Raw genomic sequence first — 60052 nt, 5'->3', positions numbered from 1 at the left:
GAGTACACAAAGCCACTGGCATGCACGGCTGAGTCGCATAACCTATCGGTGGTGAACTTTTGTGCTGTCTTTGGTTGTGGCAGCAGAGCTGATAGACAAGAAATCATTCTTTCGTTTGCCAGCGGTCATTACACATCAAGGAAATGACACGAAGGAGCTATCCAAGCGACGTCGCGAGAAATGGCTGTCACGCATCTCTCGAGATATAAAGGAATGGAATTTGGCGTACACTAGAGTATGTGCGGATCACTTTATAAGTGGTCAGTGATTTTATTTACAAATTCGTTTGTGAACAGTATTTAATAAAGGAAATATAAATTAAACTTGGACATGAGAAGGTTACCGAAGCTTCATCGGCCCGTGACAGCAGTCGGTGCCAGAGACGTGTCGAGCGCGTACAACAGGCGGAACACAGAGATGCAGCCTCAGCATTGCTTGATATGAGTTTAACGTCAGATCTCATATATATATATATATATATATATATATATATATAAATATATATATATATATATATATATGTATATGTGTGTGTGTGGGGGGGGGATGAAGTTAGGGGTTGGTTGAAAGTGAATTCCTACACACACGCACACAATGACGTGCATGTACAATGTACACAAACACACGTGTCTGTTTGCACTGAGTAACCATTGAATATTGCTAAATATCGGACCAGATCTGTATATATTTACTCTTACAATGACGAGATGAGAATTGTCAACGACCGTTGCTTTGACGTCTCGGACCCATCCACTGACAAACTGATTATAAGCGTCGAGCCCTTTGTAGCACTCCAACTCGTCTTTCGTGTAAGGACTGGGGGTGTTCACGAGATACGTGTAGATGTTGGCGTAGTTTACCGATGGAAGATAAGTAGGATCGGCACTGAAACCATCTGCACTCATCGTATAGGGATCCAAGTTACCAATAACCTTCAATTTGGCCAGGTAGCGAACCTTTGATGCACTATCCAGTGACTCAAAGTATGGTATTTTCGCCGCACTTCCTTGTTTACTCGCCGCCATGTAGGATCTGTATGTACTCCAACATGGCGGACAGACCTCGTAACTAAGGAGATCGTGACGTAGGTGAGACCACTCTATTGATGTTACGAGATGTGCCGACGCTTCGAAGCGTGTGTCGAGTAATGGAGGGGGCGTTTCCTCGAAGCGCGTATCGAGGCTTGCTTCATTTAGGGGAGGAGCCAATAATGATGACTTCCGAAGCCTCGCTGCCCGGCTGTACCACGTGACTGCTTCGGGAAGTGGTACAGATTTTGCCGGGAGGTTTGACAGCAATATAAACCCCTCAGGCTCCATTCAACATGTGGGTTGTTGGTGGAGAGTTGCGGTCAGTTGAGAGTTTGGAGAGTTTGGAGAGTTAGGAGAGTGAGGAGAGAAGGATAGGTGATAAGATGGAGCCAGCTAGGAAGAGGAGGATTTCCCCTGTGCTCTGAAGGCCATGGTGGAGGCCAAGTATGAGTCAGCTAAGGAGAAGGCTAAGGCTGAAGTGGAAAAGGTGGCTGCTGTTAGCCTTACTTCTGACATGTGGACATCCATCAATATGGATGCCTACCTGGCTGTAAAATGCCATTTTATGGGTGAGAAAACCACACTCAGTTCACTGCTGTTAGGAGTGCAGGCATTCCCCCAATCACACACTGCTGAAAATATAGCTCGTGTGAAAGCCTCCCTGATGGCGGAATGGGGAATCGCTAATAAGGTGACATGTCTGGTCACTGATGGTGCTCCCAATATGGTTGCCTGTGTGAGAGAGCTGAAGCTTCGGCACCATATTTGCATTGCACACACACTGAATCTGATAGTGAAGAAGGCACTTGACCAGCAGCCTGTGCTCTCTGGCATCCGGGCCAAAGCACGGAAGCTGGTTGGCTTCTTTCGAAGCAACACCACTGCTAAGGTATGCTCTTTCCTTTTATTCCAATTTCTAATCACGCTAATAGTTTGTCTGTGTTCCTACTGCAGTCATTTCATGGCCTACTCATCTGTATCTTTAAAGGAGAAGCTTACACAAGTGCAACTTCATCTGGGGATGGCAAACATGAAGCTAATGCAAGAAGTGGAGACCAGATGGAACAGCACATATTTGATGCTGCAACGTTTGGTGGAGCAAAGGAAGCCAGTAGGAGCAGCGTTAGCTGGGTTACAACATGACGTCCCCTTCCTAACAGCAGAAGAGTTCAACATTGTTGGAGGGTGCCTTTCTTTGCTGTCTCCCTTCTATGATGCCACTGTAGAGCTGTCGGCAGAGGAAAATGTGTCTGCCTCCAAAGTTGTCCCCCTCGTGAAGATGCTGGAGCACACCCTTCAGGAGGAAATAACAAAGCCGGCACCTGCAGCAGCATTGGAAATGGGAAACCAGCTCATCAGGCAACTCCGGGAGAAGCTGTACAATTTGCAGTCGATGAGCATCATGTCTCTTGCTACCCTCCTGGACCCCCGATTTAAATGAATAGGATTTTTCAGCCAAACAAAAGCCACCGAAGCAATAAAACGACTGACCTCCGAGTGTGCCACCATTATACGGTCAAAACAAAGCAGAGAGGAAATCCCCCAGGCTTCCACCTCTCATGATGTCACAGGAGGTAATCTATTATTTGTTGATACGTCAAAAACAGTGATTCGTTTAGTGTGTGATCCTTTTCATATTACACATAGTCTTCCGTCCGAGAAAGTTTGTTAGTTTTTTTTTGGGCGCTCTGTAAATCAAACACAGTGAGTAGACTGAGGCTTTGGGGTGTCAGTGACTATATAAGCAAGAAAGGCATCTCCGAGGACAGAGACAAGCCCACTACCTGCTATTAATATTCACTCTACACCTCCCATCGCCAGCTAAGGTCTCATGTTATATGTCAAGGGCTGAGCTCAAAGGGTACAGTTTGGTCTTCGTGTTCTCGTTGCAGTCACTGACGGTTTTGTGAATTCAGTCTACTCATTGGATCATCTACTGTCCCTGGCTTGTAATAGCTTCATTATTGTTTTTTGCTTGGCATTAGTTTTTGCTCCTGTTGAGGATTAATGCCATTTGCTGGCAGACGCGAGCTCTCGTCTGTCATCTGGTGGCAGTCGGGTTTGAAGCAACTTTGCTAGCAGGCAGTAAACAAGGTCAATGCAGGAAGCAATGCCCAACAACAGGACACAAGAAGTCTCTGCTGCAGAGGTTTGGTCCTTCTTCAAGCATGTAGCAACATTTGCATTGTTTAAGTTTTAGAAATGTGACATTCTTGTCTAGTAATTGCTGTTTTGTCTGATAAAACTGGTGACTGTTAACAGGACATTTTTGTTAAATGAAATGATGAGTCATACATCGACTCCTTTGTTTCTCCAGGTGTGTTTAATGTGACCAACATGGCCGCTTCTGGTGAAAAGAGCGGGACCCCGCCTCAGTTCATCGGTGGCTCCAGTAACGCGAGCGCCACTAGAACCACTACCATTCGTCTCCGGGACATTTATGACCCCAAGCCTCACCCTCCCAAAGCCCCGGTCCGGATCCGCCCTCCGGGTCCAAGGACCCCCTCAGTAAAGGAGCTCAACCTAAAGCACGGCTCGCCCAGCGACCCTCCGACCAAGACGATCATGAGGACCCGAGCTCAGTCTCTTCCCTCGTCTGCGGAGAGAAAAAAAGAGCTCAGGAGCCTGCAGGTACGCTTCGTGGACTCGCTGGGCCTCGAGTTAGAGGACGTCAAGGTCTTCAAAGTTCAGGAGCACCCCCTGATACCCCAACATGTTATGTTCAGGCTACTGATGAGCTCTGAGCTGGCTTTCGGCAAGTCATTGGAGCTGTCCCTGCCTTACTTCAAACCTTGTTTCCCTGAGAGTATCGGGGCTCAGCCGGACTTCCTGAAGCGTCTCTGCGCTCAGAGCGTGTGTCTGGAGCAGGTCCTGTGTTCAGAGCTGGGGATAACGGGCACCATCCAAGTACTCAACTCAGCTTACGAGAAAGAAGTCACGGTGCACTACTCTTTCACCAACTGGAGAACGCACACGGAAACCGCAGCGTCCTGGGTGTCCAGCGGGCCCCGCGGGGAGACGGACGTCTTCAGATTCCGTCTGCCCGTTCCTCCCTTCCTTCTGCAGCCAGGAGCCATTTTGGAATTTGCCATCTGCTACCGCGTGAAAGGATGCCAACATTGGGATAACAACAGCGGACATAATTACAAACTGTCGTGCCACAGCTACAAGGTGACTGTGCCGAGGGAGTGTGAGGACAGCATGCTGCACTTTACCTGAGTGTCCACGCGGGGGAGCTGCTGCTCCTGCACACAGACAAGCAAAGTGCTTTACAGTTGCTATGACCTGCTATGGTTCCCTGTGCTTACTCAATACATGAACTCAAGTACTGAACTTTGTACAGTTTCTCCGGTACCTTTTCACGTTATCATGTATTTTTACTCCACTGCATTTCAGAGGCAGAGTTGACACCTCATAATGTACTTTAAAGGGGTTAACACAGGTCAGCGACCTTTACTGTCCAAAGAGCCATTTTGCTCTATTTTCCACCAAATAAAATGTGTCTGGAGCCGCAAAAGCTATTCGATATCACAGCTTATATACGTTTTATATATAGTTATATTATATATACAAAAACTATAGTTTGTTATGTTTATGAAATAATAGAACAAGAATAAAGACAATTATTGACATTTTATTGCTATTTTAACTTTCATGAAGAGGAGAAAAAAATAATAGCCTATTAAATGATTAAATGAATTACCTGCAGTAAAATGAATACAAAATAACTTTAAAAAGGAAAACAAAGGGATTGCTCATTGAAGGCACAGTCTGTGAACAAAATAAATAAAATCAACTCTTTGACTGGTAGACAGGTCTTTAAATACAACTAAATTATTATAATAATAATACTAGTTATTATATCATTACTGATTTGTTTCCATCAGTAACAACAGTAACACAGTATTTTCAACTTTAATCTGCTGAGAAACAAAACAAACAAGTAGATTTAAATATTTAGAATGATTGTGACCATATTTTCCCATGATTTATTAAAAATGTAAGAGCACACTGGTGATTGAAGTGCTCCTCTGCAGCAGCACCGGCAGTCGTGGGACACTCGATGGCCCCGTTGCTTCAATGTAAAACCCTAAACGGTCCATTTAAAATGCAGTGAATGTCAACGTGTGTTCTGACCTTTTCCCAGTAGTGGAGGGAGCATTCCAGATCATATACTTCAGTAAAAGCAACCATGCAACGAAGTGAAATATATTCTTATTACAGGTGGAATACCTGCATTCAACATCCAGATCAAAAGTAAACATTTTCACATGTAAAGACATGTAAAGTATTGACCTCTGGATGTAGTTGAGAAAAGGGAAGATTGTGAAAACCAAATACATTTATTTCAAATCTAATAAAAGCGCAGTGTGAATACCAGTCCCTTTGTTGTCTTAATTCACTACTGACAGCAGTGTGGGACTTAAAGTGACAGCACCATCTCTTATAGTCAAACATCTACTGTACATTTGGTTGTGGATTTAGTGACGGCTGCTTTAGCCTCATTCTCAATCATTTGCAAAGTGCAGCGCAGCCACAACCACAAATGGTCTTAGTGCCGTGAGGCTTTTTAGTGCTTCCTCCGCACTTGGAATGAAATCCCTGTTCCTCCCAAACCTTGCACCAGAAAAGAAACCCAACCAAACATCCCCTCAGCAGCTCGGGACCGCCCCGGGGGTTTGATTGCTCGTTTGTATCGATGTTCCTAGTCGTGCCAGCGTGCCCGTTCGGGGGCCCACCACATCCACGCTGCCCCGCAGCGCTGTGCCTTTATTTGGGGGGGCCGTCGTCTTGTGCTGGTTGCCGGTAGTTATATAAGAGGCCACCATATTAGGAGGCATCATGATGCTCAATAGTGACGTTTGCTCCGGGGGACTGGCCGGGATTGAAATGTTTAAAAAAACGAACTGAAGCATCATTATTATGATTCTGTGTTACGTCTTTAAATCACCACTATGGCCTGTGTCATTTTGGAAGAGAAGAACTGCGTCACTTTGTAATATTTGTGCAGTTAGCCTCAAGCGCATGACTGATTTCATCACATGAATATTCATTTGTAGTAGCAACATATTGTAAAACATCGTCAGAGCAACATATTTAACAGTTATTATTATTTAACATCAACGACTCTCCAGCAGATCTGAGGAATAAACGACTGTAGGAAAACAACCATCCTAGCAAAATGTTAACTGAACCCCAATACAGTGGTATTTTTCTTTTTAAAAAACAGAAAAAGGTAGGAAGTCATTATGAAAATTGATTGACAAAGTCATTAAAATTGGAATGATGGAATAAAGAACACGACAACATTCCTGTGGGGTCTGCAGGGACCCCGGTTGGCAGGATTAGAGTTAATATAAAGCTAATGTATGTGGTTCCAAAGAACAGCTCTGGGTGCTCAGTGTTCGTGAGAAACAGTGACGTCGTGTGTTGTTCTTATGCAACGCAGGATCATTTACTGGCTAAATGTTTTTCCAGGAATATATGGAAGAAAGGAAATTACGTGATTTATCATCCAAAGCCTGATTTTGAACCAGAAGGTCATCACACTTACAGTTGGCTAAAGAACAGCAGAACATATGTTCAGAGTGTGTGTGTGTGTTTACCGCTGGCCCCCACCTATCTGAGGGTACACCCTGAAGTCAGGATATCCCACTCACGCCCATGAGAGCATCCCTCGTTCCTCCCACGCAGCCCCACAGGTAACCGGGGCTTTTCTGGGACCTGTCGGGCCGCCGCAGCTCTCGGCCAGGAGATCATTTAAACTGGAGCCGCCATCTGTTCCTCCCCCAGTGCCGGGATGGAGGCTGTGACTCACCTAACGTGCATGTCGATGTCAGAGAAGAAGCTAAAAAAACAAATGCCAATCTGAAGGTGCCAGGGTTGCTTCTATTTTTCCCCCACATTTAATATCAGGTAAAAGGTTTCTTCCGTCTGAAAGAGGCTTTTCAACGGCCTCAAATGCACCTACAGTTCCTATTATATTAAAGCATTAGCAGTGGGTCAGACCTAATGACTTGTTTCTTTCATTCTTGTTCCTCTGCCAGTAACATGCAGCAGCGCGAACAGCTATCAGATCAACGTCTCGCTCCAAATTGGACGAAGTCAGTCAGGTGCACTTGTTTTGCTGACGCCCGTCCTCCTTCAGAGGACGATACGCAGCCACATGACAAGAAAGAGGTCACCAGACTTCACTTGCAAACTAATTGCCGCTTGATCTGAGGTGAACTTCACTACAATGTTATTATCCGCTTACCAGAGCACTAAAACTCTGAGATAAATCTGAGCGGATTACAACCCATTTATGATGCTTCGTCAGCGGTTATCGCCCTAATTCTGACCTTTGTGAGAACGATTTCAGAATGTCACACACTGCTGCTAGGCCCTGATGCTGAAATGTGTTTGGAAAAACATCAAAAAAACCCAGACAAAGTTTGATACAAATGGAAAACCTGTATTGTGCAGACAATAAATAGTGCTTACAAAGGGAATTCTGTCTTTTACACAGACGAGGTTTCTGCTTACAGCGTCGATATGAAACGCATAAACTGAATTGGTGAGAGTTAGACACAGCTCGGGGGGGTGGGGATGTGACTACTGATACTGGTCGACTCGGTCACATGCACATACCCCTCCTCCCCCTGCCGTCCCGTGGCATCGAAAAAAGGACGTCTTTCAAAAAGAGTATGTTTACAAAATGAAAGTCTCCAAGTCGGCCTTGACTCCTCCCCCGCTCCTCTGACGAGGTGAAGTGAGGGGTTGAGGAGCCGTTCCTCCGAGCAGAAGTGGAGCTCGCTGCTTGCATCCACGCCGTCTAACGCCAACTCCCCTTTCTAGAGACATAGCCTCCAAGGTTTCGCTGGACACGAGTACCAGAGCAGCCACTAACTGTGGGCCGGGGCGCTGGAAGACTCCGTGCAAAGGGTCTTCACGGACAGAACCGGATATCGGCATCTCTTCACAGAAGAAACCTCGCTATGGCCGGTGGAACCTGCAACACGGGAGAAAGGGAGGGGAAAGTGATGAGCATGGGCTAAAATATTCTCACACACACACACACACACTGGGGTTTCATCAATCAAAAGGCCTATTAATAGCCCCGCGGTCAGTGCGTTTAAAAGCAGCCAATGGCCTCTCTTCAAAAACAGGGTCTCGCAACCCTGGCCAATTCGGGGTGTTTTTTTTTAGATACAGAGAATCTTGACACAAGCAAAACGTAAGCTAAATATATACGGCCATTCATTATAGTGGAGAGGTGGTGCAAAAGGGTACGACTCTCTCTCATCCCAAGGGGCCTGCTTTCAGCTAAATTTAAGCCCTACGCTGCAGGGTGTGCACTCATTGGTGTAAAACTGGCAGATAATGCGATTTTGGGTCTTTGCACAATGTCACGCTGACTCTGTCGGACAAAAAGAGCAACAAGCAAGGGCTGCAGGCAACCAGTAGAGTTGCAGTTTACGTGCGTTTGTCCAAAATCACATCACTTTGTCATTTTATTCTTTTCGACATTTCAAACTGACCTCGTCAGGTGCTTGCTCGAAGTGTGAACTTCCATCTCGTTGCTTTTGAACTCGTTCAGCTCCTTCCGTATCGCCGCCTGCGGGGAAACAAGAAGCGCAACGAAGCGTGAGCCCAGGCGTGTCCCCTCAACGCAATCCACGGATGTTTTGAAAATGGAGAACCATCTGCTGTCTAGGTGCAGGTTATGTAGGCTTCACTGTGTCAAAGAAAAGGTGGTGGGGAGATGATGATGTCGAGCACTGCAAATATCGAAGTAACCAGGAGGCTTGTATTAGCCGTATGAACCGTCTGCATGGTTCACCAGAGATAAATGCACATAGACCGCAGCTTACTTCCTGTTTCATGGCATGTGATGAAACACCAGAAGGGACAATATGGCCTAGAATTGTTTATTATTATTATTATTATATCATCTTTGCTTCTAGGCAGAATGTAACAATAATTCCTCAGGATATACTCAAATGAAATGAATCCCACCTGAACCCAGATAAGTGGCTCAACCTGGATTAACCAATGGAGCATGTGTCAGTCATTGAAGTGCTACAGTGACACTCGCCCACAATGAGACGATGAGCTTCATAGCTACTGTACTGTAGCTATTGACAGTGTTTGCTACAGGTTTGATGGAAACTTGAAAACGTACAGTCCACAGTTGAATACAAAACCATTTTCGTGAATTCAATTTCAGAGTTTTTAATACTTTCTAATGCCTTTTGGAGGAAACCCTTTTAAGACTTTTCAAGACCGGCAGAAACCCCGGAGAGGGGCTGAATGCGGACACCTGGTAAAAACGTTGTTCTACTTCTAATATGTAAAAAGGTCAGCGGTGCTGTCCGGCTTATCTAGTTACCTTGTCAGAAGCTGACAGTCGGGTCCAGGGCTTGTCAGCCCGCCTGTCGTAGTCCTGAGCTTTGGCCACTTCCACATAGTCACTGAAGCGAATGAGGATCTTTCTGTCCCGCAGCTCGTCCACCGTCGGCCGCTGGTTCAGCTGGAGAACGGAAAACAAAAGCCAAAGAGATTGTTGATACAAAACGAAATATTAAAAAGCGCAGCAGGCCGGGGATTACGCCGTGGGGGGGTTGTTGCCCAAATGTGGGATTTGATATGAAAATGTTTTAGCAAACTGGTCAGATCACTGCAGCCGCCTACCTTTCTGTTCAGCCGCTGTTTGATTTCCCTCCTCTCCTCCTGTTCCGTCTGGTCATTTCTTTCTGTTGACACAAAAAAAAAACAGGTCAAAATCGTCCATTTACACTGACTGTAATTCCACTAAACATGTAGGCTTGTTTGGAGATGCTCAGTCGCTGTAGCAACCGTTAAGTAAACACCAGGCCTCTGATTACTTCATGGGACTGAACAGGTGATAAAGTCTGCGATTAACGGAGCTAATGTGTGGGATCCTCCTCATGATCAATACTCCTTAGTGAGCCGGTCAGCAAATGTGCCGAGCACAGTGAGTTAGAGAGCGACACAACGGGCGGATTAGAGCCTCCTGATAGGACTTATCTTCATCAGATACATCAGAAATATCACTAGATTTCATTTATTTTGAATCCCTCTTGTTTTCAGGAAAATGTTGAGCCGTTGAACTAGTTCGGCAGCTTTAAAGTGAGGCCGACACCCTTCACGGTCTGAGCGCATTTCAACAGGAACACGTTATGTGCATTTTCACTGAAGGCATTTAGTGTGCGGTTAGGAGATTGGGTCAGTGAGCGTGTTAAGCGGGGTTGGGTTTGGCTCGAACACATGTTCTCGTGCGGACAGAGGCAGGGGGGGGGGTTTAGTGATGAGACCGACAGCTGCTCAGAGACCACAGGTGGCCCGTCTCCACTAAGGAGACACGGTCCACCACCAACGTGGGACTTCATTCCTCATAATGCTTCATAACCGTTCTGCACCACTAGTTTCACAGTTTGCTGCGAGCGCTACGATCTGACGCCTTCTCCCTGAAAAAAAGCTATTCTTGTGAATTAAACTGTCGTCACTTCGGCCAAGGAGCTCAAGTTGTTTCAAGGATTCAAATATGAGTTCAAATCACCAAGCGGAAGATGGAAGAACATGCAACTTGGACTTCAACTAACCATCTAGCTACCTAGTCTCTCAGGGAATATCACATGTAGTCTGGGGGTTTCATGGTCACAAATATATCTGATATGTTAATAGTCGACATTTGAAAATTCTTCTTGCAAATATGCAAAAAAAACATTTGTTTGGGGTTATAGTAATCCATAATGCTGTTTATTCTCTCAATTTATTCGTAAAGTCTGTAATTAAAAATCTGCATAAAACAAACAAAGCCAAAGGTCAATTTGACTTGTTTGGTCGGAACAGTCCGATCCTCAAAGGTATTGACTTTCCAACAAAATCAAACAGAACAAAGCAGGGACACATTTGAGAAGCTGCAAACTGAATATTTTGACTTAAAAAAAAAATTACCCAAACTATGAACAGATTGTTAACATAGTTGATACTTTTCTGTCATCAAACAAATGAAATAGTAAAAAATACAACATAGTAGACTCATTACTTAAGCTGTACTTTTTTTCACAAAACACAATAATCATCATTTTAAAAACAGTAAAAAAAAAGAACAAGTAATAAAACATGGTGTGGACATCTTATTTTGAAAAACCTCGAAGTCACATCACAATTAGTCGGTAGAGATATTAAAGATGTATTTTAGAAATGTTTTTAAAACATGGAAGTCAACATAAACTCAATTCAACTTCATGAACAAGTTTGTGAAATGAAAGTGTAAGGCCGTCCTGTAGAGATCCACGAACAGAAACGTGCTGGTTTCGTCATCACAGATAAACATCATCATGATTGTTGGCCTCTATCGCCGCTTGAACTTACGCTTTAAGATGTTCCGACTCTCCAGCTCCTCCACCGCCGGCCTCTGGCTCAGCCTCCTGCGGAAAAACACCAGAATTACGTTCTGGACCATCTTTTGCCCCTCGCGCCGCTGGAGGGGGGTTTGCTTGACAACAAAGTCTTTTTTTGGTGTCTTCACTACTTCCACCAACTAGCACGTTGGATGCTTGAGCCAGAGCTCCGTGTGCCAAGATCCGCACATCCAAAACACGAACACCGCGTCCCACCTCGAGTCCAAAATGCGGCTTGTTCTATTGTAACATTTAAGGCTCCACATCGGGGAAAGAAAAGGTCAGGCTGCGCGCTGAGTGTCACGCGCCAGAGCCAGTTCCGTGAGGAGGGAAAAAAAAGAAGCGAGGCTTTCCCTCAAAGACCGGCTTTGGTTTAGGTGAGATGGGAAGTTTAGCGAGAGGAGCATTGGTTGTAGTCCCGGCGGCGGTGTGGAGGATGCTGAGCGCTGTGAGTGGAGCGAGGACTGCAGCCAGCACAGCCTGCCTCCTGTGTGTTTTTTTTTTATTTTTACCACATGCACAATACTCATGTGGAGGGGAGGGACTGAGACGGAGATTCCCCACGCGCGCGCGCACACACACCAACCGCAGCAAAGGGAGTTGTGCAATATTGTGATAGGAGAGCTTTATCAAAAAAACAAACAAAGATATTGATATGATTGAAGTGAAGGAAACCCCATCTAAACTAACTTTTCCCGACGTTATCAATCTTTTTAACGCATGTACATTGTTGGATGTTATAGCAGGTTATGTTGAACTAAAGATAAAACTAATATTAAGCAAATGCAATATCTATTATTGAAAAACAGATAAAGCATCAGATGATGATGAGCGGGCTAACCTATATATTTAACGGCTGCACTGTACTCTGCAATTGATCATTTTCACTATCCGTCCGTCGCTTATTGTCTTCTTTTTAATTGTTCAGCCTAAATGTCAGAAATTGGTGGAAAAAAAACACAACAATCACAATTTCCCAGAACACGAGTTGATATCTTCAAATATCCAAATATATAAAAAATGTAATGATATAACACAGAGAAAAGCAAAAAGCATCTTCACGTTTGAAAACCCTTCAACCAGCAAAAGTCATATCAGCATAACGAGGACGATGACGTGTGGCGATGCAGTCATGTGGTCACAGATGAAATGAAAACAAACAGAGACAAGGCTGCTGACACCAGCTCCTTGCGCCACGCAGCCTCCCTGTTTAACAAGATAGGGTGGTTTGGTGGTCAGCGTTCCACGGCACTTGGATTTTTAGGATTCCTCGCATGACCTTCCAAAATAAATCTACACCCCACCCCCAACACACCCACTGACACTAGATTTGCCTCGCAGCTGCCGAGACAGCGCCGGATTCCAAAAAGGAAAACTCTTTTCCTCACAGGAAATACAAATTGAGCTTTATGCTTCAATTTTACCCCAAAAGGCTCCATGTAACTTATAAGAAACAAAAACAACCTTCCTTGACCCTGGGGTTTATATGGGTGATATGGACAAAGCTGATCGTGATGATTTAGAACGGTTTCAATCTCTAAACTGGGGAAATATGAGCAGGCAAAGCTGAGTGGTCAAAGTTGACTTGAATCAGACTTTTTGTATTATTAGCAGCAACAAAGTGCAATAACTGGACTCAAACAACAGCTATATCGCGTTAAAGCTAGCTAGAAGGTATCGCTTTACAGGGGAGCCCCCAGATGTCCCCACATACAGTGTTACTGAACGCAGTACCAGTGCACAGAACAACCGCTCCCTGAATAAACAGAGGTCAGACAAAGACGAGCGTGCAATAAAATCCACTTTTCTAATCAACCGGGAAGAAGGGTCGGACCACAATGTATTCACACTCCTTCACTGTTGGGAGTTGGTGAAACTGTGATTCACACCAGCAGCGGCAGACAATGAGCTTAAAGTGCTGACAGATAAAGGGAAGACGTTAATGTCACTAGTTAATGCTAGTTCTGTGGGACCAAAATAAACGAGTCTGTTGTCAGCTTTGTGTGTCTGTTGTCAGCTTTGTGTGTCTGTTGTGTGCCCAAAGATCATCTGTGAGGGAGGAAGCTCCGCTCCGTAACACATCTGCACGGTGTTTCCTCATTCTCCCAGTTCAACTTCCATTCATATCAAAACAAAGGCGCCAGCTGTATTCTTTTCCACCTGTTATTTCAACGTGCCACATACATATTCAATGAAAAGAGTAAAATCTTTCCAGATGAATTCAGCTGTATCTTCTTCGGGTTGTAATTTGAGTGTGCGCTGGGCAGCTGTGTCTTTTAGGTAAATATAAGTGTCCCATCATTCATCCATCAGCAGATATTCAATGACGACGCCAAAAACAATGGAAAACCTTTTACACGCCGCGTCATTTTGTCCACGGCCCTGTAAATAATGACACCTAGAGTGTGCACATCTATAATAAGCCCCCTGTACTGTGATAGCGTCAGCTGGGACCACTGAGGGCTTACAGAACAGGACCACAGACACAGCAACATTGGAGGCTGAGAGGGGACAACGTGCCAAATGGAGCAGAGCCGTAGTAGGCTGTGTGGTCTGCAGCGGAAAACATTTCAGGTCAATAGAGATTGCCTCAGTTCAAAGAGCGAATCAAATCCGCTGCTGCACACTCTTGTGTCAGACAATTTAGGTGCTGTGGATAAAACGAAAAAAAAACAACAAAATCCAAACACCTTAAAAGCTAGAGTGAGTCAGCCTGTTTCTATTTTGCCGAACAATCCTAACGGGCCTTTAGTCACTGCCTCCCGCTGTGATTTTTGCGCTTCACAAGTACTCGCCCACTCTGCTTGGTCAGAGGTAAAAAGTTCCTCGTTTGTCGGAGAACTCCTCGGCACGTCAAAGCAATGAGCTGCCTCTCAGAGCAGGCGCTGATGGGAATGTCGGCCTATGAAAAGTGGAGGAGAATGGGATGAGTCAGGTGCCACGGGCCGGGCTGCTGCCCACTGAGGTGTGGCCTAATCCCGCGCCTCTTTCCCCTCAGTGACAGAGCCCTAGGACAGGAGAGCCGTGCTCGGGTGTGGAGTCGGGAGGGGGGAAGTTGCCAGGAATAATTAAAGGAACTCTCTTTAGTCTCAGCCTACCAGAAGCTCGACGTTTATGTAACTTTGTTCAGGACTCGGTTCTTTGACCTGGATGTCTCCCACTGTTACCGGGTCACATGAATATCAAAGACTGCGGCTTTTGCTGCTAAATTTCAAGTTATAAAAAAGCAGTAAACCAACCACTCGAGAGCCTACCAACTGCCCTTTAAAACGTCCTCCGTTCAAAGGCTGGCTGTGCTATTGATGATAGATGAATGGGGACACATTCAAAGACTCAGACATGAAACCAAGAATCAATTCTTCATCTAGCCGGTCGTTTGTCTCCGAGGCGTCGCCCCGTAGCGCAGGTTTTCACAGATCAAGCGGCCGATGGTGTCTGGCTCTGCAGCGTCCCGCTGGGAGCACAGTGTGGAGGAGGCAACTTCAAATAGCATGACCCGGACGCAGGTTGCTGCACATAGGCCGTGAACTTTCACTGCGAAGGAACTTCAAGTGCTCCGTAAGCTAAAGCGCCATGACGCGCAGGGGTTTGAATTGAAGTCTGCCGACAGTGAAACAAGACTAAGAGGCTGCAGCCGCGCCGGCAGCTCTGCGAGGCTGCACTTAGGCACCGAGACGCTTTTGTGCCAACGTCGGCATCGCGACCTCTTTCACAATGACGATGCTAACGTGCCGATTTTAAAGACCCAGTGAAATGAAAAATGTGTCCCTAAATATATGTCACATATACGGTTTCAGTTGTTTGAGGACTCGTCCTGCACTCACGAGTCGCAAGTTGACGTCAATGTCAGATCGATATTTCTTGGGTTCCTGAGAAGCCAGCAGATATGCGGACCAAGACTTCCTTCTCCGTACTCTGCTCATTGTTTACAGTCCGATTCACGACTTGAGATCTGAGACTGAAGTTGTTTCAAAAGTAGCCAGTTTACAAGCTCATTTCAGACCATTAATAAGCTAAATCACGCTCAGACGAAAGTCAGTGGGCTCCAAGATTGCATTTCGGCCAAGGCGTTCTTGCTGCCTACGCGAACTGTTTACCTGCATTCAACCAAAGACTGCTCAAACGTGATTGGTTAATACTACAATACAATGCATATGAATGCAGAATCTGTTCATAGAGAGAAAACCCTAACATTTTAACGTCATGATGGCTCTATAGTGACCACCAATGTCAGCGCCAAATTCCTTCGGCGGACCAACGGGCCAACACTGCCACCCCCGTCCAAAGTGCACGAACTGTCCTGAACCGACTGAACAAACATTGATTTCCTTAAACAATGGAAATCCATTCGCCAACATGGCAGATGTAACCTACTTGAAAAGCAATCACTGATTCTGTTTGCATAATAAACCCTCTTTCAGTCAGCTGGGAGGCCAGCATCAGTGCTGGACTGGGAGAACAAATGTACACCATACTGTATCCGTTTATTTAAAGCCTGAGAAACGTAGCAAACCATTCCAGCCACACATGACACGGGTCACGTCTCCTGAGCAGTGACGATGGAACCCTGACTTGGCATGGGGTTAGAAAGGAGGGTGAAAACAACCACTTTTCATAGAGTGGGTGCTGAGGCTTTTGACATTTCAATTAGAGGGTTCTTGCAGCTAGATCCCTCGAAAAACAAAAACATTGTATAACGTTAATTACTGCATGTGGGACAGGGATGGTCTATAGCGGTGACAACATGTAATTTGAGGATTTCACTTCACTGCCATACTCAGTATGTGCAGGCTGTGTCATCCGGTGCTTACGTCTCCCCAACTGCTTTATAATATCTGCCAACTCCAGTCCTGTAATTGGATTGATGCCCGCCCGTGATGCTGCTCGCTATAAAAGGCACAAATAGAAAACCGGAGAGACACTTCCTGGGAGAAACGGTCCTCATGTGAAACCACAGAGACAAAAACGACACGCTACCGTCCCCGGTTTAACCCTCAGCTGACTACAGACGTGATGTCACACCCAGTGGGTGGAAGCGAGGGAGTCGCAGGGCTTGCAACAAGTATTCAGCGATATTGAACACTGGTCTTTGTTTCAAAAAAGAGAAAGAAAAAGAACAGTACACAAAGAAGATTTGTAACCAAGAACAGCACCCCACTGTGTAAAATACTCTTTGCACACAAACACAGGCACACAAATGATAAAACATCGACCTGCTAAAATATAGAGCTTGTGACTCACTCATAAACAGACTGGGAGCTGTTTGGACCTGTTCCATAACTCTCAACCACAATCACTACTATGTCAGACTAAAGTACACGTAGAAAGCTCAGCAATAGCAGCAGCAGTTTAGACTAGCAGGCGCTGTCGTCATTATATACACATCTTTTTTATATTTTCCTTTGCCATATTTAAATTGCAATTGATAAGCAACAAAAGGGCTTTGCTAACTAAGCGAGTAGCTTAAACGATATACTATATTTAATTTAGTTATAATAAGATGTTCATTCGGGCTGCACAATGTATTATTTTGTAATCGTAAACATGGTGTTTACTAGAAAGGTTTCATGTTTTATGACGTTCTAATGATGACACAATTCAATATTATTTATTTTTTGTTCGTAATATATTGTTATTAAATATCATATATTGTAAAAATATCTTTTCAATAACACTACATAGTCATATCTTATGCATATTAATTTTATGTTCGCTATAATGTGAGATTTTATATTATATAGGTGGAGGCTTCAAATGAGCCCAGTGGTCTTTCTGCCTCTTCCTGTCAGGATCAGGATCCCTGTCTGACCTGTTGTGTGTTACCCCTGATCTCCTCTCCTCATGTGTTCTGTCATTCCCCTGTTTGTTATTGTGTGCCATGTGCTCTGTGTTTGTCCTCTGCCTCCAGACGCCGCCCATGGCTGAGGACACTCCAGCCGATCATCTTCCTGCACTGTGATATTATTTATTAGTTATGTTTTCTGTATTTTTAAACTGTGTAAAATAAAGTAAACTTAAATGGGAAAAGTTTCTTGTTTTAACAAGATGCTTTGATTTCATGTGATAAAGATAAAGTGTTGTGATTGGACAAGATAAAGTCATTTGTTGTCACACAAAACAGAATCATTTTGTACATAAGTAAAACAACTAAACTGAAAAAATAACTTGTTATAAAAGGAACATCTTCTTGTTTTAACAATAAATGATAAAAAAAGAAGTCAGCAGTTTGCTTCCGTAATCTAAAAGCTTCCATCTTTCTCCAAGTAACTCGATGACTCTGCACTCTTTGCTCTTTTAGAGGGACAAACATATTAAACACACGTATTATATCAAGCATTATCTAAAATGGCAGCAGCTATAGATTTCCTTTAGAAGTTACTTTTCTTGCCCATCAGTGGCAGTTTGGACTGATTTTATGAAATTGCGCTTTAATTGGTTGTTTCTAATTTACGCTTTCATTTCTTCAACGTTATGGTCCAAGCGGGCCGAGTCTTTGTTGTGTCAGACATGACTGCTCTTCACCTCCGCAAAAGCTGAGCTCCAGACATTTCTGGATGTTGTCAAAGCGATCATTGACCTGGCGGAAAAGTGGAGGAAAACACATGCAGAGCATGCATTCATATTTCATCGCAGGTGAAAGGGATTATGAAACAGAAAATATTCTCTGCAGTTAAACAAGGAACAGCAGCCGGCCGCCATCTGACAGCCTTGGTTGCCTGGAAACGACCACTGTGTCGAGTCCCGCTCATAGAAACATCATTTCAAAAGGAAAGTGATTTCAGAAGGGATTAAAGAACGACAGTCGGGAGACGAGTCCTTCATGAAATGATCGATACGGCTCCCGGGGCTTTGACACTTATGTTTCTTTCTGGCCTTTGCGGAGCACCAATTGGCCGAAAACATGTCAAAAATATAATTTCCCAAAGCATCTGATTATTCAGAGTTAAGAGTGACTCCAATACGCCAGACTATTGGAAACAACCTACTACATACTAGGAAGGCAGTATACAGTACATACTACATACTGCGTTCATCAGTATGCAGCAGATGACTTTACCACTATTGCAATATTATCAAAAACATACAAGTTATTGAGCTTGTCACATTTGCTTTTGTTTGTTTACTGAATCAGATACTGCATGGTTAAAGTCCCCAAGCCCTCAAACAATTCATTGTAACAGGTCAGGGGGAAATCAATGAGGGGACACTGTCAATATAGATGTGCTGAAACTGCCGTTTCATGTACAGCAACACAACAGTGGGATGCCATTCCCACAAATATTCGAGAGTTAGTCTTAGTATATTGAAAACTCATATCGAAAAGGGTCACGTCGTCTCAACAAGTGCCCCTCCTGCTACGCCAGCGGGCGCTTGTGGAGCTTTTCAACTCCAAAAAGGCAGATAACGTTTGTGTTATATTTAAAAGCCCCTCAGCAGGGCAATAAAAGCCTCTCGTCTACCAGACCGGTCTCTTGAGGGAACTCCAGCTCACAGCGGGTCTGTTAGCGTGACATGCCGGCTGGCCGGCTAGCGGCCCCCGCAGGCAGGTCTGTGGAGCTTTTCAACTCAAATCTTGAATTCGGCCATCAAAGTAGATTTGTTCGCCTCAAGAATTCTCAGGAATGCATTTAGTGATGAAACAGCATTATGGAAATTGTATAAAACTTGTCCTTTTTGACTGTTTTTCGTGACCGTAGACTGTGCCGCTGCAGCGCTTTGCATTGTGGGATATGGTAGGCGAGGTAGACTGGTCCGATGCATACTTTGCACATCAGCGTGACATCCGGGTGTTTTTGGCACACTGTATATTTTTGCTTTTGTTTGCGTACTACTTACTACATTATGGCCAAATCTGTACGTACTGCTAGCATAGCATGCGGTTTTCGAATTCAGCTCTAGAAGCTAATGTTGCTTTCTTGCAGTCAGCTGCTGTGTGCTTGAGGTATTTATAGCGGCCCTGGACGGCAGCTGTGGTTCGTCGCTCTGTCCCGCTTCACACACTGAGTTGTGCTGTCAGCTCAAATTGGTCCACGTGCCAAAAATATCCAATTATTATCCGTGGCTCAGGACTGGGGCAAACACAGAGTATTTTCCTGACATCACCCCACCATCGCTTCACCTCCTTGACCAATGCTCCTGTCACTATCTGCTGACTGGAGGTTTAGTTGTACAGAGTTACACCTTAATGAGCAAAGAGGTTTAACTTAGCCAACATCATTTTTATTTTGCAAAGAGCTGCAGTAAGGCAAAACATAATCGTATCAATGGTGTGAGTCTAACTGATGAACACGATCTTGTTTTATCAGTCAGCTACTTTAAATAGCTTACGTTGATAGCTTCCGGACTGAACTTTGAGAAATTGCTGTTTAAAACCAAAAAAACTGCCCATCATGAGTATAACACATATAATATAGTTCATTGTTAAACGGTGGAGTATTCTTTTACAGTGATGGATTTTTTTGCAATTCAGACATAGAGGTCGGTAACGGCAATTATCCGACATGACAGATCATTAAAATATGTTTTTAATTTTTATTTTATTATTTATTATTTTTTATTTATCTATTTTTCTCTGTGTATGTAATTTATTGACCCTCGGGTCACATTGTGTTTTTTATGCTTTTAAATTTCTGCTCTGTTAAGCACTTTGTGATGTTATGTCTGTGAAACACGCTCTATAAATAAATTTCATTCATTCATTCATTTACGGAAACCACAACAGTTGCACAACATTTGGCGCCTGGTGTGTGAAAGGTAGCAGTAAGCAGAGAGAAGAAGGCAGTAAGTTGAAAGAGTGTTCTCAGTTCATTCACAGGCTGCATCAGGGATGGCTTTACCTACTTTGCTCTTCACCAATTTAATTACGCGTTAGATATGCCCATTGTGCTGCCTTCAGGCCTGGTCACAACAGCATTTAAACTGACAAATGAGTAAACAGAACAGTAAGCAGAAAATAGTGAGAAAGACTAAACACTTGCTGCACACAAACAGATCCCACACTGTTGTTTAGCTGACGATAGTGACAAGGAGGCACATTCACGCTATACAAAGTCAATGGAGAGCGATGAATTGTTTCCCCCCTGCTGTGTAGGTGGGATGTAACTGCTCTGTCTCCATGAGTCTTTATCAGAATGCTCGTCTCATTATTATTAGCGTGGTTGTAAAAAGTGGTTATTGACAAATCTGTCATGAGAACAATCTGCCCAGCCATGCTATTAAAGTTAGGGTGGGTAGTGGATTTTAGAAAACATTTGTGTTAGATTTGTTGAAATTCTCTTTACCTCCCAAAAGACGTCAATAACTCAAATGCGCCGACTCATTGCGCGTCTTTTGGAGCTAGCGCTACTAGCTACATTCTTTGGAAAAGAGTTGGCAACACTGGGTTTCTTGGTTGGATCTTTCATCTTATTGTTTTTACCTAGCGTACTCTTGCTGGTTTCTCCAATGTCAGCGACCCAAGCTTTAAAGAATACATCCAAAATATCTGCATATCCTCCTTTTATTTACTGGCCATCACATGATAGATAAAAAGGAATAAAAAATGCCCGTCTAAAAATAGCAGCCACACGTTGAGGGCATTGATGCTTCAGGGATTTCGGCGAAGTCATCAGAAGCATGATCACTACCCTCTCACAACTCCCCAGAGGAACTGGCGGTCTGCAGTAAAATCTCAGCAGTGTTATAAAGGAAGGTCCTCACATTGTCATTGTTATGAACAACGTCCTCAGCTGAGGGGTACGAGCTGAAGGTGCCTGCATAAAAGCATGCAACAGCGATGGAGAGGTAGATCATTGCAGTGTCCGGCTCTCCAAAAGAGCGCCGCAGGGGAGAGGGGAGGGTCCAATCAGAGGGGAGCTGAGGGAGAGAAAATGTAATCTCTCCATCGGCGGGGGCCGGGGCACAGGGAAAGGCAATCTGGGCTGTGACGTACATAGCCCATTGTTTATGGCTGCTGCTGCAGCAGCAGCATTTGGCCAATGCGAGCTATATTTAGAAACAGAGGGTTCCCTCCTGCCATCCCGGGGCCGGCTGCCCGCTGCTCTCTGCATTCTGCAGCTGCAGAGTGAAAGTAGAGCTAAAGTAACGCAAATCAATGCAACATGGCCTGTACATCCGTGATCTGTGGACGTCTTGCATCACAGCACAAACAAAAAGAGCACAACAAAATGATGGTCACATGTACTGACTGTAAAAACAAACAAACAACAAAAGTCTTTTGATGCACAATTTTGTAACATTCGAGTGTATTGAAGTACATGGAAGAAAAGCTGAAAACAGAGTTTTCTAAATGTATAACTTGGCTGTGATGATTAAAATGATTGTTTCACAAGGTCAAAGTCACTGTCTCTTTTTGTACCGTTGTGTCGAATGTACTTTAGGAAGACAGTGTGTGTATTCCAGATCATCCAGAGAACGTCACTGCAGTGCAGCAGTGCGGACACGTACACTAAGTGAGGCTCTGTTAGAAGAGCTTCTGCAAATCATGACAATGGTACTTCAATAGCAATGCAAACCTAAGATTCCAGGACAAAGGTAAGCACTGAGGTTCATGAAAGGTCTGTGCGTGTACCAAATGTTACATCGTCATGTCTGTTTTTTTCTGTCTTTACAAAAAAAAAGGATGAAAGGTATGGAATAAATCTACAGATGCTGCGGTTCAAGGTGAGACCAGTTTTAATCGACGGCTACACCTCTTTTCTGTTCTGTGCCGTTGTCAGCTGCAACAGCCAACTAACATAAATGCATTGGCGTCATGTCGCCTGATACGATTGCTGCGGCCCAGCACAGGAGTCAAGGTGAGAGTGACAGATTGTTCTCTGTCCGTGATGGAGCTCGTTCTGTTCCTGATGTTGTACAGACGGCTGCGCTTGCCCAAGGCCCCTCGCAGCACTCAAACACTGCTTCAGAAGAGGACACAGCGTGCCAGCGACCTCCACAGACGCCGCTCTGTTCCATTCTACATTCGGTACGATTCATTCGGGGTGCAAACAGTCGCTGGTGCTGGATGGATGTTGAGAGAGGTAGAGAGTGTCCCCTCAGCTTTGTCTCGTGGCTGCACGAGGGGGGCTCGTCATGTCCTCTGGCGGGACAGGAGGCGGCCGGCAGACGAGCATGCGGTGCCGTCACCCCAAAAACAATGGCATGCCTCAGCTGTCCACAGCTCTGAGTCAGTTCACCTCGCGACTCTTGCCGGCCAGCCGGTGCTGCTGCTGCCGTCAGTCACCAGGAGCCGGGCTGCAAACAGTAGCGTCTGGCACAGAACCTGCCCCGCCCCCAAAACTCTGCCCTTTTCCCGTGCGGCATGGGACACTTGTGGCACAGAATCATGCACTTATCCGACTCTCTGAAAACATTCCTTTGTTTGCCACCCACAAGAAAAAAAGCACAACCTAGAAAACCCTTTCTGTTGTTGTAAATAACAACAATCTGCCGTGTCTGTCTGCCGTTTCACTGCAGCTTTAAGTTAGTGTTTTGTTGGCTCCATCTTGGGCGATAGTTGCTGCTGTGTATTTTACAGAGACCCCCGGAGAGAGACCCCCCCCCCCCCCCTCGCTTTCCGGTTCACCCATGTTGGCGATCACTGCTAACACTGACGATCCAATTCTTCCTGCTTTGCCATTATACAACACACTTTCTGTGCGTCATGGATTGCTTCCGGACGAAGAAGCAACCAGACGCCTGAAACGAAATGATTGGGTTACTGGTTGGTTTACGCAGTATTTTACGTTACGCAGTACGGCTTTTTAGGCCCTTTTTGACATTTGTCAACACAGGTGTAATTAACATTAATTGATTGCCATTAATCACGGCCCTGGTTCATTCAGGTGGCCCTTAGTTTGTGATTGGTGTTGTATCGTGTCCGTTTCTTTAGTATGTGTAAGGTTTTGATGCAACTGATCTTTCATCTCTGTAACGTGCGCAGCACCAGATAATTAGCTCTTTTACCTCAATCTGGTACAATATGTGTGTTGTGCATTGACCCTGCTACAACAATCAAACTAAAATATATTTAAAAAAACAACGGTTTAGTCCGTCGATCAGCACTTTTCAATGTTTCTTTATTTTTTTTAAAAACAGGCTCAGTAACTTCCCTAAAAAGATGGGCACTGTAGTTATTAGCATCGTTGTTTGGTACTATTTTCCACAGCGGATTAATACTCATGTTGTGCAGTCGGAGATATTAAAGGCAGCAGGTGTGTGATTGAATGAAAAAAGAACGACAGTGTGTGTGTGTGTTCGTGGTAATTGTGAGGTCGCCCAGTGGAACAGTGTGGCTCATTGACGTGTTTTAAAGAATGAGATGTATCAGGCATCGCCCGTCAGTGGCACACCTCGAGGGTTGGCTTCGGTCTTTTCATGAGACTTGAACTGATCCCAGGCCCCCTTTTCTCAACAAATCTCTTTTCATGGGATTATATGAACATACATTGTGCGTCTATCTCAATAATACATTTCTAATTGGCGTCTCTTTACTGAAGTGCTCCGGTCAGAGGAGTGATCACTGCAGTCATGTGACACATCGAGCCAACTGTACGAGCAGCAGGGAGCTTGGCTCAGAGCAACAGGCGCTCTGCTCTGACCTGTCCTGTGCACACGGGCCCGGACCCTGCGTTCCACTGCCACACTCCCCCACCCCATAGGACGCATCATTGATCACTCCCCGTTTTCATTACATAAGGGTAATCAGTTTACAAAAGCAGTATGTAGTGTTTGGGATGTAGCTCTGTCCCCCCTGCAGACTACGGCGCCTCCAGCATCCCCTCTGGTATGTACAGACGCTCGGTAATGAACTCCATGCTGCACAACGACTATCCAGATTGACAAGCAGCTGTGAAAGGCCTCGGGTGAGGGCGTATAGGAAAACGGCACACATGGAGAAGTGCGATGCCATGCCCGAAAAATAACGCTCACAGGGAGGTTTATTTAGCCCAGTGTGAATGTCACCCAGCCTTACTCATCTCGCACGGTGTCGTTGCAAAGTGGGGAGCGAGCGGCTTAGCTGGAAATGAATTAGGCCCCGCATCAAACACTCGCTTCCCGCTCTCTGTGTGGTCGGACAGCAGTTCAAAGTGTTCATCCCTCTAATTAGCCACTGGGTATGTAACGAAGCCACACCCCGGACACACAGGGGTACCGACCTCCCTGAGTTCATTGACCTTCATACTGCACAGATTATGTAATAATTCAGATTCTCATCCTCTACTTCTGAACCATTCTACACAAGGAAAAGGCAACAAATATGACTGTAGAGATGAATGAAGATGTTATACGTTTGCTTTACTACGATTTTATACATGTTGTTTAATCTATGACAGTTTTACTGAGATTGGATTGTTTGTAATCACGATATATATCACCTTCTTAACAGTATCGCAAAATATCTCAATATATCGAATACACAGCCCTAGAATATTCCGTTTTATAGTGTTTAAGTATAATCAATGAATAAATTGATAAATTACATTTGCATTTAAATGACGCACTACAATTCATTGTACATTTGCCAATTTTTAATTTCCATATTTTGTCATTAAATGATGACTTTATATTGAAGCAACTTCTTTTATGGCATAACTGAGGAATCATTAAACAATTTATAAATCAAATCTTTACAACTTTAGAGCCTCATATCTTGAAGATTAACTGTACTACAGTACTGTGCTTAAAAGTACAGTTTTGAGTTACTTGTACTTCACATGAATATTTCCATTTTCGGCTAGGTCATACTTTATATTCCCACTCCATTACATTCCAGAGGTACGTACTCTACCTTTTATTCAAACAGCTCTACAGAATCTGAACTCAGCCTGAGAGTAAAATAAATAAGTGTGAGCATGAACGAGCCAGTGAAACCATCTGTGATGTCGTGTCACGCTCTGGCGCTGCTCCATGGCTGATGAAAGACAAACTGACGACAGCGTGTTTCATAATGACATGACTTTGATTTCTCAGTGACCACTCTGACACTCTGTGGTATCCACTACAAAGTCTCTTCTCTCTATCGTAAACAGCAGCATAAAGTAGTTCCTTTATGCCCCGGAGTGATGACATTCGTACAGTCGTGAGCCCGGTCGGGTCCTGAGCATAGAAAACAGACCTGGGATCAGTTCAAATGGATGAAAACGTGGACCCACGAGAAAGTGAACATCAAGTGATTTACAAAGTGGACGTGTCAATATTTTCAGGAATGTCTCATAAATTGTATGTATAAATAAGTGTGACGTTTTGTTTTCACAAGATGCACTGCACATTTTTTAAAATATGATTCTTCACCTGTGTATTATTAAGAGTATAAAACACGTGGCGAGCATTTCTATACTAACTACAACCTGTCAAGCTGTAAATGAACAGTCAATAAAAACAGCAATTTTGGACCCGTGCCAGAAGGTGAGAAAAATAAAAGACACAAGGGAGGTTATTAACCGCCATTTTCTCCATCTCTTATGTGAGCATTTGGTGGATTCCTCTTAACAACTGATGACAACGGCTGAAAGTTAGCTAGCTAGCCTCTACTGAAAAACCACTAAATGTACCAAAGACAAGTTCTGTTCGCTCATGCTTACATACTGTCTGCAGCAGCCTGCTTGTTGTTGTCAATCAATTTGAACCATCATCATTTTGGATGTGGGGGGGGGGGGGGGGGGGGGTATCAGGCGAACGTAAGTCCAATATTTCTTCTCCTTATCGCTCTGTTTTGGTCTCCACCAACTCCTGAGAGCAACCGTTGGCTTCAGCAGCAAAATGCTGCACACAAGTTGCAATCATTTTCCGTGTCTTCATCACTTTGACACCACTTTTCACATCGCATACAGTGAGTTGATAAATAACCAGAGAAGCTTTAAAGAAATACCACCTGCATCAACAATTGAAATACTTCAATCGTTGCGATAAGAAGTGGTGATAGCGTTGAATTGTACCAAATAGTGTCCAGCAACAAGCATGACGACAGAACATCCCACAACAAAGTAAGTGGCTGTCAATGTGGAGTTTGCGACATCTACGAACTATTGTGTCAACTGTTGGAGTGAAATAGCAGCCATGACGTGTACAACATACAAAAAGCAGGACATACATACATACAAAGAAACGTCAAAACATGCTGTAATGCATCGTGAATTTGACGTAATGTGTTAATCTCAGAAATGAAATCAGCTCCACCAACCTCTTATTTCAGCAGTCTAATTAGAATATATAAATGCATATGCTTCACTGCTAAGTCATTATCACAAATACACAACTATATATATCATAATGGGCTCATTATTCTGGATTTGTGATGCAGTTATAATGTGTTTATGACGTTCTACCAGCCTAATTTGAGCTGAGAGTAAACCTCAGATTAAAGCCCTCGGCTGCATTCGGCACACAGTGAAGTGTTGACGTTTCACTAGCAGGCTACTATCACAGCTGCCCGTTTTTAACAAAGCTATGAAAAAACCACAAAATGTGTTTATCGTCTACAGAGGAGAGAGTGCAGACAGCTACAAAAGCACACTCCCCGAGTCCAAACAGTCAATTCACTGACAAGATGTCAGCTTCCGTATGGATTTTACAATTCTTTTACTTGTTCTTAAGGCACTTCATGGTCTCACATGGGTAAAGTGTATGAACCGGTACGGCCCCTCCGGCCCTCTGGCTCGAGTCTGTTAAATGGACTGAAACATCAGCAGCTGGAACAATCTGCCTTCGGATCTGAGAGCTGCTGGAAGTGTTGAAGTCTTTGAACGTTAACGTAAACACATGCCTCTTTAAGAATGGTTTGTAGACCATTTTTTTGACATTATTGACATCTTATATATTTCTTTAATTATTTTATTCACTTATTTTATTTGATTTAAGTTGAACATGTTTGTTCGATTTTATTTAAATTTTAATTCTCCGTCATTTTCTTCTATTTAAGTTGTATAATTTAATTACATTGTATTAATCTAGTTTTTATTTCATGCTCTTTTACTACAATTACTGTTATTAGAGCTATTATCTCTATTCCGTTCCATTGTTATTGTCTCCTGTGCTTTGTCTTTTCTGTTGTTTTCATGGCCCACACTTATACAGTCTTATTTTTTGGGCTTGTCAGTCACCTGTGAAGCCCTTTGTACTGCATTAACCTGCATGAATAAATCAAGTTTGATTGATTGATTGATCGAAAAGAGCTGATCTTCTGCTCATCTTTTTTGGTTTTCCATTAGCAAGAGTTATATGGAGAATAGTACCAGCTACCTGGTGCTTTCTTTCATACCACTTTGTTGAGGTTCCGCGGTGGAAAATAAAATAGAAAAAAGTACTGGTACCAAAAGTGAGTGAAGCATTGCATTAGCCCACCAGCACACCCTGTATTATTCCCTAAAAACAAACCTGTTTTGACTGTTAATCCTATTAAAGTCACCATAATACCAGCCTATGGCCTTTTACGTAACACCACAAATGCGATTATGTTCTCTGTAGAATTCCTCCTCTGCCTTTCAGAAAATCCTGTTCCACACTCCAAAAATCAGACCACTTTACACCAGAAAAGCTGCGGAGATAAAACTGATTCAAGATCACTTTTTCTGCTGTTCACCACTTATTACTCTTGGCTGCAGTTAACAGGTGATCGCATTTTAGAGTTAGTCGGAGAGAAAGCAAGGTCATTGAGGAGTTAAAGACGGCCCGATGAGTGTGAGAGACATAATGATATAATGGATACAATGCATTGATTTGTTCCCTTTCTCTTATTCTCACATAAGCTACCATCATTGTGACGGCTTCCTGCAATGTACTGTGATTAGGTGTGCCAATATGTATCCTGCATCAATATAATGTAATACATTTCAACAGCATTACAGCATACAGCCTAAATCAACACTTCTGCATTGATTCTGAGGTGCCTCGTGGAGTTTTCTTGTAAACGGAAAAGAAAGAAAAATTGGTGTTTACGTTCTTTGGTTCTCACTAAGACGCATTGTGTGTATCCTTGACGTATTGAATGCATTTCCCTCCGAATAAACCTTAAACCTTTCACAGTATGTTTTCAGTTCTGAAAGGGAATTGTAACATTTAGTTGTACTTAGGCCCACCCTCCCATGTCACCTCTGGTATATGAAAACCAAGATGGCGACAGCCAAAGAACTAAATGCAGAGGCATCAAAACAGCAGTCCACAAGCCAATGGGTGACGTCAGGGGGACTATTTAAAGTCTGTGACCAAGACCCAGAATTCTATTCCACTTCCGCTAACAATTCTGCTAGATAGTTAAACCTCATATCTGTCTTTAAAATAGTCAGTCAACTTAGTTCAGGTCCCTCCACAGCATTTCTGCACATTAAAAACATATTTCAAGTTAATATTCCAAAACTTCTTTCAGCTCTGCAGTGAAAGCATTTGTGATATGGAAGGAATGAGCGTTTGTTCGGGGCTGGTGAAAGTGTAGACAACAGTGATGTTGAGTGATGAAAGGGACATACATGTGGCGGAGGAGGGGGGGTGTTGGGGGGGGGGAGCTGATGGCTGATCTGGGGTCCGCACAGAGCGACTCACTTGGCCAGCTTGGTCTCTATCTGCTGCCGGATTTCCTGCCGCTCCTGGTCGCTGCGCACGGGGAAGATGTTGCGGTCCTCCAGCTCCTGCTTACTGGGCCGGTTCCGAAGCTTCACGGCCAGCAGCTCCTTCTTCATCGTGCTCGGGAGGGTCCCTGTCGCGGGGGAGGAGCACCAGATTAAGGTCAGTGGCGCCGCAGTGGCTCTCCAGCTAAACCCTGCTGAACTGATGCCAATCGCCACACGGTGGGCTTTTGGGCTTATTCTCATAAGACCTAACACCTTATTAATGAAATACATGGATGCATACTTGTTTCAAGAAGGGTAGAACACTTACTTATATAATGCCTTCAATGTTATATACGTACCAGACAAATGTTCACCCCTTTGGATATTTTCCTGTTTTTGTACAACTACGATCATGGTAGCCTTGTACCATAACTGATAAACACAGAGTATACATTCTTTATCTGAGCTTAAATCCTGTCAATTCAAAAGACGTTTATTCATTTGGTGATGTATATTTTCCTGCTGCCATCTCCTCCACCACACATTTGCATCGCGTCACGCTCATGCTGGTGGCGTGCCTTGTCTGTCACATATTTTCTTTTCCCTCCAGGGTCACAGCCTTGTTAAACCGCAGGCGGCTGTGCACCACCGACCCCGGATGAATGGCAGAGAATTAGGCCACCGGAGCAGATGTTGACGGCCCCGCCCGAAACCTAACACCGGTAAGCCCACCGTTCGCCATCGCCGTTAAATCTCCCTGTCATGCCCTCACTGTCAACAAACATCGGCGGAGGTTATGCTGCCTCATTATCCATGATAGATTTTGTTGGCTTTGGCGCATTGAAAGCGGCAGATTGATGGCAAATGACCTGTCAGCAGACCCACCGGAGATGACGGAGTCGTTCCAGCTGTCCTGGTCGTTCAAGTATTCGTCCAGACGCCAGTTCTCTTTGTTCTCGTCCGACTCCTTCCTGCTGTCCGACTCCCCGGCGGGCTCCCTCTCCGTGCTGGACGTGCGGGACAGCCGGCCGTCCAGCCGGCGTTTCTGAGAGGAGCGCGCCTCCTTCGTCTGGAAACTGAGCTCACACATCACAAGACAAGCCCGTCAATTACAACTTTAACATGAGAATTCTCAGTTGTGATTGGCTAGAAGGTGTCATGTTTGAAAAGTTCCTTATTTTCATAACGTTATACAGTGAGTAAAATGTTACCTCAGTCCCCAGGAGGAGGACTGAGGTACTACGTAGTGCACTACTGTCACTGCACTACGGATTATTGTTTTCTGCAAACAGGGCCTTTGAATATTCTCACAGGGATTATACCATATCATTTATTAATGATTTCTTTTTCAACACCTACAGGAATAGAAACTATACGAACAAATTTAACTTCATATTTCAAGTTCACGTGTGAGGAAGTCTGACCTGTCCTGTCTGTGTTTGGTGGCCAGGGCGCGGTGCAGTTCCTCGATGATGCAGCTAGGGGGCAGCTGGGAGTGCAGTGCCCCGAGGTGGGGGGACCCGGTGGGCGTGAGGAACCTGCCTCTCAACAGGGAGCCGTGGGAGTCTTTGGGAAGAGTGAAGTTCCTGGGTAAGGTGGCTGGGGACTTCTTTACTGGAACTGAAGGAGCACCTGGGAAGGAAAACGCCATCAACGTGAGAACGCTGATGCAAAACCAGCGGCCCTTTTGCGTCGGGTGTCCTCGTGGTTCACTCACAGTCTAGGCTGCCCAGTCTGGTGAGCAGTTTGACCGGCGCTTTGGGTGGAGGAGAGGTGGCGGCTCGTCCGGGCGGGGCCGCCGTCGCCTCCCGCTTCCCTTCGACGGCCTCCGCCTTCCCCGCCGGGCGCTCGTCGCTGCGGTCGCTCAGCGAGGTGCTCTCGTCTTCCCCGTCTTCACTCTGGCTGGGATCTCCCACCGTCTTTGAATCCTCGGTCACATCTTGCACTGAAACGAGACATCAGCAATGGTGTGACGCAAAGGTTTGGCTTGTTCAGGAGGTCTCTGTCTCCACCTAGTGGACAGTGAACAGGACACACATTGTTTCAGACTGAAGCTGCCACCAACATGGCTGCACCAGTTTAGGTTTCATCCTTTTGATCCAATAATCAATATTTTTATCAGCTTAAATCACTAGCAGGAGCCAACATGTAGAAGAGTAGCCTCTCTTAATTTACAACAGTCAGAACTTGTAATGTGTAATGCTGTGCACCACTAATATCTGTCTTTTTTTGTATTAACTAATTTAGTTGCTTTACTTGAGATTCAATTTGACTTATTTATTCATTTTCCTTTTTGTTGTTTTTAAAACAGTTCCATTGAGTGTGTTTCTGTGGGTACATACAATCGGTAATATACACACAAAAAATGTAATGAATAAAGTTGTACAAATTACAAAACTAGATGTGATCCCTGAGAGGAAAATGGAAACAAAAAGATAAAGGACTTTGTATAAATTGACCTCTTTTCCCCCTCATTGAGCTTCGGTGGCACACTACACTACAGTTCAAATATTTTTACACAAGCACATAACATAAACAAACAAATCTTGATATGGATACCTTAGATTTCTTTTAATTTCAAATTGTGACGAGGATACAAACTGAACAGGTCATGTCACGGTGCTGGGCAGTTAGTGTACAGTGTGTTTCATTAGAAACTGACCTGGGAACAGGGTTGATGAGATGTGTGAGCTGTGAGAATAAAACAAAACAATAACGCTGTGCGCCGTAAAAAAACAAAACAATGAGCTTGAAGATGGCAAAGGGCCGAGGGGAACGGCAGAGTCACGTGACAAGTCTGTTGAGATTCAACCTTTCTTATTACAGAGACACTTATCCGTTGTTATAGTGTAGATACATATCGATTAGCTTTAAGTTCAACAGTTCTCTTCTTCTGCTTCTTTGTACTGCAGGGATGTGTAATCCCCCAATGCAGCTTTAACCTTTAAGGCCTTTAATCACCGGGGGTGTGACAAATAAATGACAAGAACATTCAAAATAGTCGAATGAGAATTTTATGTCTAGGGCTTTTATTGTGAAAGGTAAGAACGGAAAGAGTGTTTCTGGTCTGGATTGCTTTGTCAAAGGTGAAAGGAGTAATAAAGTTTCCAGTACTGGTTTTGGAATATGGAACCTATGTGTTGCTTTTTTAATATTATGAAGGTAACAACTCGTTCCACTTAACGTGATTGGTTGATTCCTTTACTCGCAGAAAATGAACCTCGTTTCGGAAAAAGTCACTTTTGTCACGTAATATTTGCGTTCTGTGTAAAAGTACTATAAATTAAATTGGTTGCATGAAAGAAAGAATAAAAAAGCACCTCAACATAAAAAACATCAAGGAGTGCTGTGTGTCGTGTAATTGCACATCTTCCTGAACGCGTCCTCTCGCACCGCCGCACTGTACTCTACCTGTCGAGGCCTCTAAATCGCTGCCCAGGTCTTCGCTGGTGCTGGCCAGAGGCGCCACGGGCTCCTCGTCTCGGTCCTCGACGTCAGACTGAGTCGGGGTGTCCGGATCCTCACCGTTGCCCCCGCAAGCCAGATCCGACTCTGCGTACAGTGCACAGCGGAAGAGGACAGGAATGAGTCCGCACAGTTGGGCATCAGGTGGCCGAACAAATGAACTGTGATCGGCCCGGAGTCACATGCGTGTGTGTGTGTGTGTGTGTGTGTGTGTGTGTCATTCTGCACCTGTCTCCGTCTCCCCGGGGTTCCTCCTGACGAGGTCATCTCTCTTCTGTCGTGCAGCTGCCTTCTTCTCCACGGCTAAATAAAGCAAACATTTAATGGGACTGATGCACCGATTGCACGGACATCCGGAAAAAAAAAAGCGAAACACACATGTGACACGAGAAGGAGCATCACGGTACGTCTCACTCACCGGCAGGGGGCTTCAGCTTCTCGTTTTTCTTTTTCCTCCATTTCCAGGGCTTGAAGATGCGTCCCAGGCTGGCCAGCTTGCTGTTGCGGCGGACGGGAGGCGTTCGGACCCCCGAGACCAGGCAACCCGAGTGTAGCGCCCTCTGCTGGTCCATCACGTCTACGACACAAAGCACACGGTCTTAAAATAAGAGTCAGGCAACAAAATCCGCCCTGAAACGCAGGCGGCGGGGAGGTCAACGCTTCGCGGTGAGGACTGACGGAATTCCTTTAAACCACCTTCCAACACGATGGGCTGAACACTGCTGACGAGCCCATCGTCACGTGAGAGCAGCAGATGCGGGTCACTGGCTGTAAATGCCTTATTGATTCCGGCCTAGTTTCTGAGGAGCAGCGAGCAGGGGGGGGGGGGGGGGGGGGGGACAGAGAATTGCATTGTTTGTGAGTGACTCACGTGGTTTCAGGGCAGCCAGACCTTCCTGGCCTCCGAACACACACGGACAATAGGACGCCTTTAAGAAGACACGCAGGGAATGAATACATGATGTCTAAGGTCAGTGCAGACAGCATGCAGGCCCCCGCTGGTTCTTACACAACTCTGGGCTCCGTCCTTATCTTGGCAGAGTACACAGGAAGCTACTGACATCATGCAGTGGTGACAGACCAACACGGAGCGTCCTGCTGCGTCTCAATGCTCCGTTTGTTTACTTGTGCTGTGCGTTGTCGTCCTGTCGGTTTTTGTTTTGTGTGGGTACTGGCAAGAATGTATTCCAGAGTGTGTGTTGTGTTTTAAGGGCCAATAAATCCCGTGCTCATGGTTGTACATGCAAACCATAGTTTCCTAGAGCTAAAGGCCACATAATCGAATAGCTTATTTTGTCTAAAACTCAAATATATTCTGTTAACTATCATACAACACAAAGAAACAAAGACAAAAAAACACATCTGAGAAGCAGGAATCAAGAGAACGTTTGGCATTGTTGCTCGAAAAACGACTCAAACCGATCAATTAACGTGGACTTAACGATGACCCGGCTAACAGCGCACAGAGGCTTTGATTGCTCTTCACAGATGAAGTTGAGTCAATCGACGGCTATTCCTCTTAGCTGGACTTCTTGAAGCACTCTCACGTCTGCAGTCTAAGCTGTAGAGGAGGGATCACGATGTGAGAGAGAGAGAGAGAGAGAGCGAGAGAGAGAGAGAAAGCGAGGACAGAAATAGGAACTCCTACACAGTCTGGCTCCGACAACACACACATTTTCCTGTGTCTAAATCCACAACATCTGCTCATTAATACCCCTCAAGGAACAAATTACATACACTTATCACCGAAACCCTCAGTGATGATAGCGATGCAACTCAGGCCGAGATTGTCCCACAGGTGAGGGACTTGGGACTTGGCTGTGGGATTCGTTTGGTGGGAGGTGGGCAAACGTCAGGAAAAGTGCAACACGTTGTCACGGTGCGACATTAAGAACGTAGAAAAAAATCTCACGTATTCATGAAATAAGAAAAACTGAAATAAGAAAAACATTCTCCGGTTCTACAAAGAGATGCAGGGAGCAGCCGCTGGGATGCAACAACGTTTCCCGTAGGTGGTACGTTCACACGGACGTCCAGCACAGACACATGCCATCACACGAGTCATTCGCAAATCGACATCAAAAAGTTCCCAAGGAGCGGGGGAGGGGCTAGGGCTGCAACTAGCCATTATTTTCAAAATGAATGAATTAATTGTTTAACCAATGAAATAGCCATAATAATTTCCTGACGCCCAAAGTGATGATTCTTTTGTCAGACAAACAATCTAAAACCCAAAGAAATGAAATTGACTTGCACATAAGACAAAGAACAACAGTACATCCTCACACTGGAGAAGCTCACAACTGATTGTTGTTGTTGTGGCATTTATACTTGAACTTTGCTGTTCATGGAAACCAGCAAACTGGAAGTTCCAGCTGTCTCATTTGGCTACAGAAGCTACAGCTTATTTTCACCTCCACATCATCCTCACTGCGTTTACGAGTGCGATAGCAGAGACGCAGAGACGCAGCACAAGGACGCAGCACAGGGGGGGGAAAGGCTGTTGCCACACACACACACACACACACACACACACACACACAGAGAGAGAGATGGGGGAGCTGCAGCCAATCACGGCCCGGCATGCAGCGATGCAAAATGTAAGTCTGGGAGCAACTGGATTTTCTTTTTGATTTTTCAAGTTGTGTTGAAATATTTATTTAGGTTTTCTGGGTTTTGAGCGAACGTCGGTGTGTCTTTGCTGCAAACGCAGGGAAAAGAACCCCCTTTATAAGCAGGAAAACCGACCACACAGCGCACTTTACTGTAGCCGGAAGCAGAGGTGTGCTGCTGCAGGCAGAGAGCCTCACTGAGGAACACAGAGCGCCTGCACATGTCCCAGCATCCTCATCTTACTGCTTGTTATCGGGAGTTTAGCGAATAAAACACTTTATATCACCAGGAAACAAAGTCACGTTTTAATACGAGTTATCACAGTGATATTGCATTTAAAAAAAAAAGTAATATCATTCAAGAATTCTTCACTACAAAGTCGCTGCTGACTGTTACAGTGATATCACGGGAGGACATCGACATAGCACCGCTTAGTAGTGTTCGTACTCAAAACAAACGACAAGTCCCAGCAGGCACATTACAACAACGTTATTATGTCTGGGGTAAATAGGTGGGACGCCTCGCCACAAATTGACCATAAACGAGTGTAATATTGAGTCAAATAACACATACATACATATCATATGATACGCAGCTTCCCAGTCCTCCTCCAGCTCTCGGTGTTCACGTCACAGTGTTCAGCCCACGGGCTCAGACCGAGAGGAGACCTGGACGCTCTCGGAGCGGCGGTGTATTCTATGAAATGAACGAATGACTAAAAAAGACTTAACGTGACAGTACTTATTATTTTATTTTTTAAAAGGTGTAAAATACTAGTTTAACGGCGACAGGAGCGGTCCGAGTGACCAAGTGTGAGCCACCGGGTACATCTGCGGCTACTGTTGGTGTGCCATGTGGACCCCGCCCCTCTGAGGACGGGAGGAGGAGGGCAAATAAACTGGCACACACTCATCACTGCAAAACATACTGTTTCAGATGCCGACAGTAGGTTACACACAAAGGGTTAACGGCGGATACGGTTAAAAGACTGCTAAAAAGAAGAAGAAAGGAGAGTCATTTCTGAAGCATTTGTAGCCTATGTGGTTGCTGGAGCCTTTGAATTGTATCGCATACACAGAGAGGTGTTGGGAGACTGCCCTCCGTGCAGTGACAGGGCCGTGTTGATAAAATTAGCTTATATACAGCTTTAATCAGCAATTAGCTTATATACAGCTTTAATCAGCAATTAGCTTATATGCAGCTTTAAGTAGCAATTGACTTATATACAGTTTAATTAATCACTAGCATATTTGTAGTTTTAATAACCATTAGCTTATGCAGTTCTATTAACCACTTATACAGTGCTCACAACACAGCAGGGCCAGAGAGAAGCAGGAGGAAGGTTACTTATTTAACTGCGTCACAAAAAACAGGACGCCATCTTTAGAGAAGATAAGGAAGACACAATTCACAGTCAGATTCAAGCGAGGGACAACGCCCCAGCTGAGCCCGGCTTCTTGACACACTCTTTCTCAGGTCCTCTCGCATGCATCATCTCACGCACACTGATGGAAACCAACGCCTACTGGGAGGGGCCAAGGTGGATGGACATTCACGGCCCCCATCCAGGCGTAATACACGTACAAACGTGCTACGCTTGCATCTTTGACTTTGACCAATGTGTATCAAGGGGTGGACCCCCTATATTAAGGTTCACGCTGATGTGTTCAAGTGTGTCTTATGGTGAATCTTTGCAAAGTGCAGCCATTAGTACCCATGCATGTTTAATTGATTTGGGCTGAATAACTCTGTTGATAAATAAATCTATTGCTTTGATACAACTATACGCCTCTGAGAGCTTTCTGTTTCATTCTTAAACCTGCTCTAAGTGTGAAAGACAGCTACATATTTTTCACAACAGCCGTATCTACGAGTTAACAAGGTCCGAGGCTATCTGGGGAACCTGCGTCTGCACCGCGAGATTTAATTAAATGTATGACTACCGCAAACATTACATTTTTATTAGTAATGTGAAACCAATTGCTCTGAACAAAATGCACATCATCAGTTATTAATCAAGACTGTCTAAACTGCATAATCTAGAGAATCTTGAGAAGATACCTCCATATAACCCTCTAATTCAACCTGCTCGTCAACACGGGGAGCAGACATGCGGAAGTAAACACGCATCGGCCATAGACAACATAGAAGTGATTCTATGTTATTCCCAAAGTAGAGGACCGACCAACTGACGGACGGATCGATATTGACACCCGTAAAGCCATTCTGCTAACTTTGCTAAAAAACATCTCAGCAAGTTAACACAAAAAAATATCAGGCTGCTACTTCAGGTCAGACAATTATAACACGAAAAATCAGAAGACTCACTGCAGTCACATTTAGCAAAAATACCTTTGCAATAATGCAGGAATACTGCTTTTAGTCTTTTATTAGGTTCAATGTTATTTTTTCAACGAAATAAGTTTTTCTTTTAAATATGTCTTTTATTTACTTGCATACACTCCATTGGCACAGGAGACTTCTTATGAATTATTCAGACATCATCACATGGTGCGTAAACAAAGCCTTTGTGGTTTCAGATCGATCTTCTAGAGGGCCACTCGTACACACAGCATGAAGGGCTGAGCTACAGTCAACGGGCTGGATTTCTCCTCAGGGACCCGCGAGCAGTAAGCAAAGAATGTAAACAGCGGTGTAGGCTACGAACTGAATCTCATTCAATATTTACAAGCCTTCTTCTAATGAGGACGATGGCGGAGGGTGTGCCAAAGGGGCGTGCACACAAATTGTGATCACCTAATAATTAAAAAAAAATGAACTGACACACGCTCTCGAGCTTGCCAACTTGAAGATGAAGAAATCTGAAGAAATTTGCAGTGCACGTAAGTAAAAGCATGTGACCACAATGCTAGCAGGAGGTGTCGCCATCTTGGAATAATATACATACGCCTAAAAATGTGAGGCTTTCCTGTTTTTCCCATTTCGCCAACATTGCTCGAATGTATTGCATTGTGGGATTTTTAGCTTAAAGTACTGTACAAGCCATAGACGATCAACTGTATGAATTTTTGAGGGCACCATAGATAGACACCAGCAGTAGCAGACCAGCTACCAAGCTTATGGGCAGTTGTGTATAGTTTTGTATTTGCAAAATTAGAAATTAGATCGTAAAACAAAGACAGAATTCTGCAGGGCTCGGCAGCAAGCATTGCCAAGTTGCCATTGACAACCATTGGCAACCATTTGGGGAAATTGGCAACCGATTCTTGGCCTTTGATTGACATCAGTGGCATATGGAAATCAGGCACAGCAAACAGAAAAATGTAGACCCCAACGTCAATATTTCTTTAATATTCGTTGCATTAGCGATATTTAATGTTGCCGTTAGAGTCAGAACAAGAACCAGACATTGCTGCATGTGCGTTTTGTTAAGAGACGACAGCGAAGCAAATAAAGTTACTTGACTGTGGGATAAAAAGTTCGACCTACCAGTCAACATCACAATTAATGTGCATATTGACTCAACTGACAAAGAATCAGATAAAGGAAAACAAAAAGGAAGTTTGTAATCCCGGCATCTTTGAGCTGGACGTAAAGTAGTAAGAAAGCTTTTATTTGTTCATGTGACATTTTCATTGTTAAGTGGATGTATAAATGCATTGTTACTCAACATAAAGGTGAATAAAAATGACAACCAATCGCGCCCGTCCGGCAACCACTTTTGAAAGTTAGTGTGAATGATTAATTAATTCAGATTATTAGCATCAGCTGAACTTTTGAATGTATATTTCCGCATAATAAGGACAGAAGATCTGCATTAGGAAAGGATCTGTTCAGGAACGGTATGAGCGGGAGGAACAATAGGCATCCGACAACGCTTTCAGTGTTCGTATGGGCGCGTGAGTTCTGAGTTAAGAGAGACCGGGGAGTATTTAAGTGTGCAGTCACAAGGGAGACGACAGAAAATGGATATAACGGCTCAAACCTGCAGTTATGGAGTGTCCATTTGTGGGAGAATTTCACACCAAAGCACTTTGCATTTGATTGCAAACCCTCAACCCTCAAGTAGTCACATTCTCAGTGATGGCTGAGAGAGGCTCTGTGTTGCTCGGATTAGCCACAAAGTAACTGAATCGGAGGGCAGTTTTTGCTGGCGTGACATAATGTTCCGACTCAACAAAAAAAAGAAAAAAGATTAATGATCCAACATTTAGTCTGGAAAGAAAGGAGACACGTAATCATAAAGTAGCATTTAAAGATGGTGAATATGTGAAAAGGGGTCAACCCTGGTGTCACCACCGACCTCATGTAAACACACACTCACACACTCACACACACTCACCTACACACACACACACACACACTCACCTACACACACACACACACACACACAATGATAGTTGTTCTATACAGTTCTGCCTTCCTGCAAGACTTTTCCAACAGTTATTCAATTGTTTGCTTTACTGTCTGTGATGGTAGATCAATATGCCATATCAGTGTGATGTTATTGTTTTGTTTTTTCTGTAACCAGCTCAACCTTAGAAAGCTGGATAACGGTGGCACACAACTCCAGACATCAATAATCCAAAATAAACCCAACTAAATATACTCGTGAGTGTTTATGGAGGTAGTCTCTTAAAGGTCATTGTACTAGAATTATATAACGCTTGAACCACCTCCGGACCTCGACTTATATAATACGTATGAATGTGAGAGGAGCGCACAAACACTGTGAGGTGTCACTCCACGTGTTTCTGCCCCGTCACGGCCATTTTTCACTCTTGATGAACTGTGGCTGTTCATCCGCCGCTCATGCCTGCCAACCGCTCATCACCAGACGCACCATGTAGGAACAAGTTGAATGTAAAAAGCAGCCAAAAAGATATTTATTAATGTTGAAATGTCAAATTATTTAAATATGCGCCTCGACAGCCGGATGGGTAACATTGAAATGAGTGTAGCTCAGGATGTAAGGCTCGGAGTAAGTGGGAGGGCGACTGTGTTTTCACGACGTGTTTGACATTTAACTCCTAAAAAGTTCATTAAACCCTGCTGCTGCTGCTCCACTCCAGTGCTGTTCCTCTTTAAAACTGCTGAATCATTCATCGGGTACAGCCACAGCCTGTGCGTCCTACGAGCCAACGCAGTGTCACAGTGACGGATACATAGGGGACTGAAGCAGTAGGGGGGGGGGGATTCCTCTGGAGGGGATGTTTCAGGGTTGGGAGGAGGGCCAGGTTTCTCGGGTCGGACTTGGCGCAGCCTCAAAGTTGCAGAAGGGTACTTTGTCGATTTGATAAATCAGTTTATCTTTATGGTTTATAAAATGTTGGAGAATCCTGAAAAATTGCCCGACACAATTCTGCTTCTCCAGATTGCTTGTTTTGTCAAAACCAACTGCCTAAAACCCAAAGATATTCAGTTTACAATCATATAAGGCAGCCGATCCTCACCGTTGAAAGGTTCGAACCTTCAGTATGTCTCTCTTGCATAACTTAAACCATTCATCGATGATCATCATTTTTATCAATCAGTTTTCCAACCAGTCCTCCAAAGAACACAACAAAATCAGCTGTTTCTCATTGCCTTCCATGAGTACATTTCCTATCAGCAGGAGGCCATGTTTCAGCAACACTTTCCAAAAAATGTTACATAAATGTGATCCTTATGTAACAATATGATTTAGACCGTTGGACAAAACGTGTTGATCTGCCACTATGCTTAAGGTTTGGTAAGCCTTGGTTATGTTTGGGAAAAGAACATGGTTTAGGGTAGAAACAAGAGTCAACGGCCATGCTGGCGGCTATTCAAGGCTTTGAGCTAAATGCTAACACTAGAATGCTAACATGCTCTGGATGACAATTAGGAATGTCAGTTTTGGTGAATTTTGCTTTCTGACACTCATTAATCGGTAACTAACAGGTTACATTTGAAGAAAAATAAGCTTTGGCGCCGCATTTTGAAGAGCTGTCCATTTAGAGGTGCTGACATTTTTGTGTTTTGTGTTGTGAATGTCTTTATTTCATTTTCTGTTGTCTTTGAATAACTAAGTTTAATGCTGCATTCCCAATCAGGTCATCGTTAAAGGTGCTCTGCTCGGTATGAAGTTCAATAAAATCACCATCTTAATTCTGTCCAACCCAAAATCCTCCCTATGAGGTTTTTGCAACTTTGTTCGTGACCACATAGTCGTAATTCACATGGCGACTAGAGGTGCCTCTCAGGTAAACTTAGATTATATTTGAACAAACATCAAATATGATATTTTCTTTTGTGAGCACAGTCATTTTCTGTCGATTGACTCATCGTATTATGGGCTATTCGTTCCAAAAGTAGCACGCTTGGCTCATGAACACACATGTGATAGCTCCAGTCTTAACAATAATTGAGGCTGGTTGGAAGGAAACTAGCAAATAAGCAATCTATTTGTATAATGCTTGTGTAATGCTCTATGATTGCATGTATTTCGTGGGCTGAGCACATCAGAACAGCCGCTCGGTGCTGATTAGTATATTTCCTTTTACATTTTTAGGGCTTCAAATTGAGCAACCGGCTCCAGCTGATTTTTGCAGCTGCTGCCCCCAACCCCTCCTCCTCTTCCTTTCTTTTACACTGCTGACTGAGAGATTTTAAGTCCGTCAGCGATCAGGCTCTCCATTCCTACTCTGGGCTTAAGCATTTGCTTTAATTACATCTGCCACAGAGAGCAAAATATCTCCTTTTGCGCTGAAGCTCTCACTCAGCTGTTTCTATTCCCTATCTCCGTGGGATGCAGTGGAGATTGAAAACAAATACCTGAAAATAACTCCAAGCTGGGGTGGTCTAGATCTTTTTATTCTTGCTTTTCCAGGGCATCCAATTGGTCATATCACAGCTCTGTTTCCACTCGCCTGGCCCTTCCTAACCCCTTGCTGTGGGATGAGGATGTCTAAAGGATCAGCTGGATGCTCTGGTGTGTTCTCGTGTGCAGCACATTGCTTTTACTCATCTCTGAAAGGAATTAGGTCAGCACATGAAACATTCATAAAAGATACATTATGTGTAAATGGCTGACAGCTTAAGTCAAGCAGCCCCCCCCCCCCCCCAAACATACCAAGCCCAGTTGCTGGGTAGACTCTGCCTCGGCTACACCCTGAGGAGTTACAACAAACATGTGGCACGCAGAGCGACCCCCCTTTGAATCCGTAAAGGCGGTGTTGCTCCAGTACAAATCGTGGACGTAAACGGTCTGTTGGGTGAGAATAGTTAGTTGGTTGCGGATAACATGCAGAGCTGTAAACACACGCCACAAGCCATTCATCTGTTCGGCCACGGCTTCACCGCCACTCTCTTTTTAATTCGGCATTTACTGCGGCGAACTTGAACACACCAGAGCAGCAATTTTGAAGTCCTACTGTACTGCGTGGCAGGCTTGTTGTTTAGAGATCCCAGATTGTTTGGGGGTTGGGGGAGGGGAGGCGGTGTGTTTGTGTGTAGCGGGGGTGGGCGGGTTCTACAGTTCCCCGTTTCTTTTTGTGCTGTCGCTCAATCAAGTCTATACACGGAAGACAAAGACTATCTATATTAATATTTTCTCTGAAAGGGTAAAAACCCGCCTTGAGAAAGAATAACCACAGTTTATTGCGACGATGCTAATTACGTCCCGTGATTGCAGATGACTTGCTCTTGATTCATGCAGATGGCAAAATTCTTCCAAAGCTAAAAGAAAAAGAAAAAAGATGTATGATAGCAACTGATTTTGTGGACATTTTGGTACTAGCCAGTGCTGAGAAATGAAGCCAACGCACCCAATAAACTGCAGTTCTTCGAATGGCCACTCTAGGCTGGCTCCAAAAGCGAGTCAATCCCCATAGACCCCCAAGTTAAATTGCCCAAATTTACAGCAGAAATAAACATATTTAATGCCTGTAACAAAAAACTAGTCTGTATAGCTAATATTCCAGCTTGTGAGAACTCTACCGGGGTGCATTTTTATATAACTCACTTTGAGTGACAGGTGGGTGCCGTGTCAGGTCGTTAGCTGCCAGCTGTCTGCTCTGCTGCATCGCCTGGGCCAGCCTCAGCTCCACCGATGATCCACCCCTGTGCCCATTTATTGCCGATACTACCGAGTGAAAACGGCCGTAGCCAGATTTAAGTGCAATCCACAAATTACGTCGTATAAGAGCTGCATAATGTGTGAGTAGCGAGTGTGCGGTTGAACACCAGAGAGAAAGAGAGAGAGACAGACAGACAGAGTGGCAGTGTGTGTGCGCTCAGCCCAGGCGGCAACCTCTGGTTCTGATAAATAAATCCAATGTGGAAGTGCCGTAAACTTGCATTCTTTCTGACCAACAGGGGGCGACTCCTGTCTGATTGTATAGAAGTCTATGAGAAAATGACTCTACTTCTCACTTGATTTATTCCCTCAGTAAACATTGTAAACATGAGTTTATGGTCTCAATCTCTAGTTTCAAGTCTTCCTCAATACAGCATGATGTTCATTTCGTAAATTATTGTCCCATTTAGAGTAAAATAGACCACAAAGCAGGGCATGCTTTAGGGCGGGGCTACCTTGTGATTGACAGCTCGCTGCCGCTATCAGAACCGTATACGGCGTCTCCAAATCACTCCTACTCATTCCAAATATGGTCACTTCTGTTCACGGGTTGCAAAAAAACAAGAGGGCGACGGCGAAAATGCCGACCAGTGGGTGACGTCACGACTACTACGACCACTTCTTATATACAGTTTATGGAGCAGATCAGCTGATGGTGATCGAAGCAGAGAAGAAGACGCGCGGATAGTGAGCTTACATGCTTAATGCGACAGAGAAGCAGGACGCTTAACTGGCGACATCACCGTTCGGTGACCTCAGTATTTCTAGAATTCTTGCTACTGCTCCGCATCTACAGCATGAAGGTCCCCCACATAGTGGTGTTTATGTCCTTTCATCACATTGGTGGAGGGTGATGTCATGTTTTGTACTGCCTCTGTGCTGCACCCCAGGGCTCTGTAGTCAGTGGTACCCGGGGACATCTCAGCATAGTGCATAATGGCATGAGAGATGAGTTGGCACAAAAATGAAAAAAATAAAGGTGCTTTTGAATTAGCCACTGTACCACTGAGTCTGGGCCAGCTAATAATAAAAAAAGAATCAATGCTGCACCAAAGACTCGAGGATAAAACTCACTGATGGAAGAGCCTATTATACCGTCTCAGCAAAGTCACACACAACTTCTCCTATGCTCCGCAATAACCATCACCGTGCTGTCTGTGCTAAATCCTTCATCACTGCTTTCAGATGTTCCACTTTTTAAATGGAATGACACGAGATTAAAAACAACAACTCTTGAGGAGTTGCATCAGCTCTACAGATACCCACAGACGGATCATGAAGTTGAGCAAAGTTTGGTTTTCTATGTGGAGTTTTTCCGTTTCAACCCCCCTCTGATTGAATTTTCAAAGCTTATTCTAATGCTTCCTGCGCAGTGTTTGACGGTGTCTCACACCCCTGAGGGGTTGATAAAGTTACTATTCATTGAAAGCTTAAGTCTAATTCCAACTCATCTTAAACCTTGCAACAAAATGCTGAGTAATCCGGAGTCAGTGTCTGTCCATTCTCGCTCTATATGTAGCACGACCTTGGACGGACCGTTTGTGCATATTCTGCGTGAGAGGTCCGGTAACTGCGGTGCTGGACTTGTGACAGTGACAGCTTACCTCATTCATGCAACATATATATCTATCTACCATGTAGAGCCCCCTTGTGGCTGCTCGGCCCGCGATGAAGATGACTGTCAACAATTCTCCAGTATCACCTGTGCTTGCTATTTTTTAGAGGGTCCTGCAGACCTCATGTTTGGACATGTGGTGCGTCACTTCCCCTTCTTTCCTTTTAGTGTGCTGGGTACAAAATAAATACTTTTGCTGTTAGGTAATTAAGTCGGTCGGTCGACCACTTTGTTCCAGACTGAAATATGTCAACTATTGGATGGGTTGCAATGACATTTTATGCAGATTTTATGCGGATACTCATGTTCCCCCAAAGATGAATCCTACTTGTGAGCCCCTGACCTTTACTGCCACCACAAGGTTCACATTTTTGTGAAATGTCTTGACAACTATTGGATGGATTCCCATGGAATACACATCCCTGGTTTGGTACACACATCCCTGTCCTGCTGCCTGTCTTAGGATGCATTGCAATAGTGCTCATCTTGACTTTTCATCTGACCATCGGGACAAAATCTTAATTTGTGGTTTGAGTACCTGCAAAGCTAATGGCAACCCATAAGCCTCAGAGGTACTTTTTTGTGCTATTTAGCAAATGTTAGCATGCTAGCAAGTTTAAGTAAGATCTAATCTAATCTAATACCATGTTAGCGTTGTCATTTTGACCATGCTAAATTGAGTACTTCTCTCAAAGCACTGTACCTAATAACGGCCTCACAGGGCCTTGAGCGTGGCTGTAGACTCTTAGGCTACATCTACACTAATACATTTCCGTTTAAAACCGGGGTTTTAAAACAAAAACTATCTCTGTCCACACAGGCGTTTCAGCATCGTTTTCAAAGTGATTTCCATCGATACTAGCACGCCTGAAAACGAACATCACATGACCATTCACTTACACTGGGCATGCGGGTGACGCTGTTAACAGGAAGTAGATTGGTTGCTTAGTTCTAGAAAAAACGAGTATTATAGTACTCTTCAATAATTAACGGTCAGGCTTGATACTTCCTCTCTAATTTCCCTGCACTCAAATTGACAAATTTAGTGGGAAAAAACAACAGTTTTATTTTTCAAACTTAGTTACAAGGCTGCAGGTCTTGTCTATGTCTCTCACACACAAACACACACACATACATATAAAAATGACTTTACAATGAACACATTTCAAAACACAATTTCCTAGAGAATGGGTCAATACATTTGGTCAACACATGTCTCTCACTCGTTTCCCCTCGGTTGCGTTGTTGTCTGTTCTCACACTCGTAGCTCTGCTGGTGGCTGAAGTCCCGGGAGGAGACTCACAGGAGAGCTTCATCTATGCCGTGGATAAACTTTGTCACATGGAAGATAGCCATATGTTCACAGATCTTATTAGCCTTCAATGAAAGGCACAATATGTTGCTATGGGGGTGTTGTATTAAGAATGAAATAAAATATATCAAATACAATTATTTTGGGTCTATTACCTTATGTTAACAATTGTATTTCTACATTTTGTTTTGTATGTTTTTTTACTTGTCGAAATTATAATTATTTGTTATCACAATTATACAGTGTATATATATACATATATATATATATATATGTATATATATATTCAGACTACCCTTATTATATATATATATATATATATATGTGTATATATATATATATATATATATATATATATTCAGACTACCCTTATTATATATATATATATATACAATCTTTTACAGTCCTGTTTGCAATCTACCGTCAACCTGATTCCATGTGAATTCAGCATAACTTGTAAACAAATAGTTCACCTGCTGGTTGCTAACTCTGCCTGCCTTCTGTTTGGTGCAATGAGAGCAATGAGATTGAAATTTTAAAAAACAGTCAAGTTGTGGGCCACAAAACCAAATCAACGTGTTAAAAAAAAAACACTCGGGGAGACTGCAGAGCCTCCGCATTATAAGTCAAACAAAGATATTGATTATTGCAGCTTTTAAGTTCAGTTCATAGCAGGTGCAAGATGACACTTTTCTGAAAATGACACATTGCATATTAGATATTGATTACAAATGCGAGCCAAACCAATTAATTGGGAATATATTGTACAGTTATTATTTCATATTGCCTGATGAATTGATGCATTAAACTCATGTGGATACACCAGTTTTGGCTTGATTTTCCAATATCACACTCGTCTTCACTGCCAGCCGACTGTAGAAGTTGGACCGAATTGGAGTCGCTCCGCCAAGTTCTGTTTGAAGGCGCGTTAATAAGAGTCGCCGCCGTCTCTCTCCTGATGAGAGAAACGCATATCCGGTTTTGCCAACTGCCAGCCTATGTGCCAACATTTGAATGCAGGCGGGTTTTCACTACTGTGATGCCTGAGCCCGGGAAACGTCAGCTTTGGAGGATATCTGGTTGTTTTTTTAGGGGGGTGGGGGTTTGATTTTAAGTTTGAAAATGGCAATGAATGATACATGACATGGCAATCCTGGAAGGGTTGTCTCAGAGTTGCACGCACACACCACCGGTGTTATGTAACCATAACAACGCCGACAACGTGACAGGCGCTGGATGCTAAATCCGAGGCAACAACATTCGCCGACGGCAAGAGAACTGGACGATCCTGTGGCCCTCGTATCTAAAGATAGCCGGCCCCTTGTGAAACAGACTGTAACATCACACACGCACACACACACACACACACACACACAGTGTAAGTGATAGTGTTGCTCCAATATGAAGCCAAGACTCCTGTCTCACTCCTGACCCAGCGATTCCCAGTAGGGGGGGGGGGGGGGGGGGGGGCGTGAAATCCCAGCTCGCTAATACAGACACGATTCACAGTCTAAGTGGCATTTCGCTTTCAATGGCTGGCTGCTGTACATCACCGGGGTGTATTGAGGAAAGCAAAAAAACAAAAAAGAAGAAGAAGAAAAGATCAGTAAGTGGAGCAGACATGTCGGCTCACAGTTGCAGAGCCAAGTGCTGCCTTCTACCATTTGGAATCACCATGGAAACAACCAAATACACAGCCAGCACTCTCATCAGCTTCGACTCAACATACTGCGGCCCGATGCGTGATGGCAAGTTGTACATCCTATCCTTCCATGCTGCTGCTGCTGCTGCAAAAAGACTGGATCCAAAAAACTGGATCATAAAACATACAAGGAGAACATTCAGTTGTGATGTGACGGTTTTTCATTTCACAAGTTATGTTTGATTATGGCCTGTCACTCGCAGCTTGATGCTATGAAAAGGAATGAACTTGGCAGCGGGTGACATCAGGGTTACATAGCTACCACTGCCAGTTGGGGTCTGCAGAAGACCAAAACCCAGAAAACCTATGCATGCTATCAATGCCATCAAATGAGCATGGTCTCGTATGACACCGTGGATACGATCTCGTCATGTTGCATGACACGAATCCCTTTGATTCGTTGACACTATTGTTACATATAAGGCCTTATAGCACGTTTACAGCAGACATCCCACGTCTGTTGCATACGAATTCAGTGGGATCGGCCCCCCGACATCGTGTGACGTGTCTCCCATCTAACCACCACCTGCCAAAAGGCACAAACTAATGAGCCGATGACATATGCCCCCCCCCCCCCCTCCTCCTCTCCTCTTTACCTGCTCTGTGCGCTTCACCTAAGCGGACCTCGGTGATGCTGCTCGGGTCACTCTGAGATCTCCCCCGCTGCAACACGCGATGCTCGTCCGGCCCGTCCAGCGATGCCATGGTGAATAGAAAAGCAAAAAATATATATACAAGAGCGAGGGGCGTTATCACCGCTGGCCAAGGTCACCGGCATCCAGCGGGGGAGCAGATCAGATTTTAACGTGGCCGGACTGCTGCTGCGGCTGCAGCTCCTGGTCCCCGACGTGCAGCAGTGATGGGGAAATCCATTACGCGCGCAGCATCATGCCTCCTTCAAGTGCTGCTCGGAAACCCCTGTTATCGATCTGAACTCGAGCTGACGTTTGAACCCCCCCCCAAAAAAATTAAAATGACCATGGTATTGCAGGGGAGCTTCAGAGTCATAACGTCCGTGTAACACAAAGCCACTTGTTATTGACACACCCCACTTACTCAATAGACCCAATTACAGTGATGCTGCCATTGTGACAGCTATAGGATAATGGGAAATCTACAATATGATATGTCAGGAGAAATGAGCCTGAATCAACAACTACAATTAAAAGTGCGAAGTAAAAAGAAGCTGGACCCCACAGTGGCTTCCGCTACATCTTCAATACACATATGCAAAACTGTTTAATGGCTAAATAAATATTTGTTCACTGGACTGCGTTGCTCAAGATTCTGGGTGTGATTAAGGCCCATACATTTGAAGGGGTAATTTTGCGCTTTGACGGCACATACATGAAGCCGACATGTCCTACAGCCCTTGAAGGCAGCGTTGGATTCATGTCCCCTTGGGCTTGGTAGAAAATGAGGACTTCTTTATTTTCAGTGAAATATCAGTGTTTGTCAGGTTGTCTGTGTATGTGTAAGTGGCGTATCCAATGGGCCTCTTGGGAGGAAATAAGAAGTTTCCCTTTCCTATCTCCTCTCCTCAACAGTGGCCTAAAAGCCTTAATACCTGGTTGACTACAAACTCCATGGCCAGCAGGAAAAAAAATGGCTAAAGGAGACCTCTCATCTGTTTTTGATGCTCCTTAAATGCACAGTAATCCTGATTCTCCACTCCCTTTTTGTCTTGCCCGCATAGCAAAAACCCAAAAAGGAGATTTTAAGAGTTACATTACCTGTGTGTTCCTACATGTGATTCTAACCCTTACTTTAAAAAAATGTGTTTGGGGATGTAACAACGGCTTCCCTTTGAGCATGGGTATTAAAATGAATACAGTTCAAACAAGGAACATTTCCAAGGGAAAGAGAGCTTTAAGAATGTAGCCTAACATAGAGCTACGTCTTTATGACGTCCCTCAAATTACTTGATTGCCTAGCAGTGAATATATATTTGCCAAAATGGGGTCACTGGTACAGAATATGCCAATGTTTTCTGATGACACTTTTACTGTCTCAGCAACAGGTGAAAAGACAACAGTCAAGATAACAGGCTGTTAATGAGAAAGTGGATCAAGTGCTAAATGGTGATATTTTTCACGAATTTTAGACAAACGTGTTTAAAAATTCTTATTATTTTCTCAGAGCCGGACACATGCCTGATGAATTTGAGCCGGTCTCTCAAATTCTCCATCAGAGTAACACATTATTTTTTATCTTAACAGTTGACTATATGGCAGGCTTCTTTTTCAGTCTGTGTGGAGGATAACTTGAATAATATAGATGATCATTTCCATCTGTCTTTTTGCAAAAGACTGCAGTAGAACTCTGATTCTACAGACGCCTCTTGGCATCGCAGCCAATTCCACCACCAATCATTGAGTTTACACTCTCACACAGCAACCGCTTAGCTTTCTGCCTTTGGGATTAAGCTATGCAGATCACGCTTAAAAGACAAACTGCACTTGCTCAAAAGGATGTTAAAGGTTATTCCCCAAACACCTAAACAGTCTTTCCATCTTTTCCTCAAGAATTTAAGGTGGGAGTATATGGCATTCACTTTTGCTATTTATCAAATTAGCAAACATTACTGTCGTCCAAAGATAGCTAACACTAGTCTGCCTCAACGGTAACTATGTAAGACACTTAAAAGAAAGTGTATTTCTCAAACACATATTGCAGGTTGTTCCCCAAACACCTGAATAGTCTTTCTAACTTTCCCTAATGAAGTTAAGTTGGGGGTAGTCATATCATGTTTCACGGTCAATATCACTCGCTATAACTCACTCAGGTAAGTCTAACTAATAGCTTGGTGATGTTGCAGGCAACCCAGGAAATAGGGCCTTTAATAGGCTTTGTCGTTACCTTTTTTTCTGTAATGTTTACAAATAAGGCCCCTCATTTGGGATGCCCCTGGATGGATGGCATAGTTACCTAGGGCGGACTTTGACTCTCATCCAAAAATGCTAACACTTTATATATATATATTCACATATATCTCAACACACACATGCAGTCCTGCCATGCTATAGAGTTATCTTGTCACACCTTTTGCCGTGATGGGATCATAGCTTAGGGCAGAGGTCTTCAACAGGGGGTCCGCGGAGGTACTGCAGGGGGTTCGCGAAATGTTTTGGTTGATTAGACAATTTAAAAAAAAGAAATTATTTTTTTGTCTCTAAACATGAATCTGTTCATTATTTTAATAGTTCAGTATTGTATACAAGATAACAGGTATGTTTTTGCATGGCAGTGGCACTAATAGGCCATCACTCATTTTTAGTTTCCACATTTATGTTTAAAATAAAAACATGAATTTGAATAGCTTGTATGCATGATTATCATGCAATTTACAGACAATGTTTATATTGCCATTGATATCAGCTGTTTATAAAAGGCAGTGGCATGGCCTCCCTACTCACTGTACCTTGCACATGTTTAAAATAAAAACATGAATATATGAACCTGTGTATTATTTGAATAGCTGAGTATTGAATGCACAATAAAGAGGTATGTTTATACATGGCACTAGGCCCAGTTTAATATAAAACACAATTTTATACAATATATATAGTCGGGGGTCCCTGCTCCATCTCTCTATCAGTTTGGGGGTCCTTGGCCTGAAAAGCATTGAAGACCCCTGGCTTAGGATATGTTATGGTTAGGCATCGCAGAGAAAGCTGGTTGGGGATAGGGCTAAGGTTGGTTTTAGGTTCAAAGTAAAAGGGGAAACAGCAGTAACTCTAAATTCATTTTCCACACTGGTCATGTTATGTGGTTGACAGTTGGAACACTTCCAAAGCTTGGATGGCCATGAAACTCTCCCATTCGTACAAAAGGTGAGCAGCTGTGTTAGAATATATACCTACTTGCTTTGCAAATGTTTTCTGAAGAAGGAAACACATTCAGTGTGTTAATAAGGGCTCAGGGATACACAGAAGCTGTTTTGGGGCGAAACACTGGATGGCAACAACTTTGTCAACAAAACCCAGAGTAGCTTTAACTACAGGGAGCAATGGAGTGGTCTCGTGTGACGTCACAGTTTAGCTGTCGGCCATGTTGGAGTACACACAAAGCCACTGGCATGCACGGCTGAGTCGCATAACCTATCGGTGGTGAACTTTTGTGCTGTCTTTGGTTGTGGCAGCAGAGCTGATAGAGACAAGAAATCATTCTTTCGTTTGCCAGCGGTCATTACACATCAAGGAAATGACACGAAGGAGCTATCCAAGCGACGTCGCGAGAAATGGCTGTCACGCATCTCTCCAGATAAAGGAATGGAATTTGGCGTACACTAGAGTATGTGCGGATCACTTTATAAGTGGTACGTGATTTTATATACAAATTCGTTTGTGAACAGTATTTAATAAAGGAAATATAAATTAAACTTTGACATGAGAAGGTTACCGAAGCTTCATCGGCCCGTGACAGCAGTCGGTGCCAGAGACCGTCGAGCGTGTACAACAGGCGAAACACAGAGATGCAGCCTCAGCATTGCTTGATATGAGTTTAACGTCAGATCATATATATATATATGTATATATATATATATGTGTGTGGGGGGGATGAAGTTAGGAGTTAGTTGAAAGTGAATTCCTACACACACGCACACAATGACGTGCACGTACAATGTAAACAAACACACGTGTCTGTTTGCGCTGAGTAAACATTGAATATTGCTAAATATCGGACCAGATCTGTATATATTTACTCTTCCAATGACGAGATGAGAATTGTCGACGACTGTTGCTTTGACGTCTCGGACCCATCCACTGACAAACTGATTATAAGCGTCGAGCCCTTTGTAGCACTCCAACTCGTCTTTCGTGTAAGGACTGGGGGTGTTCACGAGATACGTGTAGATGTTGGCGTAGTTTACCGATGGAAGATAAGTAGGATCGGCACTGAAACGATCTGCACTCATCGTATAGGGATCCAAGTTGCCAATAACCTTCAATTTGGCCAGGTAGCGAACCTTTGATGCACTATCCAGTGATTCAAAGTATGGTATTTTCGCCGCACTTCCTTGTTTACGCGCCGCCATGTAGGATCTGTATGTACTCCAACATGGCCGACCGACCTCGTAACTAAGGAGATCGTGACGTCGGTGAGACCACTCCATATGGATATGAAACCCAGTGACAGATTGAAAGCATGCAGTACACCTGTCAGTCCACATGGGGGTACTCTCTCTCTTGCTTTGATGATAGATAGATACTTTATTAATCCTGCAAGGGGACATTTCTTCGCTACAGCAGCATTTATGGTACAGGTAAAGCAATAACAGAGTAAAAAATATGAAATATAAAAATGCACAATACATACAATGAAATAGACTAATGTTAAAATGAACTATAAACAATAGTGCAAAGATTAAACCAAACAGTGTAACAAAGTTATAGTCGTGTGATTCATTTGGCCAGAGGTGATTTAATATAAAGGCGTATTGCAGAGGGCAGGAATGTTCTCCTGAATCTGTCCTTGTGACAGCGGAGCTGGATGGGTCTGTTGGAGAAAGTGCTCCGCTGTCCCTGCAGTAGGTGGTGGAGAGGGTGGTCCGGGTTATCCAATATGGATCATAATTTCTTCAGTGTCCTCCTCTCAACCACCTTTTCCAGACTGTCCAGTTTTCAGCCAATGATGGAACCGGCCTTCTTAATCAGTTTATTAACTTGTACACAGTGTTGATGTTGGTCTTCCAGTTCAGTCTGTTGTCGATGGAGACACCCAGGAACTTGTACTCCACCATGTCCACATCCTCTCCCTGAACTCTCAGCGGTTGTGGAGTCATCGTCTTCCTCCTGAAGTCGACCAACATCTCTCTGGTCTTAGCCACGTTCAGAAGCAGGTGATTTCTACCGGCCCACTCCACAAAGTCATCCACTACTGCCCTGTACTCCTCCTCCCGTCCGTCCCTTATACACCCGACCACTGCAGAGTCATCAGAGAACTTCTGCAGATGGCATGACCCAGAGTTGTACTGGAAGTCAGTGGTGTACAGGAAGGGAAACAGAACAGTTCCCTGTGGAACTGACCACCGTATCAGACAGCACACGGCCCAGTCGGATAAACTGTGGTCTGCCTTCTCACAGAGCCACCGGTTCCATCCAGGTGTGACTGAGCTCGTTGCAGCAGGTGATGGCGTCGTCACCTGTCACCTGCGGTCGGAGATGGGCCAAGACCAGCCTCTCCAGCACCTTCATCACATGAGATGTGAGGGCAACTGGTCGGTAGTCATTGAGGCAAGATGGTGCCGGTTTCTTTGGTACAGGAACCAGGCACGACGTCTTCCACAGCACCGGGACTTCCTCTTGCTTCAGGCTCAGGTTGAAGAGATGTTGTAGGACATCAGACAGCTGGATGGCGCAGGTCTTCAGGACCCTGGGGCTGGTGCCATCAGATCCTGCAGCCTTGCCTTGGTGGAGTCTCTCCAGCTGTCTTCTCACCTGGTCAGTCGTCACAGAGAGGGAGGGGAGGGGTCATGGTGTCAGTGGTGGAAGAGCCCTTTGATGTTGAGGGCGCTGTGTCCATGCGGCTCACCAGGGGGGACAGAGAGGGGAGGTGGGGAGGTAGCCAAGGTGTTTGTAAGGTAAGGTGAGGAGACAGATGAGGGCTATGAACTAAACCTATTGTAGAAACAGTTTAGCTCGTTTGCGCTCTCCAGGGAGCCCCGTGGTTGACTCCCTCCGACCTTGAAGCCAGTTATCTGCTTTATCCGGGTCCACACCTCCCTCAAGTTGTTCTGCTGGAGTTTTGCCTCCAGCTTCCTCCTGGAACCTTTTTTGGACACATAAAGATCGATGGAGTAGCCAAACATTTTCTGTGACTTAAGTTATTGTTGTTATAAATTGTTTGAGTTGCATGTTTACTTTTATTGTGAGCATGAAACAGGAAGTGCTTTTACTGTGAAGGAGCGAGATGTAGCATGGTACGTGTGTTATTGATGCCAACAATGATGATAAGTAGAAAACCCCTATATGTCGGGTGCAAGAGTGCGCTCCGTTTACTCTAACAGTTGTAATACTGCAGTTACAGAAGTAAACGTGTTCCGTTCAAACCAGACGTGTCTTGGTCGTCATTAGAAGCTCCACTTCACAACAATTGTAAATTGAATTCTTCCCTTTTGTATGTGCCACTTATTATTTATGTATTTCTTACACCATGTAGTGTCCCTGTATTGAAGTCCTTGTTGCCATGTACCAAACATTTCTTTAAAAACCAATACATATTTAAATAGCAAAAAATATGCTCAAATTGATATATTTTATAAAATGTAAAAGTTTGACCTTGACACAGATGTAAAGTAATGCAACAAGATACTTACATTCAAAGTGGCATATTTTCATAGTTGATGCATATGGTGATTTAAACTGCCTTTTTGTATGCAAACTTTGTTTGCATCTACTGCTGCTGCTGTTCTGCATGGGCAAGAATTTCTGCAAGTGTTGCTGTTGCTTTGCATCCATGGCTCTCTGTAATGCAAATATGTTGTGTGGCAAAATGTATTTCTCAATGATATCTGAAGATTACTAAATCAACAGGTGATAGATATTTTATTAAGCAGCAGTGTGTATCCGCCCAGTCATGACACTTATTAGAGAAAGTGTATGGATGTGCCCCAAAACAAATACCTGTTCGGTTTGTACAGGTAATGACATAGGTGGCAGCTTTTGCCACATCAAGATGCTATGTGTACTATGGTATTTTAGTAACATCATGAGTGTTGGTGTTAAAATCAAAGCAATTCAACTACTTGATCTTCCCTTCTTTTAACTACCATTTACATGCTTTTAACTTATCCCTGTTATCTGTCTAATGGACAGTGTCTTATGCGGACACACCGGGGGGCCAACAATTGGTCGAAACCTCATTACATTATTTAAAATTCATAAAGACAATACCAAAAGACAAGCGTGTATGGAATTATAGTCAGGACAGTCATTCAAAATGAAATCGTGGCTTTGAAACTTTGATATGCATATTTGGCACAATGTAAAACAGAATAAATGCACAGTTATTAACTGCTTAAAAAAGGTGAAATGAACAGAAAACTGACATTTAAAATGCCACTTTTCTTTTGATTATGTAACAGTGAAACAAACTAATAGAATCACAGATATGAACCTTTTGATACTGCCAATTCAGATTTCGTGACCAACTACTCGAGCTTTTAGGAGTTAAACATACCGTCCAAAATAATAAAAGTGAGCCCCAGAGCATTGGCTATGCGTTATACGGCAGTGTGTATACTGGTAATTCCAGTCTGTGTTTGCCGTCCATTCTATTAGCCAAACCACAAACCCATCTGTTCACTGTGGGCGCAGAGTAGGGGCTGGGGTTCAATGATGCACTCAGCTGTGTTAGCGCTAGCGACCCCTGAATTCCCGGTGCAGGTTAAGAGTAGTGAGTGAGGAGTCAGGCTAGAACAAGCAATAAAAAGTGTTTTAAGAAAGTGGGTGTCAGGCCAACCCCAAGAGGTGGATGAGCATGCATGCAGCCATAACCGGGCACTGCAATTTGTTGCAGAGCAATGCAAGATCGGCCGTGGACAAAGGGAAATGCTACACACATATACACTGCACCGATCGCATGATCATCCTGGTGGAGATAACAGGAAGCCAAGTGGACTCTTTGGAATTACTCAACATGCCTTCACTGGAACAATGGTGTGCCTCAAGGATCAATACTGGGTCCCATGTTGTTTAGCTTGTACATCAATGACCTGCCTTTAGTCTGCCAATCTATCAACAAACAAATGTATACGAATATACAAATGTATACAAATATGAAGACACTGCTCTATTGAACTAACGGCAACCATGGACTCCATGCATCTGGTTTAGCAATTCATGTTACGGCTGACCATAAGAAACCTGACGTTTTTATTAAGTAGAAAAGTTCGTGGTGTCGAATTTTAAATATTCTAGATTTGAATGGGTGCGTTTATAAAAAACAAACAAAAAACATGTCAAGATGGCCAGTGCTATCAAATTAAACTTTGCTAACTTTAGGCATACGAGCAATACCCAATTGGCACTGCGGTTTTGCATCACAACTTGCCACACGTTTACCTGCCTCATCATTTTTCCGGTTTTCGTGAGTTAGTGTCATCTGTCCACCGGCACTTTCAAACAGTCCTGTAACATGAGCATGGCTCGAGCTGCTCGTAACTTCTGACATGCAAAGTGCACAAAACATCAAATGAATAACTTTGGGAGCAACATTTACACAATCATTTTGGAGAAGACTACTGCGTTTCATGTTGTAGTTTAGTGGTTAAGTATTGTATTAAGACCAGTGGTGTATAGTAACGAAGTAGAAATACTTCGTTACTGTACTTAAGTAGTTTTTTTGGGTATCTGTACTTTACTTTACTACTTATATTTCTGTTGACTTTTTACTTTTACTTCACTACATTTTGCAAAGAAAACTGATACTTTTACTCCGATACATTTCCCCTGAAACCTTCGTTACTCGCTACAAAATCAAATCTCTCTTTAGAAACAAAATGAATCATGAGAGCAGCGTTGGGGACTGTGGTGGAACACAGACTGCAAGCAAGCAGGTTTGGTGAATCAGTGGTCCTAGCATCAAGTTAAATCATTGGTTAATCACGTTAATGCGCAATTGCAAACAAGTGCTCTCAAAGCCGCGGCGTTTTGATGCTACATGCTATAAGCTAGCGGGCGACTACATGAGTATAATTCCACTCTACGATGACTGATTTCATGATGGAAGCAGAAATGGAAGCACCTGCTACTCCCGCAACAAACTACGGTGGTGACGAAGACCAACACCAGTGGATCGCTAGCGAGTCAGTGAGCTGAGGAAGTGTTGACAGTTGTGCAGCACTAGTTGGCTAACGTTAGCTATAGCTAGCCACCACACCATGGGATTGACGGGAGCCGAGAGAGCACAGCGTTAGCGTTAGCATTAGCGTTAGCATTAGCGTTAGCATTAGGGAAATCCTTCGCAGCTGTGTGCAAGCTGTGTGTTACGCTGAACACACCTCTACCTGCCTCAGCGGCCTGTGAAAGGCTATTTAGCATCGCAGGACGAGTCTTCAGCCCAAGAAGTGCGAGACTGAATTCTCGCAATTTTGAAGATGAACAGGACATTTTTCAGTTTCAAGTAATGACTGGGTTGTTACTTTCGGTGCTGCTTTAGTATTGATCATCTTTTGATATTTGTGTCATGTTGTGGATGATCAGATGGAGTTATGATGGTAGCAGTCGCTGTTGTGAAAATAAAGCTATCTTTCACACTCAGAGCGGATTTAAGAGGATAATGAAAGCTCTCAAGAGGCGTTTAGTTATATCAAAAGCAATAGGTTTATTATCAACAGAGTTATTCAGCCCAGCAGTTATACGTGCACGGGTCACTAATAGCTTCACTCTCAGAGATCCACCATAAGCACACACTTGAACATAGCAGCGTGATGCTTTATGTAGGGTTCCTCTTATGGAAGCCCATTGGTCAAACTCAAAGATGCAGGCGTAGCGTGTTTGTACACGTATGACACCTGGGTGGAGCCTGGACAAATCCGTCCACACTGGCCCGTCCCAGAAGGCGTGGTCATCTGTCAGTGCGTATGAAATGTTGTCGACTGCGGGGGGGGGACTGGGTTAATACAGCCCGAGGCTGTTGGGCCTATCTAAAGATGGCGGCCTATTCCTTGTGACGCAGTTAAATCAGTAATCTCCCTCTTGCTTCTCCCTTGCCCTAGCGTGTACTGTGTGTATTGCGTGAGTGGTTAATAAAGCTGCATAAGCTAATGGTTATTAAAGCTGCTATAAAGCTTAGTGACTATTAAAGCTGCTGCTATAAAGCTATTTTATCCATACTAACTGCAAACAGTAGAAGGTGTAAACTATTACACCTTAAAAGAAATAATTTTCTCAACAAATCCCTCTCTTGACGTCTGAAGGACGTCACTTTCTTTACCTTCCTGCCCTGTTACACGCATGTGTCTGGCTCTGCCTCATCTGACCCTAACAGGCTGGTCTGCTCCTCCCATACTGGGTAGGCTCCATAGGGAGGGGGTGGTGGTGGTTCCTTGGAGAGGGCAGTGGTGATGAGACGGCTAACCTAAGGACGAATACAGGGTATTATACAACATCCACATTTTGCGTCAGATCACCTCGGACCTCTGCTAGAGGTCTGGACGGCTCAGGTGCTGGGGCACAGTGTGTCAGGTGGTGCCAAGGGGCTCCTGCTTTACCTATGACTTGGACCGAGTGTGAAGTAACCTCCTTCACTTCGTACGGCCCTGTCCACCTGGGGTCAGTCCACTTTCTTTTATGAACTTTGACCCTGACCCAGTCACCCACTCGGATGAGATTTTTACTTCCTCCTGGTCAGCTGCACTGGTTCGCTGGACCTGTTTGGAGAGAGCCTCCGTGAGAATGATTAATGCAGTCATATGTGCCTTCATTTCTACTTGCTGCACATCTAGGGCAGGAATATGACTGCCATCTCTTGGAGGACCTGGCATTTGCCTCCCTGTCATTAACTCATGTGGTGAAAGATGCGTCTCATTTCCTTGTGCGCTCCTCATTGCCATTAGAGCTAATGGTAAGGCTTCAACCCATGTCAGCTTTGATGCTGCACATGTTTTCGATATTTTCGATTTTAGCGTCTGATTTGCCCTCTCTACCAGTCCTTGTGACTGTGGATGATACACTGATCCATACCTATGTCTGATTCCTAGTCTGGCTTCTACTTCCTGCAAATGCTTATTGCTGAAATGTGAACCATTATCGGACCTTATGCATCTAGGAACCCCATAGCGAGGTATCAGTTGTGTTTGCAGCCACTTTATTACGGTCTGTGCGTCTTCTCTTTTAGTTGGGATTGCCTCCACCCACTTTGAGAATCTGTCCACCATTACCAAGATGTACCTTTTTCCTTGTACTCTGTTTTCAGGTCCCATGTCAGTGGAGTCTATGCTGATGTCCTGGAAGCAGGCTGATGGTACAGGATAAGAGCCCATAGGTGCTTTGTATGGTTTCTTCACATTGTGCTCCCCACAGGTGGTGAGGTCCACGTAGTCAGGAATGTGACTGCGAGAGTAGCCTGTTAGACCCAGGAATGACAGCATATGTCCCACAATGCTAGGTCTGTCATGATGGAGAATGCTTTCCCTGTGGGCTGTGCTTACAGCTAGGCCGCTTGATGAGAGAGTGCGACCCCGGAAAGTGACTTGTCTCCTACATGTTTGGACCTTGGTTTTCTTGACTTTGTAGCCTTTTGAGGCTAATAGTTGCAGCAGAGTCTCTGTTGTTGCCAGGCAGGTGGCTGCTGATATTGCTGTCCAGCTTGATTCTG

At 44.1% G+C, this 60052-nt stretch overlaps 2 protein-coding genes across 3 annotated transcripts; one reads left to right on the top strand and one right to left on the bottom strand.

The window, feature by feature from the left end:
- The first annotated feature begins 2919 nt into the window (after positions 1-2919).
- ppp1r3db (protein phosphatase 1, regulatory subunit 3Db) lies at positions 2920-5330 on the top strand. Its single transcript, XM_079266439.1, has 2 exons — positions 2920-3180; positions 3349-5330. Exon 2 carries the CDS (start codon positions 3369-3371, stop codon positions 4248-4250), a length of 882 nt encoding a protein of 293 aa, XP_079122565.1. The 5' UTR covers positions 2920-3180; positions 3349-3368; the 3' UTR covers positions 4251-5330.
- Positions 5331-7495: 2165 nt separating this feature from the next.
- On the bottom strand, positions 7496-48436 carry phactr3b (phosphatase and actin regulator 3b; the record flags this gene model as incomplete). 2 transcript variants are annotated; one of them, XM_079266429.1, is made up of 13 exons in its annotated part: positions 7496-8022; positions 8552-8628; positions 9403-9543; positions 9705-9766; positions 11412-11467; positions 28958-29111; positions 29851-30041; positions 30390-30597; positions 30683-30910; positions 32377-32517; positions 32659-32733; positions 32849-33007; positions 48328-48436. In XM_079266429.1, the coding sequence occupies 13 exons, from the start codon at positions 48434-48436 to the stop codon at positions 8007-8009; spliced, it is 1617 nt and encodes a 538-aa protein (XP_079122555.1). In that variant the 3' UTR covers positions 7496-8006. The 2 variants fall into 2 exon arrangements, with proteins under 2 accessions (XP_079122555.1, XP_079122556.1); XM_079266430.1 differs by lacking the exon at positions 48328-48436 and adding an exon at positions 35621-35685.
- Positions 48437-60052: the final 11616 nt, after the last annotated feature.

This window comes from Melanostigma gelatinosum (assembly GCF_949748355.1).
Source record: "Melanostigma gelatinosum genome assembly, chromosome: 3".
In the NCBI taxonomy this organism is placed as follows: domain Eukaryota; kingdom Metazoa; phylum Chordata; class Actinopteri; order Perciformes; family Zoarcidae; genus Melanostigma; species Melanostigma gelatinosum.
This window is presented reverse-complemented; position numbering and strand designations above follow the sequence as displayed.

What these genes read in the sequence shown, in the direction of transcription:
- ppp1r3db (XM_079266439.1), top strand. Translation starts at nt 3,369, where the DNA reads ATGGCCGCTTCTGGTGAAAAGAGCGGGACCCCGCCTCAGTTCATCGGT.